The sequence below is a fragment of the Eschrichtius robustus genome, chromosome 19 (assembly GCF_028021215.1).
Source record: "Eschrichtius robustus isolate mEscRob2 chromosome 19, mEscRob2.pri, whole genome shotgun sequence".
NCBI lineage: Eukaryota > Metazoa > Chordata > Mammalia > Artiodactyla > Eschrichtiidae > Eschrichtius > Eschrichtius robustus.
Window position 1 is genome coordinate 52,413,676 of NC_090842.1, and position 60,948 is coordinate 52,474,623.

The 60,948-nt window shown below is 37.6% G+C and overlaps 1 protein-coding gene and 1 non-coding gene across 4 annotated transcripts; both read left to right on the plus strand.

Moving 5' to 3' along the window:
• Positions 1 to 7,172: 7,172 nt before the first annotated feature.
• On the plus strand, positions 7,173 to 60,723 carry LSM14A (LSM14A mRNA processing body assembly factor). Of its 3 annotated transcripts, XM_068529437.1 has the most exons (12): positions 7,173 to 7,496; positions 32,502 to 32,665; positions 35,342 to 35,471; positions 42,398 to 42,520; positions 47,764 to 47,943; positions 48,225 to 48,290; positions 51,633 to 51,815; positions 51,921 to 52,092; positions 53,175 to 53,406; positions 55,508 to 55,584; positions 56,848 to 56,884; positions 58,810 to 60,723. In XM_068529437.1, the coding sequence occupies exons 1-12, from the start codon at positions 7,376 to 7,378 to the stop codon at positions 58,831 to 58,833; spliced, it is 1,509 nt and encodes a 502-aa protein (XP_068385538.1). In that variant the 5' UTR covers positions 7,173 to 7,375; the 3' UTR covers positions 58,834 to 60,723. The 3 variants fall into 3 exon arrangements, with proteins under 3 accessions (XP_068385538.1, XP_068385539.1, XP_068385540.1); XM_068529438.1 differs by lacking the exon at positions 56,848 to 56,884 and having other exon boundaries at positions 7,174 to 7,496; XM_068529439.1 differs by lacking the exons at positions 55,508 to 55,584; positions 56,848 to 56,884 and having other exon boundaries at positions 7,175 to 7,496.
• LOC137754017 (U6 spliceosomal RNA) lies at positions 49,971 to 50,077 on the plus strand. The gene has a single exon (XR_011071697.1). It is a non-coding gene; the product is annotated as a U6 spliceosomal RNA (small nuclear RNA).
• Positions 60,724 to 60,948: the final 225 nt, after the last annotated feature.

Below are 60,948 nucleotides of genomic sequence, written 5' to 3' on the forward strand. Positions count from 1 at the left end.
AAGAAGAAATCACACCAGGAAATTAGAAAATGTTTCTAACAGAATAATAATAAAAACAATACATATTAAATTGTGTGGGATGCAGCTAAAGTAGTTGTTAGAAGGAAATTTACAGGTTTAAATGCTTATACAAAAAAGAAGAATAGTTTAACATCTATAATTTAAGCTTCTACCTTAAGAAGCTGAGAAAAGAAGAGCAAATTAAACCCAAAATAAGTGGAAGAAATAGTGAAGATAACAGTAGAAGTCAATGAAATGGAAAACAAACAATAGATAAAATTAACAAAACCAAATCTAGTTCTTTGAAAAGATTAATAAAACTGATAAACCCTAGCAAGACTGATCAAGGGAAAAAAGAAAGAAGACTCAAATTATAGGGGAAACATCACTACAGAGCCTACAAACGTTAAATACACATTAACAGGGTATTATGAATACGTTTATGCCAATACAATTTCACAACTCAGATCAAATTCCTTAAAAAAAAACTTAGTGAAGTCGACATAAGAAGAAATAGAAAATCTCAAAGGTTCTACTCTACTCTATGAATGTAAAGTTTTATAGAAGAGAAACTTATTAAATCGGGGATCAAATTCACTAACACTTGCTAAAGTGAGATGTGATCACATAAAAAGACTTTAGGGAATTGTTGACTCTACCTAACTTTTACTTGACTCTACCTAATTTTTACTTGCAATGCTGCTGCAAGGAGTGCAGTTAGTGGACAGCTTTCAGTCCAAGTCCTTGCTCTTCCTGGGTAGCCCAGGCCAATGACAGAGCACAGCAAGGGTCCTAGGGCCTGACAGTTTCTGCCTGATGTGGGTCTATTCTAAAGAGCAATCTTTGCTCAATGATCCCCTGTTAGGTTGCCTGAGACTTTGTCAGATCTGCAAACTCTACCTACTGAATCCTGCTTCCTCTCCTTTTTATCTTTCACAGGCATTATCTCCAATAAACCTCTTTCACTTATGTCTCAGAATCTGCTTCTGAGGAGAACCAGCTGACAAACATGCTGAGTTTAGAACTCAACCCTGTTTAAGATGTGGCTCCTCCAATGTATATAAAATGACTGACCCAATCATTTGCCTTTCTTTTTGCATCACTTAGGAAATGTATTTGACTGCTAGTTAAGAGAGACAAAATAACACTGACATGGGACTTCCCAGGTGGTCCAGTGGTTAAGACTCTGCTTCCACTGCAGGGGGCATGGGTTCAACCCCTGGCTGGGAACTAAGATGCCGCATGCTGTGCGGTCAATATATATATATATATATATATATATATATATATATATATATATATATATATAAAAAACACTGACACAAGTAAGGTAGTTGACAGTCCAAGCTGGTAAGGTGGCTTCACAGTGTCATAAAAGTCCCAGCCTTCTATCCTGCCAGTCATGTGAATGAAGCCATCTTGGACCCACTAGACCAGGCAGGCAAATGGCCACACAATGATCCTAGATGATGCTACATGAAATAGAATTACTTAGTCATGACTTGCTCTAAATATTATGAAATATAACAAAATGGTAATTGTGTTAAATTATTGAATTTTAGGGACTTCCCTGGTAGCACAGTGGTTGAGAGCCCACCTTCCAATGCAGGGGATGCAGGTTCAATCCCTTGTCAGGGAACTAGATCCCACATGCATGCCACAACTAAGAGTTCACATGCCACAACTAAGGAGCCCACCAGCCACAACTAAGCAGCACACATGCTGCAACTAAAGGAGCCAGCGAGCCACAACTAAGGAGTCCGCCTGCTGCAACTAAGACCTGGCACAACCAAAATAAATAAATAAAATAAATAAAGATAATAATAAATAAATAAATAAATAATTGAATTTTAGGGTGGTTTGTTATACAGTGATAGATAACCAGAGCACATCTCCTAACTGATACAGAAAGAAAAAATTAACATAAAATCTTATATCTAATACCTTGATACGATAGCATTTTGAAGTTATTACTTTCCTGCTTTATTTTCATATGCTGCCTGTTTTTTTCCTTTAAAAAAGTCTTTATACTCATACAATTTTGTATTTAGCTTTTTAACTTAAATATTCTCTTATGTATAACTGATTCACTTTACTGTACACCTAAAACTAACACAATATTGTAAATCAACTATACTGCAATAAAAAAAAATTGTTCTCTTATAAGCATGTGTCCATTTGGCTATGTAATCTTAGTGTAATAGAGTCATAATATGAGGAGACATTTTTTATTGTGATGCAATTCACATACCATAAAATACACTTTTTAAAGTGTATAATTTAGTGGGTTTTTTAAAAAAATAAATAAATTTATTTATTTATTTATTTTGGCTGCGTTGGGTCTTTGTTTCTGCGCGCGGGCTTTCTCTGGTTGTGGCGAGCAGGGGCTACTCTTCGTTGCGGTGCGCAGGCTTCCCTTATTGCAGAGCACGGGCTCTAGGCGTGCAGGCTTCAGTAGTTGCGGTGCACGGGCTCAGTAGTTGTGGCTCACAGGCTCTAGAGCGCAGGCTCAGTAGTTGTGGCGCACCGGTTTAGTTGCTCTGTGGCATGTAGTATCTTGCCAGACCAGGGCTCGAACCTGTGTCTCCTGCATTGGCAGGCAGATTCATAACCACTGCGCCACCAGGGAAGCCCAATTTAGTGGTTTTTAGAATCTTCGTAATGTAGTGTAACAATCACCACTATCTAATTCCAGACATTTTCATCACCTGAAAGAGAAATCCTGCACCCATTAGCAGTCACTCCCCATTCCTACTCCCCAGCCATACCCCTCAGTCCCTGGCAACCACTAATCTCCTAATCTATTCTGAACATTTCATATCAATGGAATCATACAATATGTGTCTTTTGTGCTGATTTCTTTCACTTAGCGTAACATTTTTAAGGTTCATCCATGTTGTAGCATGTACCAGTACTTCATTTCTTTTTATGGCCAAATAATATCCCATTCCATGGATATATTTTGTTTATCCATTCATCAGTTAATGGATATTTGGGTTGTTTCCACTCTATTATAAATAATGCTGCTATAAACATTTATGCACAAGTTTTTTGTGGGGACATTATTTTCAATTATTGTGGGTATATACCTAGGAATGGAACAGTTGTGTAACATGGTAACTCTATATTCGACTTTTTGAGGAAGTGTCAAACTATTTTCCAAACAGGCTGCACTATTTTACATTTTACATTCCCATCAGCAATGTATGAGGGTTCCAATTTTTCCACATCCTTACTAACACGTGTTCTTGACCATCTTTTTCATTACTAGCCATCCTAGTAGGTATGAAGTGGCATCTCATTGTGGTTTTGATTTACATTTCCCTAATGATTAATGATGTTAAGCATCTTTTTCGGTGCTTCTTTGGCCATTTGTATATCTTCTTTGGAGAAAAGTCTATACAAATCCTTCACACATTTTTTTTAATTTATTTTTTTAATTGAAGTATAGCAGATTTACAATGTTGTGTTAATTTCTGCTGTACAGCAAAGTGGTTCAGCTATACATATATATACATTCTTTTTTATATTCTTTTCCATTATGGTTTACACATTTTTTAATTGGGCAACTTAATTTGTGTTTTTTAATTTAATGTTTTAATTTCTGTTAGTTGTAAGAGTTCTTTGTATCAATATATTCTTTATATATTCTGAATCTCTTATCAGATCTATGATTTGCAAATAGTCTCTCCCATTCTGTGAGTTGTCTCTTCACTTTCTTGATAATGTCCTTTGAAGCACAGAAGTTTTTAATTTTTATGAAATCTAATTTAACTATTTTTTCTTTGGTTGTTTGAGTTTTTTGTAGCATAGCCAAGAAACCACTGCCTAATCCAGGTCAAGAAGATTTACTCCAATGTTTTCTTCTAAGAGCTTTATAATTTTAGCTCTTACATTTAGGTCTTTGATCTGTTCTGAGCTAATTTTTACCTATACTGTGAGGGTGACTTTGAATCTTGCCTGTCAAGAGGAGAAGGAATAGAGAGCCTTTCATATCAAACAGGAGATGAAAGAATGGTTAGAAGTGGGAGAGTGATACATATGTTCTGAGAAGCAATGAATTCAGTGTGGCCAGAGCCTAAGGCACACAGAGAGTATGTTGGGAGTTACAATGAATAATTGTGGCCACACCAAAAGACGGTGAGTGGCAAGAGTCTATTTCCCCCATATTCTCCATCAGCCACTCCCCAGCCTCACCAAGCAAACACAAATGTAAAAAAAAAAACCAGTGTACCAGCTAGAAACATAGCTTTGGACAAGCCTCCCATCCTTTTCATCTCCTCTTTCAACTTGATTGCCTCTCCTTAAGCCCTCCAATGTAGAAATCCTAGAGTTTCTATTGCTGAAAACATTCAATGGAGAAGTAGTTTTGTTTGTTTGTTTCTGTAGGCTACCAGAAATCATTGATGGTCTTAAGCAGGGGAGCAACATGAGATTTTGGTTTTCAGAAGCAATGGTAGTAAAAGTTGTCACCTTCTCAACCTTTTTCTAGCACCTAAGTTAGAGATTCACATGCATAATACACTATGGACTACCACACTGATCAGCTGCATTTATGCACAGTTCCTGGTGCCCTAGGGTGCAGGAAGCTATGAATTGAAAAACATAAAGTAGAATCACCAAGATTGGTGATTGATTGCGTGTAGCCAGATAAGGACTCCGGTTTCAAGACTGGACACCTGAGTGAGTCCTGGGGCCAGTGATAGAGACAGGGAGCATGGATAAAGGGCAGGTTTATTTTTGGGTTGGAGGGGAGTAGATGCAGATACTTTTGAACATGTTGAGTTGGAAGTGCCTGAGGGACACCCAAGCAACTGCATCTAGTAAGTACATAGTTAGTGCGACCCTGGAAATCAGGAGATCTGGCATGAAGATGTAAATCTGGGAATCAGCTTACATATGGAACAGCATGAGCTCACTCAGGAAGCATGAGAAGATAAGCTGGGTTCCAGGCCTGGAAGGGGGAGGAAAGAACAGAAATAAGAGTTCAACTCCCTGGCAGGGACTTTGTACTGAAGCAGGTATTTCATAGCCTTCCTTTGAAGCTATTGTGCACCAGACCCAACACAGCCTCTAGTCTTCTCTCCTGCTTCCCACTCTTTATTGCCAGGCTTCTCACCATTTGTTCACTCAGCTCACCAGACATCCTGCCTGTGTTCTGCCTTTATCCAACTTCATCCAATTTACTGAAAAGCTCCTCTGTTCCAGGCTCTGTACTAGGTTCTGATCATATAGCAGTGACCAAAGTCACACCCGTCTCAAAAACGTTTACATTCTAGTAAAGGAGACAGACACAAATAAGTAGAGATATTGGAGGGAGATATGAAGAAAAAGCAAGCAGAGTAAGGGTATGTAAAGTGATGACAGTGGTATAATTTTATCTTTTTTTTTTTTTGGCCACACCACGTGGCATATGGGATCATGCAGGATCTTAATTCCCCAACCAGGGATCAAACCCGTGCCCCCTGCAGTGGAAGCGCAGAGTCTTAACCACTGGACCGCCACGGAAGTCCTAGGTGGTATTATTTTAAACAAAACAGTAAGGAAAGTCATCTCTAGAGGTGACGCTTGAGTAGAGATCTGAATGAAGTGGGAAAGTTCTGGGTGAAAAAGGGGTGGCTAGAACAGAATGGTGAAGTGAGGTAACAAGGGACTAAATCATGTACGTCCTTATAGGCCAAAGTAAGGAGTCTGGCTTTCATTCTGTGTGATATGAGATCACTGGGGAGAGGAGTATTGAATAGAGGAGGGATATGATCTGACTTAGATTTTTTAACAAGATCCCTCTGGCTGCTGTGTTGAGAATAAACTACTGGGGACACAGGCAAAGGTAGAAGGACCTTTTAGGAGGCTACTGCAATAATTCTGGCCAGAGTAAGGGTGGCTTATTGTAGGGTAGGGATGAAGACGGTGAGAAGTGCTCAGATTCAAGATATATTCTATATGTGAAATGGACAGGATTTTGCAGTCAGAACAGATGGCGTGAACAGTTGAGTGGAAAGGTTGGGTTTACAGGGGAAATCGGGATTATGGCTTCGGACACACAAAGTTGCCAATTAGACATTCAACTGGAGATGCTGATGCTGAAGAGGCTGTGGACGTCGCCTGCCATATAAGTAAACATAAGGATTTTACAGCTATCAAGCCATTAGCCACAGTAGCCACCCCCAACTGTGCACCCTGAGGGAGTTCAGGACGGAGAAAAACAGTCTACTAACCCTAGATAGTTAAGGTGCATATCAAAAGAATGATTTCAATGAGCCCAGACTCTTACATCTTCCCGTACATAGAAAAGTGGTGAATTCATTAACTTGAGATGTCTGGTTTTTCTTCAGTTAAGAGTAATCTTTTGATGTTAGGCTACCTGGGTTGTTCTTTTGTTTTCGTTTTTTCAAAAACTCCTATATATCCTGGCTCCTCCCTTACCTCTTCCCAGTAGGCCCTCAGAGCTATCTCAGAGGCTGTCTCCAGGCTTAAATCCTCAGCAAAATCCCGGAATAAAACACAATTCTCAACCTTTAGGTTGTGCTTTTTTTTTTTTTTTTTTTACTTAACAAGCCTATGGCTTATATGAATCCAGAGTCCACAGAACTGAACAAAACTGCAGACAAACACTTGGGATTGGTCTGTGTGCAATGGCATTGAAAGCAGTGAGCCTGGATGAGGCAAACTGAAAGTGCTGGACAGAATCCCACCTCCAGGAGCAGCGAAGTGAAAAAGAGGGGAGACTCGCTGGGTAACAGATGCTGTAATGGGGCCATGAGGGTTCCATGAGGGGCGCAGTTGCCTCAAAGGCGAAGTGCCTGGGTCTTAAAGGGGCTCACCAGGAGCTTGGAGGCGGGTTGGAAACTTTCCAGGTAGAGGGATCAGCTTTTGCAATGACACCGGACTCAGGACAAGATACAAGAGGTCTGGAAATGGCGGAGGCCGCAGCTGAGGTCAAGAGGGTCGCGCGCACCGCCACTCCAGCCCACAGTGACCTGGCGTCTCGAGGCACTCGGCCTCTCCGTGAATCTCCTCTCAAGCCACCCGGGCACTGTAGCGACAGACCACACCAAACCGCGTAGCTAGAATTACCGAGGCTGCCAAGGAGTCCGGAGCCGCCCACAGCCGGCCGAGTCTCGCGAGAGCGCGGCCTCCCCGGCCCAGCATGCACCGCGCCGCCGCCGCTGGTCCTGCCGCCGCCGCCGCAGCCTCCGCGCCGCGGCTTGAGGGCGGGAGGCTGGGGGAGGGTAGCGGAGCCGGCGCCGCCGCCATGTTGGGTCTGAGGCGGCTGCTGTAGGCGCCTACGGAGCAAGCGGGCGTGCGGAGCGGCCACAGCGGCGCGGGATCTGCCTCTCTGCTAGCGGCCGGGAGCGGCGGCGGCGGCGGCGCCATGAGCGGGGGCACCCCTTACATCGGCAGCAAGATCAGCCTTATCTCCAAGGCGGAGATCCGCTACGAGGGCATCCTCTACACTATCGACACCGAGAACTCTACCGTAGCTCTCGCCAAAGGTACGCCGGGGCGGGCCTCGGGTGTGGAGCCGGGCCGGGCGCTTGGGGTTGCCGAGCTCGGGGTTGCCGACCTCCTCGCTCCCTCCATACTCTCTCCGCCGTCCTCCTGAGGGGGGCCGCCCCCTTCCCTCCCTCCGGGCCCCGGCGTCGCGGGCTGGGCCGGGCCGCGGCCTTCCCTGGGCTCCCAGGCTTCTGCCCCAAGGTCCGCGCCGTCAATCCGGGAACTAAGGACCGGGAGCGGGGCGGGCACGGCGGCCCTGAAGTCCGAGAACGGGCCGAAGAACACGGAGATACGCGTCTTCCAACTCCTAAATTCGGTGGTTCTGTCGTCTTAGCATCAAACAAAGCCTGAGTATTCAAAGAATTTTTCCGCCTAGTCTTAGTTTAAAGTGCTGATTTGTTGATTCTCCGGCACCCATTTTCTCGCGTTCTTAATTTCAGTTCGCTGCATATCCCTCAGGTGAACTGTAAGTGATGTGCCCAAACTTTGGATTTCCTCTGCGACGCAGACGGTCTCGAAATGCCATTGGTACCATGGAGCAGATCACATCCCACTTGTCTCCTGTGTGGTATTTACCTGTTAGACCGGAATCCTTTTCCAAACCTGTTGTGCAACCATCTCTTTAAAAATGTTTGCTGCTCTCGTTTCGGCCTTGTTTCTGGAAGCCCGAGGGGAAGAAGTGTTCAAGCTTATTCCGGGACCCTTGTTCACAAGGCAGATCTGAGTGGTCAGTGGGCGCTGACCGACCCCCGTGGAGGCTCCCTGGGACAGAGAGTTCTGGGGTCGGGGAGGAAGGTGTCCTCCCCCAAATATTTAGCATCGCCACAGTCTTGTGGGTTTTGTTTCCGTTCACACGTCTGGGCTTTAGCTCCGCCAGGAAACCAGGAAGAAAATAAACTTTAGCTCCTGATCTTAAAAGAAACCTCACAAGTTTTTGGAACACTTAGGAGAGGGAAGCAAGATAACTAAGGTATTGATAATTTTCGCAGCACATGGTAGAGTTGTAGAATGAATAGCATGGTAAAGAGAGAGGTCCGGCGATAGGAAAAAAAATTTCTAAATCTATTTTTTTTAGAAAGATTAATCTTTGACCCAGGAGAGTCATTTCGCGGTATCACGCAAGTATTTAATGACATTTTTTTGGATTCTCTGGTACATCCTTTTTAATAGCACTCGTTTTGGGACAAATCTTATATCTGGGTAGGGAGCCTTAAATTATTTTATCTTAATTTTCTTTCCTCTCCCCTCCCACTGACCACCCCCCCCCCCCGCGTGCATATTTAGCTGTATAATGTTTTAATTTTTATGACTTTGTGAAATTGTGAAAAAGGTCCTCTGAAGTTCTTGGTGAGAGTCACATACAAGCTGAAAACAGTATTTCTCATTAAAGTGGTTTAATAGCTTTTTAAAAAGGCATTGTTTTACCTAATCTGAATTTTAAGGTGTCTTGCCAGTTCCTTCACTCCTCACAAGGAAAAAAATCTGTACATTGTGAAGATTTCTAATGTATTCATTTCAGTCTTTTAAAAAAATGTGTACACTCTTTTATGCAAGAAACTAAAAAGTCTGTATTTTAATAACGATCCACATTTTTACAGATTATCCTTTCAACAGCTTCTAGGGTCAGTGAACATTTTGTTAGTCTGTAATAGTTAAAATCATATGCAAAACATAATTTGTCCTTTTTATCATGACTTGATAAATATGTTATATAAGTACAGCAATGAAAAGATTTTTTTTAATCATTGAATTTATGTCTGTACTTATGGCTTTGATATTTAATCCCACATACATAATATATTCTTTTTTCTTAAGAAATATGAGTTATTTAATGTGTAACAGAGGTTTGGGAATTTGTGTTTGCAAAAAATTGGAGTTATCATATCTTGATATTATTCTACCTAGCAGTATCTAATCTAAAACTACTTTATAACGGTCCAGTCAACAACCGGGCACTTATTTCAAATTTCAAAATTAGAAGTGGGGTGTTTGGTCTTAAAATTTTAGAATTTACATGACTTGTTGAGTAATTTGATATCTGAAATTCCACCTTTTTCAAAATTTGTCTGAAGAGTGGCAGTATAACAGATTGAAGCCAAAGGTTTATTCATGGATTTTAGAATACAGTATGTTTAGAATACAGTGTGTATTTGGATTTAGAGATCCTTGTTAACTCTTTTTAAACTATGGAGTGAGTTAATCTCTTTAACATTCTTAGAATTCTTTTTAAGATGTTAATTTTTTTCCCTCTAGGGAGCTGTTTTTATTTTTTTTTTCTTATTGTGAAATATAACCACACATGTTGAAAAGATAAGTAGATAAAAATGAAATATTTTTAAACAAAGATCCTTGTAACTACCATCCAGGGTAAGGCAGGCATTGCCAACATCCCACAAGCCTTCCACCCCTGCATCTTCCCATCAACTACTACCCTCTTAAGCTAGATATAAATGTTATTCTGACATTCATAGTTTTATCACTTAAGTTTACATCTCTGAATGATAGAGTTTTGTCCGTGTTTGAACTTTATGTAAATGGAATCATCTTGTATATATTCATTTTGGCTTTTGTTGGGAGATAGTATTCCATCATGCATATTATATGTTTATCTATTTCTGCAGTTGTTTTGGATATTCTACAGTTGTTTAAATTGTTTACAGTTTTTGGCAATTATGAACAATGCCTTTGTGAACATTTGTGTTTGAGTTTACTGATGCATGTTTATGTAATTTTCTTTATGGTGTATACTTTGAATTGCAGGATCATGGGGATTGTGTGTCTTTATTAGATAATGACAAACAGTTTTCCAAAGTAGTTGTTTACTAGTTTTTATTTCAATTATTAGTACGGTATATGAAAGTTATAGTTGTTCCACATCCTTCAACAATAATATTTAGTATAAGGTATTTTATGTTTTAGTTCTATCCAATCTGGTGGGTATGTATTTGTACCTGGTTTTAATCTCCCTGATTACTAATGAGGTGAACACCGTTTCATATCTTGGTCATTTGGATTTCATCTTTTCGTGAAGTGCCTTTGAAATCTTTTGCCCATTTTCCTATTGAATTGCATGTTTTTTTCTAGAGTTCAGTGTTTAGACTATGAATCGTTTGCTGGATGTATCTGTTACAAGTATCTTTTCCCATTTAATGGTTTCTTTTGGTGAATGGAAGTTCTTTTAATGTAGACATGTTTATCACTCTTTTCCATTATGGCTAGTGTTTCTTTTCCTTTTTTTTTAAGGAGTTTTTCCCTATCCCAAGTCATGGAGTTACTTTGATTATCTTGTCAAAACTTTTTTATTTTGCCTTTTCGCATTTAGGTCTATAATACGCCTGTAATTAATTTTGTATATGTTGTGAGGTATTTAAATCTTTAAATTTAGTAAGGGAATCACTTGGCTTATGTGGTCCAGATTATAATTTAGATTCTTTACTTGGATACTACTTACAATTTAAATCCATCTGGAACTATAAAATACTCCTGAAATTTTGGACTAGTTCTGTTTGATGTAGTATGTAATTAGGGTGACCATATGGCCTGGTTTGCCCTGGTGGAAAGTTCTTGTTTGTGCCTGTTATTCTGGCATAATGGTTAAAACATCCCTTTTCTCTCTTGAAAATATTGCAGTTTGGATAATAAATTGTATGGTCACACTGTATATAATCAAAAGCCCGATCCCAGAGGTACTGCTGAATGGGTGATGTCTTTTATTTTCTGCTAGAGATTTCACAGACTAGCTCTAGTTCTGTAAAGTGAAATTGAGGTAAGTTTGATGAACTTTAATACTCAATCTTCTAAATCAATGTCAGGAAGTTTTAAAGGCAACCTAGAAAGACTTTAATGTAGGTCTAAGTATGTTAGTAGATAACCTGGGCTGTAGTTTGTTTCTTATAGTCTTTGTCACAGCTCTGCGTTTTTTTCTTCCTAGTACTGATCATGACCTACACATAATCATCTGTGTATTTGCATGTGTTTATTGTCTCCACCTTCGCTCCCCACGTAGAGTCTGAGCTTCTGGGATGAACGAATATTTATTAAATGAATGAATAAATGGAAGTTAATTAGCATTTTAGTTTATTAATCTTATAGAAGTCTCTTGGGGATATCTCCAAATTCCATGTTCACAATTGTATCTCTCTTTAAAATTAAAATACATAGGTATGTTCCCTCCCCCAACAGTAAGAAATTTTGGAGAATAGGGATATAAGAGGATAAAATCTTATGACATGATTTAAATGACATTGTTGGGGAGACAGAGTTTCACCTTATGACTCAAGCTCAATTATAATTTTCATTTAAAATTTAAGAGAAGAATCAGCTCAGGACGTTTGAGGGAATTGCAAAGTGATGACATGCATCAATAGTTTGTGGGATACTTCCAATTGTATTTGCACCTGTGTTTGTGAATATGATGCCCAGACACATACTAGATACTGGATACCAAGAGATTTCCCACAGAATGGAAGCTTTGTGAAGGCAGAGAGTTTTGTCTCATTCATTGCTCTATCCTCAGTACCTGGAACAGTGCCTGGCACATAGCAGACCCTTGGTAAATATTTGAATAAATGAAAAGTATACTTGTAGTTATTGAAGGTTTCTAATTATGGGAATCTCAAAGTTGGAGGAAGTTAACATTTCCTATAAGCATTATATACGTAGATTTTTAAAGTATTTAAATAAAATTAAATGAAATTCTTATCTAACATATATTTAGTTAGCTGTACCTGGATAATATACCCCTCAAATGAAAACCAGGTTGCCACTGAATTAGGAAAAGAGAATTTGTGAAGAAGAATGATTATTAACCCAGCTGCTTTTAAAATGATTTGTTTTTAAAATCAAGTGATTGGTGGAGGAATATAAAAGCGGGTAAATTGGTAATGGATTACTTCCTTACTCATCTGCTAAGTCTTGCCCATTGGCATAGCTTACCTACTTCTTGACTGTTGATTAGCCACATAGTCATAAACTTCAGAGAGTGGGAGAGTTTTGTATGATGGATGAATGCCTGTGACGTGCTTTATTGATTTCTTGCATTCTCGCATGAGTTGGGGATCCAAATCTAGCAATTCACAAAATCACTACCTAGAACAGCAAAGATCTAGTGAAACTTAATGCTGCAATTTCTTTTGGTCGCCCTATTTAGTGAGGTTGCCAGAACTTGGAGCCTTGGAAACAGTTTGTTGTTGTTGCATACATAGTCCGCAGAAATTCTTGGTAATTCTGGGAGTCTCGGGTCAAGTGCCAAAAACTAACTGTACATTTTCCAGTGGAGTAAAATAAGCCATGACTTTCTGAATCAGAAGTAAAGAAAACAACATAAAGCCTGAAGAAAATAATAGGAGAAGGAAGGAAATATTAAGAGTAAAGAGATCTTACCTGTGCATGACACATACCAAGAATTTTATATTTAACTCAGTGCCAAAGTAATAATAGCAGTAACTGTAGATAGTTTAGCTTGAATTTATTACTCCATGATAGAAGGTGCTTTCTATAGAAACAATTTACCTTTTATTTTCTCTATGATGCTTTAAAGTAATACTTCAGTTAGCCATTTTAAAAACTGGATATCATTGAAGTAAGTTTTTTTAATGGATAAAGTGTGAGTTAGTCTGTAAAGTATTTTATTCACAAGGATTTTATTCTAGTTTTGTGGGGTGTTTGTTTCTGAAAGAAAATGTGACCCAAAAGGCCAGTTGGAATACTTAGTAGCTCTTTGACCTTGGACAAGTAATTTAACCTTAGCTTTAACTTCATCTTTTAAATAAGGATAATAACGTCCATCTTTCAGAGTCATTATCAGAATTAAATGAGATAATATCAAAAGTTAACTGTTTTATTGTAGGTGCTTAATAGAGAGTAGCTATCTCAGTGTTATTTCCAACCACTGTCTCCATCTTTGTCTAGGTACCCCAACTCCATCAGTCATTCAGATCTATTGTAGTCTATAGTCTGTTGATCTTACTACCTTTCACTGCCCCACACTCCCCTCATAACTTTACTTCCTGCTTTAATTCCACAAGGAGTTGTTAAAGTCAGTACAGAGCATATACTGTCAATCCCCCTTTCCCTCTCCCACTTTCTTGTACAAGTGTCAACACAGACATGCTGGCCAATTTCACTGTACATTTATGTTCACTAAGCCCAGCAGTCATGGCTACTTCCCATATATATATATACTGTATTTCCATAGTCCATTCGTTCCATTTTTCTGCATGACTATTCCATTCCTTGTTTTCCTCAGACTTCCACCACCTCTTCCCCGATCTTCACTTTCAGCCTGTGAATCTTGCTTCCTATTTAATTGAGAAGAGAATAGCAAACAGAAAAGAATTTTTATCAACTCATCCCACATGTGCCTAGTTACCTGCATCTGCCCCAAACCTCTCCTTTTCTCTGGTCAATATAGATAAACTGTTCTCTCTAAGGCCACCCTTCCACTTGTGCAAGATTTCATCCCTTCTTGATGATTCAAGGACATTGCTCTAGCAGTTCTCTACTCTCTCTCCCCTATGTATTCAGTTTTTCTTTCTCTACCAGATCCTTCCTGTCTACTCACAGATATGCTGTTATTTCACGCATCTTAAAAACAGCAACAACAAAAAAGCATTACTACTCTTAATGCAGTTCTTCTTTGTTATCTACTGCCCCATTTCTCTCCTTCCCTTTGCACCAAAACTCCTTGAAGGAGTTGTCTACTCAAGGTTACCAAAGACTTCCATGGTGCTAAATTCAGTGGTTGGTTCCTATTCTCAGTCTACTTGACTGATCAGCAGTATATGGCACAATTGATCTCTTCTCCTTGTAACAGTTTTTTCACTTGATGTTATCCTAGTTTTCTCTTAATACCTCACTGGTTGCATCTCAGTCTCCTTTGTTGATTCTTCAACTCCTAAACCTCCAAATGTTGGAGCGTGCCAGGGCTTAGTTCGTAACTTCACTCTCTTGTTCTCTCTCTCCTCTCTCTTTTTTCTTTTATGTTGTTTACAAATTATTTACTTATTTTATCATCTGCACTCTTTTCTTGATGATTTTATCCAGTTCATGACTTCAAATACTATCTATAGATTACTGTTATTTCCAACCTGTACCCCTCCTCTGAACGCCTGACTTGTATATCCATCTGCCTCCTTAACATCTCCACCTGGAGGGATGTCTACTAGGCATCTCCCATTCAGTATGTCCCAAACCTGTTTCTCCATCTAATCGAATGACAACTTATTCTTTTAGTTGGTAAGATCAAAAACCTTTGAGCCATCCTTAATTTCTCTGCCTCTCACAGCTCATACGTGTTTCTGACCCTGTCAGCTCTAATTTCAGAATATATGCAGAATTTTACTTCTTACGACCTCTACTGCTTTACTCTGTTCCATTATCTCTCACCAGTCTATTCAGAGACATTCAGGGATTCCTGTTTCTTGTTTACAAGTTGACCTCTTAGTTGACTCTCTTTTTCCCCCAGTATTGCTTAAGTGCATCTTTGTCATTAAAAAAAAGTGCAGGGGGCAGGGGGTGATGTGTGGGTGGCAAATTTTCTTAGTGAGCCTATGTTTTTGTTGATTACTTGATTGGCTGGCTATATTGTTACAAATTCAGAATTTTTTTTCTATGGAACTTTGAAGTTACTGGAATGTTGTGTTCTCACATGCTGGTGTTGCTGATGCCAGTCTGATTCTGTCACTTTTCTCTCTGGAAGCTTTATTTCTGGAGTTAAGAAATGTTGCCACACTGGTATGTTTTTTTCCTGAGTGGTTCTCTGTGAATCTTGTAAATCTTGAAAAAAAAAAATCTTTTTTTTTTTTTAAATTGGGGTATAGTTGTTTTACGATGCTGTGTTAGTTTCTACTGTACAGCGAAGTAGAGTTCCCTGTGCTATACAGCAGGTTCTTATTAGTTATCTATTTTATACATATTAGTGTATGTATGTCAATCCCAATCTCCCAATTCATCCCACCCCTCCAACCACCGCTTTCCCCCCTTGGTGCCCATACATTTGCTCTCTACATCTGTGTCTCTATTTCTGCCTTGCAAACCGGTTCATCTGTACCATAATAAATTTACTGTAACCTAATAAATTTACTCTCTCTGTCTGACTCTCAGATTAGTTTCTCTTTCACCCCGGTTTTTTGTTTTGTTTTGTTTTTTCATTCCTATTGGATACATTTATTTTTAATTAATTAATTTGCTCTTTGAAATATTTTTATATCTCTGTCTGTGGGTTATATGTTTGGAAGATTAAAATAGAAAAACCAACCACAAGGAAGAATGCCCAAAGCAAGCTTAGAGAGTCAAGATTAAATTTAGACTGCAGATTGGACATGCTTTTACTTTTTCTTCCTGTTTATAAGTCCTACTAAAACTACATGAGAAGGCCTTTTTTTAAAGACATAAACCCATAAAGGACAAAGTAGATTTGGAAAGGAGACAACAGCAACAAAATTTTGGAGGCTGAAAAACAAATGGATGAGTTTAAATGTCTTCTTAGCAGAATTTAGAAAGCTGCAGACTAAGTAGGCAGTGGGTAAAGCCAAGAAGTAAACCTGATTTGCACCCAAACTCCTAAAAGTCTCAGGAATTGGCATCATTATGTGCAATGGAAACAAGGACTATAGTAATTGGGTAAGATAGAGGTAAAAACTGGAAGATTAACTTAAAATTTGTTTCAACAGTGGTCAGATTTCTAAAGCCCCTTTTGCATTTTACACAACTGGATAGCCATTCCTTTCCAACCCTGGTGCTCTCTGGTGAGGGTAAACTAGAGGTTCTGGAGAAACCTTAGCACATATGGGAGCAGAGGTACCTACCACACTAAAGACAGCATGGAGCACATGGGGCATAAGGGAAGCTTGTATCTGCCTGGTGCTTATTATATCCATTCAAGAGAATTACTGAGTGCCTACTATGACTATATGTTAAACACTATGCTAGGTGCTAGTAAACAAAAGAGAGCAACAGAGACAAGGTTCTTGAGGACCCAGCAGCTAAGTTAGGGCCTGACAGATAGTCACAATTAGCCACATGAAGAGGATATCTAGGAAGAAGTGTCCAATCCTTGGTCACAGGGAGTTTGCAGTCTGTCAGGGAAGTGAACATAGAGACAACTACAGCACAAAGTCCAAGACTTATCCTGACCCACAACACCTTGCAACTCACCTAAGGTAGGACCACACTAGTTGTCACGTAGGTCTTCAGATCAGTCAAGTTCCTTCAGATTTGGGGCCTTTTCACAAGGTTCTCTTGACTGGAATGTTCTTCCCTTACTCCTTACATGGCTGTTGAAGAAATGGGACAAAGCAACAGATTGAGAATGAAGTCACAAACGAAAGAGAAGGACTGACCGCTCTGGAAGGCTCAAGTCCCAATGAAAATGTGTCAGATAACAGACTCAAGCACTTCGTCCCCTTTTATTTTGCTTCCACTGCCACATTTATCTTTGCTTATTCCATTTGTCATTTGAATGGCATGCGAACAAGTCTGAGTTTTCTTGTTGGATTGTAAGGAGCCACGGAAAGTTTTTAGCCAATAAAGTGATGTGTCAGAGTCCAGCTTTAGGAAGTTTATGCTGACAGCATTGTGCAAAAATTGGGGGTGAGGGACAACACGAGCAGACAACAGTGAGTTCAGTTGGAATATTTTAAGAGTTTGGGAAAGAAGAAATACAGACCTAAACTAGTTAAAATAGAGAAGAAAGAGCAAGTACATGAGAAATTAGGAGAATGGGTTGGCCTTTAAAGAATTGAACAAGGAACAGGGAGGATTGAATGATGGTACCTATAATGGTTCCTATTGACCAAAATTGGGAATGGATCAGGAGGGAATCAGGTTTATACTCCTAGATTCTGCTTGAGTATCACCACCCCTGCAAAGCCTGCCTTGATTACCCTAGTCAGGGAGTGTTCATTGCATCTTCTGTGTTCGTGTTTTACCTTCTATTTTCTTTTTGTGCTTATCAAGCTTTTCTTATTTATCATTACTAGACCTCAGCATCTTTCCCCCCCTTGTGTCCCTTGTGCATAGCAAATTAACTGTTGTTCACATAAAGAATTATTATTTCTGAAAGTTCTCCTTGGTCAGAAAATGTGTGGTTGAACTTGACATTTAATAGGAAAAGACAGTATGATAAATTAAGACAGTATTGAGAATATTTTATTCTCTCAGATTAGTAATAATAAGTATAAACAAATTTTCTTTTGCCATCCTGTGCTTTATAGAAATGTTTCAGGATCTACAATTTCAAAGAGGTCCTTATTTATGTGTTTTGCATTATTACTGTTGTTTTGCATCACCATCTAAATTTTCAAATTGCTTTCTGGTTTTAGAATTCTCTCCATGGCACTCTTTCTAAATTCTTATTCTCACTAGTCGTTATTCCCTTAAGCTCAGTCTGAAATTCTCATGGTTGAGCAAAGATACGTCTGAGTAAATCTGCATGTATTAGTAATCCAACAGGAGGAAGCAAGTGAAGTTGCAAATAAGACTGAGCAAGGTCTCAAACCTATAATCGTGGAAGATGACATTGGGTTAAAAGAAATGTATGGGTCTTACTTCCCCCAAGACTGCAAGGAAGAGGGGAGAAGATGAGTGAAGATAATGAAATGTATTAATGAAAAAGACAAGATCATTTGGAGTCTTTTTAGTCAAACAGGAGTTTACTTTCACTTTTAGAATTAAGTGATAAGGAGTTGGTTTTAAGAATATGTTTGAAAAGGTGAGAGGAAAGTCATCTGGGCCGTGAACTCTGTTATCTTAGGGTTGCCAGTGACTGGCATGTGACAGCGCTGAGGAGATTGAGAATATTGCGGAGAGGTCAGTAGTAATGTCTCTATTAGGGATGACAAGTATGTAGTTGGTACAGGAAGAGATTACAGAGGCTGGGGACAGATTTTTTTTTTTTTTTTTAATAAATTTATTTATTTATTTATTTTTGGCTGTGTTGGGTCTTTGTTTCTGTGTGAGGGCTTTCTCTAGTTGCGGCGAGCGGGGGCCACTCTTCATCGCGGTGTGCGGGCCTCTCACTGTCGCGGCCTCTCCCGTTGCGGAGCACAGGCTCCAGACGCCCAGGCTCAGTAGTTTTGGCTCACGGGCCCAGTTGCTCCGCGGCATGTGGGATCCTCCCAGACCAGGGCTCGAACCCGTGTCCGCTGCATTGGCAGGCAGACTCTCAACCACTGCGCCACCAGGGAAGCCCCGGGACAGATGTTTTTATTCGGCGCAGTAATATTCCCTAATAGAAGGAAAATAGTGTGAAGAATGGACCAAAGGAGAAAGTGCAGGTGTGCAGAAAGCGGAGGTTTGTGGTGACAGGCTGTGGTGTGATTCAAAGACCAGGCCTGTGGAATCTTATTTTTTAAAGCTCCCCACCCAAGTAAAAAAAATCTAGAGCCTGCTTACTACTGTCCCGCTGTCAGGGTCTGTGCAGGGTAGTACGTTGTAGAAGAGATAGCTTGATGAGTGAAGATCTTTTAATATTTAAATAATTAAACCTTGTATTAAACCCTTATATAACAGCTATTCCAAATATATAGTATCTCAAATAGTTTCAGCAAAAGTTTATATATGATATTGGATTTGCACCAAGAACTGTACTTAAGGATAAATATCAGAAGGAGAAGAAAAATACCAAGTACAGCTTTTAAATCCATGTGCTATTTTTTCTGTTTGCCCATCCTATTGATGTCCAGCTATTACTTTTCGCTGTAAATAGTCATTTTCCCATTTTATTCTAAGTAGGTTTATTGTGTAACTTAATTCAATTCCTTTGGTATTAAACAATGCTCAGCAATTTTGGAAATAGCTTACTTCGTAGCTTTTTCCACTGTGGAATTTGTTCAAGAAATATTCAAAATCAAAACTACAATGAGGTATCACCTCACACCAGTCAGAATGGCCATCATCAAAAAATCTACAAACAATAAATGCTGGAGAGGGTGTGGAGAACAGGGAACCCTCCTGCACAGTTGGTGGGAATGTAAATTTATACAGCCACTATGAAGAACAGTATGGAGGTTCCTTAAGAAACTAAAAATAGAACTACCATACAAACCAGCAATCCCAGTACTGGGCATATACCCTGAGAAAACCATAATTCAAAAAGAGTCATGTACCACAGTGTTCATTGCAGCTCTGTTTACAATACCCAGGACATGGAAGCAACCTAAGTGTCCATCGACAGATGAATGGATAAAGAAGATGTGGCACATATATACAATGGAATATTACTCAGCCATAAAAAGAAACGAACCTGAGTTATTTGTAGTGAGGTGGATGGACCTAGAGTCTGTCATACAGAGTGGAGTAAGTCAGAAAGAGAAAAACAAATACTGTATGCTAACACATATATATGGAATCTTAAAAAAAAAAAAAAAAAAGGTTATGAAGAACCTAGGGGCAGGATGGGAATAAAGACACACACATAGAGAATGGACTTGAGGACACAGGGAGGGGGAAGGGTAAGCTGGGACGAAGTGAGAGAGTGGCATTGACATATATACACTACCAAATGTAAAATAGATAGCTAGGGGCTTCCCTGGTGGCGCAGTGGTTGAGAATCTGCCTGCCAATGCAGGGGACACGGGTTCAAGCCCTGGTCTGGGAAGATCCCACATGCCACGGAGCAACTGGGCCCGTGAGCCACAACTACTGAGCCTGTGCGTCTGGCGCCTGTGCTCCGCAACAAGAGAGGCCACGACAGTGAGAGGCCCGCGCACCGCGATGAAGAGTGGCCCCCACTCACCACAACTAGAGAAAGCCCTCGCACAGAAACGAAGACCCAACACAGCCAAAAATAAATAAATAAATAAATAAATTTATTTAAAAAAAAAAAATAGATAGCTAGTGGGAAGCAGCCGCATAGCACAGGGAGATCAGCTAGGTGGTTTGTGTCCACCTAGAGGGGTGGGATAGGGAGGGTGGGAGGGAGATGCAAGAGGGAGGAGATATGGGAATATATGTACACATAGCCGATTCACTTTGTTATGCAGCAGAAACTAACACACCATTGTAAAGCAATTATACTCCAATAAAGATGTTTTAAAAAAAAAGAAATATTCAAATGTCAGCAATATGTAGGGCGCTGTGTTAGATACTTTGGTAGTTGCAAAGATACAGATCTTTGTCCTGAAGATCTTTCACTTTTAGAAGAGGTAGGTATATCCAATGGTAGAATACTGTGTGATTTTTAGAGGAAGAATGTGTTACTTCCATCTGGGAATATTACTGGTGGAGTTGTGTGATGGCTAGTGTTGTGTCAATTTGGCTGGGCCACAGTGCCCAGATATTTGGTCAGATATTCTGGACCTTTCTGAAGGTGTTTTTTGAACCAGATTAATATTTAAATTACTGGACTTTAAAGTAAAGCATATTTACTCTCCATGATGTGGGACGTGGGTGGGCCTCATCCAGTCAAGTTGAAGGCCCTAATAGAACAAAGACTGACCTCCTCTGAGCAAGAAGGAATTCTGCCAGCAGACCACCTTTGGACTCAAACACAACTCTTCTCCAGGTCTCCAGCCTGCTGGCCTACTCTGCACATTTTGGATTTTCACATGAGCCCAATTTCTTAAAATAAATCTCTCTTTGTCTGTTTGTATACGTGCATCCTGTTGGTTCTGTTTCTCTGGAGAACCATGATGAATGCAAGTAGTATCCAAGCTGAAACTTAGGATAGGTCAGATGTGGGGAGGAGCTTTGGTAGAGGACAGAAAACCTGCTCCGTGTATGGAGAATAATGAGCTTGGTTGGAACTTAAGTTTGGGTAAGTGTCTGGGACCAGGTCTTACAACTGATACTTGACAGGAGTTTTAACTTTAAAACTACATCATGGGGCTTCCCTGGTGGCGCAGTGGTTAAGAATCCGCGTGCCAATGCAGGGGACACGGGTTCGAGCCCTGGTCTGGGGAGATACCACATGCCGCAGAGCAACTAAGCCCATGTGTCACAGCTGATGAGCCTGGGCTCTAGAGCCCGTGCGCCACAACTACTGAAGCCCATGTGCCTAGAGCCCGTGCTCTGCAACAGGAGAAGCCACCGCAGTGAGAAGCCCTTGCACTGCAACAAAGAGTAGCCCCTGCTCACCGCAACTAGAGAAAGCCCGCGCGCAGCAACGAAGACCTAACGCAGCCAAGAATAAATAAATTTAATTAATTAATTAAAAAATAATTTTTAAAAAAACTACAGTATAAATGTTATTCTAGATTTCCATTTGAACTTAGCCTTAGTTTCGCAACTAACTTTTGGACATTTCTTGAATAATTCAACCTTTTGTTTATTGCGCTCCCATTTTAGTATTCAACAGACTTATTTTTCTTCTTCATCAATCAGTATTAGAGCCTAATTTATAATTTTTAGTTTGTGTCCAAAAGTTAAGGCTTGGGACTTCCCTGGTTAAGTGGTTAAGACTGCGCCTTCCATTGCAGGGGGTGCAGGTTCAATCCCTGGTCAGGGAGCTAAGATCCCACATGCCTTGGGGCTGAAAAACCAAAACATAAAGCAGAAGCAATATTGTAACAAATTCAATAAAGACTTTAAAAAAAAAGTTAAGGCTTTTGGAAAATACTAATGTTATTTTGAGGATGGTAACCATACTTAACTATGGATATATTTATCATTTAAACTTAGAAAGCTTGGGTATTTTATAATGGAGGTATTGTATTGGGAATTTGGTCACTATAGCTCTTCCCTGTAGTCATGTACTATGACTGTGGGTATGGGTATTAATATACTGTTAACCAGGTTTGACAGTGTGATTTTGAGCTTGCCTTGATTTAGAGATAGAGATATTTTAGATAAATGATTTTGCCAGAACTTTGACTCTATCTCTTTTTTTAAGAAAAGAGTATCATGGTATACATTTTTATTAATAAATCTTTGCTATTTATAGCCAGAGTGGGGAATTGATTATATTCTTTTAAGACTAATAGAAAAAAAAAGTATTTTCCCTACTTCCCCCTCTTTTGAAAACTGGCCTAAAATTTGGGCTTTTCTAGTTTGGGGAATAAGAAAAACTAGAATACTTATTAAAACAAGGTAACAACATGATGAAGTTGAGAATATAGAGGACAACCACCCCTAGTTTTAACATTCTGATCCAACTATTATTATCATTTTATGTATTCTCTTACCAGCTATATTTGTGGGGGGGGGGTGGTTTTTTATTTTTGTTTTTGTTTTGTCTCACTGCGTGGCATGTGGGATCTTAGTTTCTGTACCAGGAAGACCAGGGCTTGAACCCGTGCCCCCTGCAGTGGAAGTGCAGAGTCTTAACCACTGGACTGCCAGTGAAGTCCCTGTGTATGTTATTGATGTGAAATTCATATAACATACAAATAACCATTATAAAGTGTATGATTCAGTGGCATTTAGTCTAGTCACAGTGTTGTGTAACCACTACCTCTACCTTGGGAAAATACCCCTTACGCATTAAGTAATTCCCTCTCCATTTCCCCGCCTTTCCTCAATGACCACTAATCTGCTTTCTGTCTCTCTGGGTTTTCCTATTCTGGATATATTATGTAAAAGGGATTATATAATAGGTGACTTTTGTGTCTGTCTTCTTTCACTTAGCATAATGCTTTGGAGTTTCTTTCTAGCTGTAACATGTATCAGCATTTTGTTCCTTTTTATGGCTGGATAATACTCGTTCGTGTGTGTGTGTGTAAAAAACACAATTTGTTTATCTGTTCATCTGTTGATGGGCATTTGGGTTGTTTCCAACTTTTGACTATTATGAATAATGCTACTTGAAACATTCATTTCTGTGTGGACATAGGTTTTTTATATATATGAGTGAAACTGCTGAGTCATTTGGTTGTTATATGTTTAGTTTTTTGAGGAACCACCAAGCTATTTTCCACAGCAGCTGCACCATTTCACATTTCTACCAGCAGTGTGCAAGGATTCCTATTTCTCCACATCCTCGTCAATGTTTGTTATTTTCTGATTTTATTATTAAAGCCATCCTAGTTGTTGTGAAGTGGTATTTCATGTTGGTTTTGATTTGCATTTCCATAATGACTTAGGATATTAAACATCTTTTCATGAGCGTGTTGGCTATTTGTATATCTTCTTTTGAGAAGTGTCTCCAAGTTTTTGCTCATTTTTAATTGGATTGTTTGTCTTTAACTATTTGTTGAGTTCTTTATATATTCTACATATTAAGCACTTATATATGACTTACAAACATTTCTCTTATTTCATAGCTTGTCTTTTAATATTCTTAATACTGTTTAAGAAGGGGTTTAATTTTTATGAAGGGTTTAATTTTTATGATGGGTTTAATTTTTATGAAGTCCAATTCATCTGTTTTTTTCTTTTGTTACTGTTGCTTTTAGTGTCAAATCTAAGAATCCATTGTCAAATTCAGGGTCATAAAGATTACTCCTATGTTCTCTTAATATTTTCATAGTTTTGGCTCTTATATTTAGGTCATTGACCCACTAAAAGAAAAATTCTGTGTTTCTCCTCCATTCTGGCTTCCAAATTGTGGGGGGGGGAGTGTTTCCCACATCAATCAATTCTCCAACCCCTTGGGCACCAACTGGGTGTCCTACAATTTAACTCAATTCTGACACTGTCTATCTGAAGTTAGTGTCAGATACCACAGGTTAAAGGCTCAGTTCCATAAGACTTCCCCCCACCCACTCCCCACACCAGTCTCAAGTCCCAGCTTGTGACCTGTATTTTTAACCAACTGGTTATAAATTGGGGGTTTCCACAACCCCTTCCTTGGTTTGATCATTTGCTAGAACAGCACACAGAACTCAGGAAAACAGTTTACTTATTAGATTACTCGTTTATTATAAAAGGATACAACTCAGGAACAGCTGGATGAAAGAGATGTATAAGGCAAAATATGGGAAGTAGTGCCGAGCTTCCGTGCCTTCTGTAGGCACATCACCCAGCACCTCCACATCTTTACCAACCAGGGAGCTCTCCAAACCCCATAGTTTACAGATTTTTATGGAGGCTTCATCACCTAGGCGTGATCAATTATTAACTCAATCTCAAGTCCCTCTTCCCTCCTTAGAGGGTGAGAGGTGAGGCTGAAAGTTTCAAGCTCCTTATCATAGCTTCGTCTTTCTGATGTCCAGCCCCCTTCCTGAAGCTACGCAGGAGATCACCAAGAGTCTCCTCATTAGAACAAAAGATGCTCTGATATCACCCAGGAAATTCCAAGAGATTTAGGAGCTCTATGTCAGAAGCCAGGGTCAAAGACCAAACATAAGAACAAAAGATGCTCTTAGTACCTTTGTCTCTTAAGAAATTACAGAAGTTTTAGGCACTCTGGCCAGGAGCTAGAGACAAAGACATATATATATATATGTATTTCTTACCATATCTTAATATCACACCCACTTAGCGATAATTTTTGTATATGGAGTAAGGTACGATTTCACCCTCATTCTTTCACATTTGGTTATCCAGTTGTCCCAGAACATTTTTTGAAGAGACTGTTCGATTATCCCTGTTGAACAGTCTTGGACCCTTGTCTAAAATTAATTGATCATAGATGTTTGGGTTTATTTCTGGACTCTGTATTCCATCCCATAAATCTATATGTCTATCATTATGCCAGTACCACACTATTTTGACTACTGTAGCTTTGTAGTAGTTTTTGAAATCAGGACGTATGAGTCCTCCAGTGTTTTCAAAATTCTTTTGTCTATTCAGGCTCCCTTGAAGTTCCATATAAATTTGAGAATTAGCTTTTCCATTTCTGGGGGAAGGGGGAAGGCCATTGTAATTTTGATAGAGACTGCACTGAATCTGTAGATCACTTTGGGGAGCATTGTAATCTTAAGTCTTCTAATCCATGAACCTGGGATGACTTTCTGTTTATTTAGGTCTGCAATTTCTTTCAGCAACATTTTGTAATTGTTAGTGTACAAGTTTTTTACCTCCTTGGTTAAATTTATTCTTAGATATTTTATTCCTTTGGATGCTGTTGTAAGTGGGGTTGTTTTCTTAGTTTCTTTTTTGGATTGGTCATTGTTGGTAGGTAGAAACACGGCTGATTTTTGTGCTGATGTTGTACCTGTAACTTTGCTGACTTCATTTATTAGCTCTAGTAGTTTTTTTAAAAATAGATTTTATGGACTTTTCTATATATGGAATCGTGTCATCTGCAAAAAGAGTTTTACTTCTTTCTTATTTGGATGCCTTTTATTTCTTTTTCTTGCCTAATTGTGCCGGCTAAGACTTCTAGTACATTGTTGTATAGCAGTGGTTAAAGTGAACATCCTTGTCTTGTTTCTGTTCTTAGGGGAATGTTTTCTGTCTTTCACCATTGAATGTGATGTTAGCTGTGGGTTTTTCATATATGCCCTTTATCATGTAAAGTAAGTTTTCTTCTTTTCCTAGTTGGCTAAGTGTTTTTACCATGAAAGGGTGTTAAATTTAACAACTGCTTTTCCTGCATCTATTGCAGTAAACCTGTGGGGTTCCCCCCTACCTTGGTCTATTAATGTGGCATATTACATTGAATTTTTTTTTGTGTTAAACCACCCTTGCATTCTTAGAATAAAATCCCAGTTGTTCATGGTTTATAGTCCTTTTAATGTACTGCTGGATTCAGCCTGCCAATATTTTGTTGAGGGTTTTTGTGTCTGTATTCATAAGAGATATTGGTCTGTAGTTTTCTTACAGTATCTTTGTCTGACCTTGGTATCAGGGTAATGCTGGCCTCATAGAATGTGTTAGGAAGTGTTCCCTTTTCTTCTGTTTTTTTGGAGGAGTTTGAGTAGGATTGATGTTAAAATGTATAGTAAAATTCACCAGTGAAACTGGACCTGGTTCTTTGTTTGGAGGTTTTTGATTACTGGTCCAGTCTCTTGTTGGACCTGTTAAAGATCTGTTGAGATTTTCTATTTCTTCTTGAGTCAGTTTTAGTAATTTGTATGTTTCTGGGAATTTTTCTTTTTTGTCTAGATTATCTATTTTGTTGGCATACATTGTCTGCAGTATTCTCCTGAGTCTTTTTAATCTCTATAAGGTTGGTAGTAATGTCCTTGCTTTCATCTGATTTTAGTTATTTACATCTGCTCATCTTTTTCTTTAGTCAGTCTAGTCTAGCTTAAGGTTTGTCTGTTTTGTTGATCTTTTCAAAGAACCAATTTTTGGCTTTGATGATTCTGTTTTTCTGTTCTCTATGTTGTTCATCTCAGCCCTAATCCAGTATAATTTCCTTCCTTCCTTCTGCTGGATTTGGGTTTAGTTTGCTCTTTTTCTAGTTTCTTAATAAAGTTGATTTGAGATTCTTTTAATATAGCATTTATAAATTTCCTGCTTGAGTATGGCATTCTCTACATCCCCTAATTTTGGCAGGTGGTATTTTCTTTTTCATTTGTCTTCAGGTTTTTCTTAATTTCGCTGGTGCTTTCTTCTTTGACTTATTGGTTCTTTAAGAGTCAGTTTAATTCACACGTACTTGTGAATTTTCCAGTTTCCCTTCTATTATTAATTTCTAGCTTCATTCCACTGTGTTCAGAGAGAATGCTTCATAAAATTCGATCCTTTTCAATGTATTGAGAGTTGGTTTTGACCTAAAATTTGGTCTGTCCTGAAAAATGTTCCATGTGCCATTTAGAATAATGTACATTCTGCTGTTGTTGAGGGGGAAAGGATATGCTAACTCTTCTAAATGCCTTCACCAGCACTACTAGGGAAGCCACTTGTGCCCTGCCCTTGAGAGTTGAAACAATGGCCAGCCTCTGTGCTGGCCCCTCAGTGAATTTTCAGGCAGATCATGTCATACAGCCCTAATTTTTTGGAGGACAGGATCCCTGTTGCCCACCTGGCATCAGCAAGCTGCACCAGAAACATGGGCCACTGTCCCCAAAGCTGCCCTTTACAGAGATGGGAGATGATGAATGGTAATAACCAGCCACTCTGCAAAATGCCAAAATTCACCAAAGGTTACTGGCCTCTTTCTTCATTAGGTGCTCCCTTGGATGCTACAGGCATTTGACTAGATTCCATAGTTCCAAAAAGGTTAATTCAGACTGTTTGCCAGCCCAATAGTTGTTTGGGTGGAGGGACCGATTCCTGGATCTTGCTACTCTACCATCTTCCATGATGTCACTCACATATATGTTTTTATTTTAGACAGTTGTAATCTTTTGAAAATAATAGTTTTATAATCTGCCTCATACATAGCATCTTTAATGTTATTGTATATTTACCTAATATACAATATATTATTGTATATCAAATATATTATTTGATGTTACAAATAATATAGCAGTCTATTTTGAAAAAGAGTGGGCAGAGTTGTAGAATTCTAAGTAAGAAATTACATTTGATAAACCATGTTATATTTTGACCTCTTTCTTTAGGTACCTTTTCACCAACACTTGCCCAGTAATTTCCAAACTGGCCCTCTGCTTCCTTTTTCATTTTATTTTCCAAGTCACAGAAGAAAAAATACCGGAGGATGGTGGTTGCCAGGGGCTAGGGCTAGGAGGAAATGATACATTGTGGTTCAATGGGTATAAAGTTTCAGTTAAGCAAGGTGGTGAAGTTGTAGAGCTCTGCTTATAATTAACAATACTGTGATGTACACTTAAAATTGTGTTAAGAGGGTAGATCTCATGTTATGTATTCTTACCACGATTAAGAAAAATAGGGAATTCCCTGGCAGTCCAGTGGTTAGTTAGGACTTGGTGCTTTCACTACTGGGGCCCAGGTTCAATCCCTGGTCAGGGAACTAAGATCCTGCAAGCCAAGTGGCGCGACCAGAAAAAAGAAAAGAAGAAAAAGAAAATGAATCAAAATGATAGCATTAACAAAAATGCTGGTGAAGTATACCTAACAACGAAGTCATCTACCAGCTTGAAAGAAAAAAATGTAAGGTAGCCTGATGGAAGAAGGTATAAAAAAGAGTTGAGTCTGCTGTTGGAGACAATGAAAGAGTGCATCAGGATCAGGGAGAACCATGCAATAAGCACTTATAAGACTGATTATGTAGCCAAATTGAGCCAAGAGGAAACTTGGGGTGATTGGGCATCATATACTGTTACTCTGTGGCTTTCTGTGTTTAGCTGCTGCCCCCTAAAGTGCAATAAATAAATAAAAATAACAGGTTAAAAAAATTAGGGATGAAACAATGTGATTTTTGACTGTACTGACATAATTCCCTTACTAACCAGTTGCACGTGAGCTAATTCATGTATTGAAATGTTTTGTAGCAGAATAGTGCTAGTAATTTTCTACCTTTTCTGTGTTTGTCCGGCCTTCTCTCTTTCTACTCTCAATGTCCAGGTTTCAACCTTCACCACCTCTCATTTGTTCTGTTATCTTCCAGACATGTGTTCCCTTCTGATTGCTCTTCTAATTAACTTATTCTTTATAATGCTACAAGAACTGTCTGTTGGGCTTCCCTGGTGGCGCAGTGGTTGAGAATCTGCCTGCCAATGCAGGGGACACAGGTTCGAGCCCTGGTCTGGGAAGATCCCACATGCCGTGGAGCAACTAGGCCCATGAGCCACGATTACTGAGCCTGCGCGTCTGGAGCCTGTGCTCTGCAACAAGAGAGGCCACGACAGTGAGAGGCCCGCGCACTGCGATGAAGAGTGGCCCCCGCTTGCCGCAACTAGAGAAAGCCCTCGCACAGGAACGAAGACCCAACACAGCCATAAATAAATAAATAAATAAATAAAAATTAAAAAAAAAAAAAGAACTGTCTGTTGAAAACATTAAATCTGATCAAATCAGTTTCCATCATTAGAGCCTGTTTCTCAAACTCTTAGTATGTGCAAATCATTCTTCATGGTCTCTGTTTTCATACTTTTTCATTTTCCCTCTTTTGCGGTATGGTAGCTTTTTTTTTTTTTTTTTTTTTAAGGGAACTTTTATTTTTATTTATTTATTTTTGGCTGCATTGATCTTTGTTGCTGTGCCGGCTTTCTCTAGTTGCGGTGAGCGGGGGCTACTCTTCATTGCGGTGCGTGGGCTTCTCATAGCAGTGGATTCTCTTGTTGTGGAGCACGAGCTCTAGGCACGTGGGCTTCAGTTGTTGTGGCACGAGGGCTCGGTAGTTGTGGCTCGCGGGCTCTAGAGCTCAGGCTCGGTAGTTGTGGCGTATGGGTTTAGTTGCTCCGTGGCATGTGGGATCCTCCTGGACCAGGGCTCGAACCCGTGTCCCCTGCATTGGCAGGCAGATTCTTAACCACTGCGCCACCAGGGAAGCCCGGTAGCGGTTTTCTTCATACCATATTTTGGAAAGTATGCCTTTAGTTTTCAACTCTATTGTTGGTTACCTTTAGGACTGCAAATAACAAATTTTTAAGCCTACATATGTTAATTTATCAACGTCCCCCAAAATTTTATCAGGTGACTCCTACTATAAAAGATGAGTATTAGTTTATGAATTTCCTTTTGTGTTTCCTCTGCTTCTTGTCATTTTCATCTCCCAATTTTTGTTAGAATACTGTGTGAAATAGGTACCATCCTAATTTTTGCAACACTTTGTAACTTTGTAGTCTTTTTCAGAACTATTAAATTTACATTCTATTCTAGCACCTTAGTAAATTGTCACATATATTTATGTGCTTAAATGGATTTGTTGTCCATCTCTTACTTTTTGATGCCACTGTTTCTGTGAGTTCTTTATTTTGATGTAGCAAAGGATAAGTCTGTATGGCTTATAGTGCACTAAATTTTTTTTTCCTGGGAGTACAATGAAACCTGATCAAATTTAGGTCTTTATGTCAGGATACTTGTTATATCTTTAGTTATATTTTCTTTCTCTTATTCTGTTGTCTTTCTCAGAGACTGTTCTGTTTATTGTTGATATGTTTATTAGTTCTGCTGTTATATTTGCCTTGTCTGTTTTTCTTTCCTTAACTATGCTACCTTTTCTTTTCAGTATCATTTTGATCATAAGAGTTTTATTTTTCTTGAGAATGTAAAGCAGTTCTTTCTGAAATTTTCTTCTGTTTCCTGTGAAAAACATTAATCCTGAATGGATTTTTCATCTTTCTTTTGACTACATGGGTATAGTTTGAATGGTTTTGTTATGCCTTAGAAAGCCTAGTAGAGCTTCTCTTTGGTTTTGTAAATAGATGGAAGACCTTTAAACCCCACCCCACCTGCCTGCAGCTTCAGGATGAGCTAATCTGTTACTTTGGAGGTCTGGGACTTTATAAAGCATTGTATGGTGGCAATAGTGGTGGTGCTAAGTTTAGGAGTGAGATTGGCCTACTTGTAATTTTCTTAGTCTTGCTTTTTCTAATTCTTTTTGGCCTTCCTTTTGGTTAAAGGACAAGATGTAGGACCTTGTCACTTGCTCCTGCCCTGATAAAGTATTGTTCGGCCACCAGAGGAAGGGATGCTTCAGCTAGGACGTTCTACATCTTTTCCTTTATCACATCTGTGTCCCCATCCACCAAGTTGGAGGGTGCCTGGGAAAATTTCTCAGCATGCTACATATGGATTCTGGAGTTGGTCTTCCGGTTTGCACTAACTTATTCAGTATCTGAATGATAGTTTTTAATAAAGCTTTATGGTATAGGTTTGAGGTTATTTTCCTGGTTTAAGGATATTTTAACTTTTTAATTTTCTTTAGTTTTTAGGGAGGCATATTCTGCAAACCTACAACTATGCCATCATCTTTCCTGGAAGTCTCATAAGTACTAGAAAGAATTTTTAGGATTTAAAAAAAGGCATTATTTAAACTGAAATCTTTATTTTCTATCTAGCTATGGATCAGTTCTGCAGAAAAATGCATACATTCAAAACTTTGCACAATGTTAAGGTGTTTACTTCCTCTAGGACACTCTTTAAATGAATAATATCTGATATTGCAAACTTTCTTATTTGGAGTTTCTATAGGGATGTCAACATCAGAAGTCTCCTAAGATAGTGAACCTGAAACTTTAGTATTCATAAGAAACTCTTGAGGAATTGGTTTAAAATGCAGATTTCTGTACCCTCTTCCCAGAAAATCTGAGTCAGTGGATTCGAGAATCTTTCTAGCTTACCCTGATGCAGGTGGTCCACGGTTCACCTTTGAGTAATGCTATCTTAAGTGTTAAAATAATCAGATTTAATTATGAGATATATATTTTAGGTAACTAGGGCATTTCAGGCTATCCCATGGAGCTGAATAGTTGACAGCTGCTTTCCTTGGCTTCTTGAGGACGTACTATTCACCAAGATAGATATTCTTTCCATTTTCTTCTCTTAAACCCGAAGCTCAGTTTCCCAAACTTTGGGATTTTTGTAGATTGGGAAAATCTTCACATCTTCACTTACTACACACACACACACACACACACACACACACACACACACGAAATATCACACAGGTTGCCAGTTTTTTATTTTGCTGAATGAGGGCATTAAAAATAAATAACAATGAAGGACATTTTTAACACCTCTTATCACCACCACCAAAGATATAAGTAAATAAAAATGTAGGAAGAACACAACCTCATAATACCGATAGTCTTGTTTGTTTTTTTTTTAAAGATAACTTTTTTTTTTTTTTTTTGCTGTGTTGGGTCTTCGTCGATGCGCGCGGACTCTCTCTAGTTGCAGTGAGCGGGGGCTACTCTTCGTTGCCATGTGCGGGCTTCTCATTGTGGTGGCTTCTCTTGTGGAGCACGGGCTCTAGGCACGCGGGCTTCAGTAGTTGTGGCTCACGGGCTGTAGAGCACAGGCTCGGCAGTTGTGGTGCACGGGCTTAGTTGCTACGCAGCATGTGGGATCTTCCCGAACCAGGCCTCGAACCCGTGTCCCCTGCCTTGGCAGGCAGATTCTTAACCACTGCGCCACCAGAGAAGCCCTGCCAATAGTCTTTTAAATTGAACACATTTAGCTCTATGCAAAACCCACTCTGTTTTCCACTTAAAAAAAAAAAATTTACTTAGCTACAAATTAATGAATACTTTCTCATGGATGGCATTTAAGAACTGCTGTTTAGTACTTGAAACGGTTCATTGTAAGAGGCACTACCTGAATACAGTGAGTAGACATGTATCTCATATCCTCTGTTTTCTCACCAGTTCGGTCCTTTGGTACAGAAGACAGACCAACAGATCGTCCAATACCACCTCGAGATGAAGTCTTTGAATACATTATATTCCGTGGGAGTGATATTAAAGATCTCACTGTTTGTGAGCCACCAAAACCACAATGTTCTTTGCCTCAGGACCCAGCTATCGTTCAGGTAACATAGTAAATTTGTCTTGGAGTTCAACTAAATTTCATGCACGTAACTAGCCTTGGATTTTGCCTCTCCTTGTTTTTGTTTTTTAAATTTCCTCGATTAAATGTTCATATAGCTTATTACCATTTTCTAGTTACCTGGATACCCAAAATAACTGAATAATGTTCTCATCCAGGTTTTTCTCTTTAGATAATAAGTTGGGACTAAATAGAGTAAGAAATAGCTGAGGAATTAATTTTTATCAAAAGATACTTTCTGATTTCAACAATGGTTAAAATAGCTAACATTTATTGAGATCTAACTTTATAAGAAGCACTATTCAAAGCACTGCACATACAATAGGACAATCCTCACAACACCCTCTCGGCTTGGTATTATAGTTATTCTCATTTTTATAATCCTCATTTTTATAAGTGAGGAAATTGAAGTAGACCCATAATTTGAACAGACCCAGGAATTCTGGCTCTAGAATCCAGGATCTATGCCACTATATTATTCACATGTGGTTCATATTACAAACCAGGGTGGTGATGGCTACTCTTAGGTAAGATGACTAAGTTTAACGAAAAAAATGCTAAATCACATTATATATCATATGTTTGTTATAGGATACATGCAATGCACAAACATAAAAGGATTTTAACATGTACAGATACGTTGTTCAATTCCCTAAATAAAGTATTAAAGAAGACGATCCTAAGTATTCTCATTAAGAGAAGTTTTTTTTTAATCAGTTAATTTATTTACTTGTTTTTATTTTTGTCTGTGTTGGGTCTTCGTTGCTGTGCGCAGGCTTTCTCTAGTTGCGGCGAGTGGGGGCTACTCTTCGTTGCGGTGCACGGGCTTCTCATTGTTGTGGCTTCTCTTGTTGCAGAGCACGGGCTCTAGGTGCACAGGCTTCAGTAGTTGTGGCGCACGGGCTTAGTTGCTCCATGGCATGTGGGATCTTCCCGGACGAGGGATTGAACCCATGTCCCCTGCATTGGCAGGCGGATTCTTAACCACTGTGCCACCAGGGAAGCCCGAGGAATTGTAAAATTTGTATATTTTATTTAAAACAGAAACACATGATGTCTAAATGATTGTAAATTATGAATTAAAGAAGATGTTCATTATAGTACCTGTTTATATGTTGATAGAAACTCTGAATTTCTACTATCGCAGCAGAGGAAGCAGGTTAACATAAGAGTATTTTTAGTTGCAGGCATAGATGGTTAAAAACTTTGTGACCCCCATATGGTTTTCCTGCTGAATCCATTTTCTTCTCAAGTTTTTTTCTTGTCAGAAGTCTTTGGTCATTTGCAGTAAAATATGCTTGTTGGTTTTTTTTAACTTCCTCTTTTTTATGCTGTGAGTGATAAAAATCTTAGGTTTTCACAGAACTGACTATTAAAATATATATTATCTTGCATAGAATGTGCCTTCCAGCTATTAAAAGGAAATACCTAATGAACTCTTCTGAAGAAAATATTAAGTGCTATATAAAATTAAAATGGGAAAAAAAAGAGAAAGTACCTTTTAACATTTACTTACTATTTTTCTGAATATAAGATAAGCTTTTTATTAAGAAATAATAAATTTGGTTCTTGCAACATAAACTGGAGAAATTCTCTACTCTTATCTATCCCCTGCTTTTTAAGTCTTACTTTTGAGGAATTAAGTCTGAAAGAATCCTGAGAAAATGTGAACTTCTTAAATGGAGGGAGAAGAGACACATTCTCATAGAAATAGCTGCCTACACCGAAGAGCGATGTTACCGGACTCTCATATCTTTTGATAACTCTCCAGGGAACAACTTATTTAATCAATCAGTTTTATGGAATGAGAATAACCTAGAGAGCACAATTCAAAATGATTTTTAAAAACTTCTTCCAACCACTGTAAATTTTGGCTTTTGATCTTTTGATTCATTCGTTCAGTAGTATTTATTGAATACCTGCCATGTGTCTGACACTAGCAGCAAACATACAGACAGGGTTCTGCCATCAGTGAACTTGTATCCTGGTGGCTGTTAGGACACTTCATATTTATATTATAAAACATTTTATGTTAAGATAAATGAATGTATAAAAGTTTATGTATATACATATTTATATATATATATTTTAGGTTTAGTAAGAAGCTTTTTATAAAGTGCTCTTTAACGTAATAATAACTATATTTATAAGTGTAAGTAGTAAGTGGTTTTGTACAGGATAGTTTGTTTCTGCATTTCTTTCCCGTAAATTTAATAGTATACCTCAAGTGATTGAAAATAAGAGTAAAATCAAAAGTGAGATGTCTTACTTATGTCACCACCAGACTGAAACTTAGTACTATAACGAAATTTGATTTTTCTCATATTTTTTCTTTAAGCAAAGTTAGTTTACTTATTCGGGTAACTTTTCTTCGGGTCTTTCCTAAATCTGTTGTAAAACTGAACTCAGAGGAAGAGTTCATTATAGAAAAAAGCATTTATAAATCACATTGCGTACAATTGACACATGTACATAAATACTGCAATCAGGTTATTCAGCTGTTTTAGCATTAAATGGCATGTTGCAAGTTGTTATAATTGCTTTTGTGTCTAGTAGTTGTAGTTTAATAGTTTTCTTTAACATGTAAATATCCAAATTTCTTTCCATTATGTACATATTGTTTAGAGCCTGGAAAATTAACCCGTGATCTTTTCTTCAGTCTTCACTAGGCTCATCTACTTCTTCATTCCAGTCAGTGGGCTCCTATGGACCTTTCGGCAGGATGCCAACATACAGTCAATTCAGTCCAAGTTCATTAGTTGGGCAGCAGTTTGGGGCTGTTGGTGTTGGTATGTTGTGCTTTTTTCCTTTTTTTTCTTTCTTTTTTGTAATTTCCTTGTCTTTACCACAAAGATATATAAAACCACAAATTTTCAGACATACTGTTTGGTGTTCCTTTTGTAGCCTATTATTTTAAAGACTTTATTTTAATGTCCTTAATGATTAGTGGTTCTATAAAGGCCATCTCTTAGAATGCTAACATTTTTTTAAAATCTAGATATATCCAATTACCAAATTTTATTGAATGTTATTTTAAATTTACATAAGATATATCCATTTAAAATAAGCATTTTTTCCAACATTGTGGGTTTTCGAAAAGGGAAGTAGAGAAAATGCCATTATGAGGGAGCAGTGTCAATGTATAACACTATAAGGAGAAAATATAGGAGGGCTAGGCTAATGACAGTCCTATTTATGATTGGAGGACAAAGGCTATCATGTGCAGAAGCCAGGTATAATCAGATCAGATTTTTGTGTGTTTATTTTGATAGTTGTACTTTGTAGCTCTTAAGTACACCTTTATTGAAATTTCCACAGTAAAGAAGAGTTTTAAATCTCAAACTCTAGCCCTTAATCTTTTTTAATTCCATTGAAATAAAATCACTTATCAGTTTATTTCACTGATCACAAATCCAGTTTCAGGTTTATCTTGAAACTCATTAGTATGTTAACAGGTTTTGTTAAAATTAATTCCTTTCTATGAATATTTTTTATATAGTTGTGACTTTCCAAGTATGTAAATGTTTTACTTATTCACAAAATAAAAAACAATGGGAAAAAAGTAAATCCAAAAATTGAATGAATACAAACAGAAACAACTGGTACTACGTATATATCAGATAACATAACCACACAGAAATAAGAACGATATATAGAAGAACGATATAGAGAGAGAACTATATATAGTATTTAGAAGTAGTTAAACGAGGAGGAGGAAAACTGTAGCGTTGATTAAGGTGGCAGATGTTTTTTAGAAACGGAATTAACTCAGATTAGTTTGTGTTGGTACAAATTAAGCCAGATTTTAATTTAAGCCTTTTGTTTTCATTTTCTGTGCCTAGTATTCTGATGTAGAGAGAAAGTTTAAATAAATCAAGATTACACTATTGCTGTTTGGGGGGAATTTTTTCTATTTTAATTTTCATAGTTTTGTTTGCAATTTATATCATGAGGGTTAATATCCTGAATATCTAAAGAGCTTCTAAAAATAAAGCTCTACAATCCAACAGAAAAATTTGTAAAGATTAGAAACTGACTTTGCCTTTTTCAGAAAAAAATAAATACAAATGGTGCTCAAACATGGAAAGATGCTTAAATCTTGCTCATGATAAGAGATATACAACTTAAGTCATCACCACGACACCATTTCTCACTATCAATTTGACAGAAACCCAAAAGTTTGAATATATTCTGTTTTGGCAAGATTGTGAAGAAAGAGATATTCTCATACTTTGAAAGGAATGATGCACTGCGTAGAATTAAAGCACTGTTGTTTTTTTTCAGATGATGCACAAATAATTTTTATGTACAAAGATTAGGTCATTACTGACTTTAATTAGGAAAAATTAATTATCTCACAATAAACTGAAGCATCAAAACAGCCATGACATGCCAAGTCTCATACTACTCTTGTGGGCAAGATGGAGGCATAGTGGCTGAACATGGGTTCAGCCAGTGGGTACATTTTAGCTGCTTAAATAGCAGAACCATATTGGACAGTGATTCTCTTAGGTCTCTAGTGTTGTGTACACATTAATTTTTAATCACTGAGTTTAATGAATACTTAACATGCTTATGAACTTTAAAGTTAGCATAGGGACTTCCCTGGTTGTCCAGTGGTTAAGAATCTGCCTTCCAATGCAGGGGACACGGGTTTGATCTCTGGTCGGGGAACTAAGATGTCACATGCCGCGGGACAACTAAGCCCGCACACCGCAACTACTGAGCACACGGGCCACAGCTAGAGAGCCCGCACACTACAACTACAGAGCCCACGTGCTCTGGAGCCCACACGCTGCAACAAGGAGCCCACGCTGCAGCGGAGGATCCCACATGCCGCAATGAAGATCCCATGTGTTGCACCTGAGACCTGACACAGCCAAAAATAAATAAATAAATAAATAAATAAATAAATAAAGTTAGCATAAACCAGGAGGGTGTTTCATACGTTAAGGATGACAGACTAAGGATTGTTAAAGATCTACTTGGGGGCAATTCCCTGGCAGTCCATTGGTTAGGACTCCCTGCCTCCACTGCAGGGGGCACAGGTTTGATCCCTGGTCAGGGAACTAAAATCCCTCATGCCACGTGGTACAGCCTAAATAAATAAATAAATATATATATATATATATATATATATATATATATATCTACTTTGGTAATGTGTAAAGGAATTAAACATTCCAGCTAAAAAGCAGAGATCATCAAACTGAATTTTTTTTAAAAAGACCCTGCTATGTGATGTTTATAAGAGATGAATTAAAAGACAGAAAGTTAAAGAACAGAAAAAGGCATGACATACCATACAAACACTAATAACAAGAAAACTATGTTAGGAAAATTAACATCAGACAAAGCAGCTTAAAGATGAGGAGTACTGCCAAAGATAAAGAAGGATTCTTTATAACGGTACATCAGGAAGCTGTAACAATCCTAAATGTGTGTGTAACTTTTATAAAATAGTACACCAACACCAACAATTGCAGAATATAGATTCTTTTAAGTAAATATTGATCAATCAATGGGATAGATCAAATCCTGGTCCATAAAACGAGTTACATTAAATTCAGAAGGATTGAAATCATACGTGGTATCTTCTCAAACCACAAAGAAATTAAATTTGGAATTAATAAAGACAACTTGAAAAATATACAAATAGTTGTATATTTCTGTTTGCTCAATACAGAAATTGAGCAAACTTACAAAAATCACTAATGAATTAAAGAAGAAATCATAGGGGAAATAAGATATTTTTAAATATAATGATCATAAAGTACAACGTATCAAAATTTGTGAGTGGAGCTTAAGCATTGCTTAGGGGAAATTTCATACCTTTAAATACATATATAAGAAAACAAGAATATTTTAAAATCAGTGCTCTAAGCTGTCAGCTTATTAAGAAGCTAAAAAAAAAGGAAAGAAAATTAGCCCAAAAGTACTAGAAGGAAGAAAAAATTTAAAGCAGAGATCAAGGAAATAGAAACAAGTCAAAAAATATATATAATATCATCAAAGCCAGGAGTTGGTTCTTTGAAAAATTTCATAAAATTAATAAGCCCCAAGCAAGACTAAACAAGGAAAAAAAGAAGACTCAAATATTGATATCAAGAATGAAAGTATAGGCATCACTATAGATCCTAAAAGGATAATATGAAGATATTGTGAACAACTTTATGTCAACAGATTTGACATCTCAGATGAAATGGACAAACTCCTTGAAAATACAACTTTCCTAAACCAACACAAGAGGAAGTACAATCTCAGTATCACCCTGTTAAAGAAGTTGAAACTAATTTTAAATCTTCTGTAAAGAAAATTCTAGACTATTTGCTTTACTGATCAATTCTACCATTTAAGGAAGAAATAATTTTACCAATCTTACACGAACTCTTTGAGAGAATAAAGGAAGAACACTTCCTAACCAGATAACCAAGGCAAGCTGAGATACCAAAACCTAAATGGTATCTAAATGAAATCAATACAAGAAAATAAAATTACAGCTAATTTCCCTGAACATATATGTAAAAATCCTTAACATAGTATTAGCAGTGGAAGCCAGCAGTTCATAAAAAGGATATTACATAATGACATCTCAGGAATGCAAAGATGTTTTAACATTTGAAAAGCATTAGTAATTTACCACATTAACAGAATAAAGGAGAAAAACTGCAATCCCAAGAGATACAGAACAGGCATTTGGTAAAATTCAATACCCATTTATCAACAACAAAGGAATAGGAGGGAATTTCCTAATCTGATCAGTGAAATGAAAAGCTTACACACATAATGGTGGGATAATGAATGCTTTTCCCTTGAGGTAAGGAATAAAGCGAAAGAATTGTCTTATTTCATGTAGTGTTGTTCTAGAGGTGGCCTAGTCAGTCCAATAAGGCAAGAAAAAAATAAATAAATAAAAGATTTAGAGATTGGAAAGGCAGAACTAAAAATGTCATTATTTGAAGGTGACATGATTGTGTATGTAGAAAATACAAAGGAATATTCAAGCTACTGGAATGAATAAGTGAATTTAGCATGGTAAGGGAATACATGGTAAATATACAAAAATCAACTGTATTTTTGTATTCGGAACAGACAGTTTGGCAAACTATGGCCTGTGGACCAAATCCCACCAGCCTCCTGTTTTACTGGAATACAGCCATACCCATTTATTTACATGTGGTCTGTGGCTACTTTTACACTACAAGGGCAGAGTTGTATAGTTATAACAGAGGGCATAAGGCCTGAAAAGCCTAGAATATTTTATTTACCGTCTGGCTACTTATAGATAAAGTTTGCTGATCTAGAACAAATTATTGGTAAATGAAATATAAAATGCAACACAGCTTACAGTAGCACCAATAACATCAGATACCCAGCAATGAATATAACAAAAGATAGTATTTAAAAATCTCTATGTGGTTCTCAGTGGAGGGGAGTTCATTTTACCCCCCTCCCTCAGGGGACATTTGGTAATGCCTGGAGATATTTTTGTTTGTCACAACTGGGGGATACTACTAGCATCTAGTGGGTAGAGGCCAGGGATGCTACTTAACATCCTACAACGCATGGGACAACCCCTCACAACAAAAAATTATCTGGCCCAACACGTCAGTAGTGCTGAAGTTGAGAATACTCTGCTCTACAATAAAAATCACAAAACACTGCTGAGAGAACTTAGAAATCTAAATAAATGGAGAGTTAATCCATGCTTATGGGTTAGGATATTCAGTATTATTTTTATGATGACACTTTCCCCAGAATTGGTTTACAGGTTGAACACAATCCTGATCAAAATCCCATCACACTTTAAAAATAGAAATTGACATGCTGATTCTAATATTTGTATGGAAATACAAAATCTGTAATAGCCAAGCTACTCTTGAAGAAAGAGGAAGTTTGAGGTATACACCCAATTTCAAGATTCAGAACAGGGAATTATTGATATAAGAATACAAAAATATACCAGGGTAAAGAATAGAGAGTACAGAAATAGACCTACTTAAATGCTGATTTAAGACAAAGATGCCAGTGCAGTTCAATGGAGAAGGGGAAATCTTTTTTTTTTTTTTTTGTGAATGATGATTATAAATTTCACTTTTATTTTCCTGTGGATAGAAGGGGAAATCTTTTTAACAAATGATCTTGCAGCAGCTGGATATCTATTTGGAAAAAATTAACAGTGACCCCTGCCTCACACTATACATAAAAAATAATTTGAGATAAATCAATAGCAGCAATGGCATGAGGGAGGTGGCTATAGTATGACCGGGAACTCAGAAAAGAGACGGAGGATATAGAAGAGTTTGCTCATGGGGTTGGGTGGGTGCGGGGGGGAGACAGGCACAAGCAGTAGGAGGTTGAGTCAGAGCAGGATGGAGGTTGAATACACATCATCAGAGTGGTTTATGTCTTGGTCATTACCCAGAAATACTAGGGATAATGGGATAGATTCAGCATCCCACAGAATTATTGAGAGCAGTAGTCTCAACATTTCTGGGGATGTTGTGGGAGGTTATGTTAGGCCTCTCCTTAGCTGGCTGGGGCTGCAGCCTGAATGGATTACACCTCTAAAGGAGTCCCATTCATTCTTATTGTCTGAGGTACTTTGCTGAGTTCTGATGCCCCGTTTTAAGAGAGATATGAACAACTAGAATTCATTAAATTAGGAGAAGTCAAAAGAGGCAAGGCTTAAAGAGCATGTGAAGGTGAGTAATTGTTGAAGGAACTAGAGTTGCTTAGCTTGGAAATGAGAAGATGTGAGGAACATGATCATAATCTTCAAGTAATTTAAAAGCAGATAGTTAAACTTCTGTTGTGGAGTAGAGAGGTGTAAATGAGTAATGAGAAAAGAGGTAGGCAGATAAGGGGGAGGACCTTATAAACTAAGGTAAATAGTTTGAACTTTTTTCTTGAGGGCAGTGGAAAGCCATCAGAGAGTGCTAAGCACTGTAGTGATGTGATTATTTTTCTGTTTCATAAAAGATTATTCTCAGTACCACTTTTATATTGGATTTAGAGGTGGGGGAAGAGGGGCTATTGAAACAGTTCCTGCTAGAGAAAACCTATGTAGATTAAATATTAAGAAGAGAGCACAGCATATGGAAAGTGATTGATCCATAAATTCTGAAGAAATGTAGAAAAGAAGATTGACATAACCTAGTATATAGCAAAGGTCCTTTCGAGGGATTTTGTTCCTCATATTACCAGAACTTTTTGTGGTTGCTTTAGGCAGAATGCAGCCCCACAATACTGTACTGAGGGGAGGCATTAAAATGGACTGGAGTCAATTGTCCATTGCCTTGGAAATGCTGGAAAAGCTCTTCATAGACCTGTCTGCTGATTTGGCTATTTGTGCAGATATTTGGTGTTAAGATAATTGAACCTTAATGTTGGTGTTGAATGTACCATTTCTGCTACTTCTCTATCTAATGTACATCCTTGCTGTCCCATCTGTATAACTATCCAGGAGAGTATTGCATATGTTAAAAAAATTGTTTGCATCCAAAGATGCTGGAGTATATATGGGCTTGCTTTTCATATATGGTCAAAAATTTCTCGAATTATTTTTTGATTCAGTTTCATTAATTTCCAGTATTATTAATTTACACAGGTGCTACAGGGAGGGACAATTATTAAAATGCTGTGTTACTTTATATAATTGAAAGGTTTAAAATTTAAAAAAAATTTTTTTTCATTCAAAAAAATTTTCTTAAAGCTGGAAGCTCCTTGACATCCTTTGGAACAGAAGCATCGAACAGTGGTGCCCTATCCCAAAGTAGTGCAGTTGGTTCTGCCTTTACACAGGATACAAGATCTCTAAAAACACAGTTATCTCAAGGTAAGCTGTTTTTTCCTTCAAAATTTTCCATTCTAAATTTCTATAGAGAGTAGTCTTTCTCTGAATGTAAGAGCTTTTGCAGCTTGTAACTCACATGTATAATTTCTATTTAGTTCTTTAAAAAAATTTTTAAATTGTTGTTCAATAAGTACATTATTGAATGACTTCCACTGTTCAGACTTTTTATAATTCCTAGATCATAAAACTGAAATGGTGAACATTGTCTAAGTTTGACTTTTTTTTTTTTTTACAAAGCAATTACATTACTTGTATATAATACTTAAATATTACTGGTCAATCTCAGACTCACCACTGAGGATGAACTATCCTTGATGAATTTGAAATAGTAGCTGAGGAAACAAACTATTCATTATGCTGTTGCATCTTTCCTAGCATCCTCATAGAATCTAGAGCAGTGGCTCTCAGTGTGGACCACCCACAATCAAATCATCTGATCTGGAATGCTTCTTAAAAATGTAGATCCTGAGAACTGCTACATCAGAATCACTGGAGCTTGGAGATCTGCATTTTAATAAGCTTAAAGGATCCTGTTTCATTTCTTTTTAATTCTGTTTTTCCACCAACTAGTCTCATAACCTTCAGTGGTCCCAGGATTCTTTATCTTTATTTGCTGCTAAAGTGGGTGATACTGGCCCATTGCTTTATATGGATGTTTACTTTTAACTAAAACAATGTAAAGTCATTTCAGAAAGATGCTATTATAATCAGGACAGTATTTTTTAAAGCACTTGAGGGTAAAATCAAGCCAATGCTAAACATAATCCTGTGTATCTCACTTTAGATATTTTGAAATAGTTGTAGTTACTTTTATTCATATTGATTTAAAAAAACTTAATTTTTAATTTTTTAACATTCTAAGGATTTTTTGTAGGTAAAATAGAAATAACACTAAGCACACTGTATATAGCACGGGAAGCTATATTCAATACCCTGTGATAAACCATAATGGAAAAGAATATGAAAAAGAATGTATATATATATATATAATATATATGTGTGTATGTATATATGTATAACTGAATCACTTTGCTGTACAGTAGAAATTAACACAACTTTGTAAATCAGCTATACTTCAATAAATTTTTTAAAAAAGAAATACCCTAAGCATAGGAAGAAAATAAAAATACCTATAATCTCACCACCCAGAAATAACAAATATTTACATCCAGACTTTCATCTGGGTTAACATAAGTGTATATTTGTGTGTGTATGTATTGGTTTGTTAATTTTTTTAAGATTTCCTTCTTAGAGAAGATATTTAATCTTTTTAAGCTTTAGTTTTCCATACTATAAAACAGGACTTTACTGATAAACCAACAGACTTATTGTAAGGGTTAAATTTTTTTGAAATGTATGCAGTGCCCTGAGCATAATGCCTGACACACAGAATGTGCTCAGTAGATGTTAGCTAGCTTAATTAATAACCAACATTAACCTTAATATTGAAGCACCAGAAGGATTCTTATTAAAATCATAAGTAAGGATTCCCTTTCTCATTGCTACTTAGCATTGTTCTGGAATTTTTAGCTATGTCAGAAATACATGAAGAAGAAATAAGAGGTATGAATATTAGAATAGCATTATTTGCCAATGCTGACTTCCTACTTGGAATTGAGAATTCACTGAAAAACTAGAACTAATATGAAACTTAAATTAGATAGAGGTAAAATGTAGAGAATAAGTATAAAAAGCAGTAGATGTCCTAGGGCTTCCCCCATGGCTCAGTGATTTAAGAATCCGCCTGCCAGTGCTGGGGACACGGGTTTGAGCCCTGGTCGAGGAACATCCCACCTGCCGCAGAGCAGCTAAGCCCGTGAGCCACAACTACTGAGCCTGTGCTGTAGAGCCCGCGAGCCACAACTGCTGAGCCCGCATGCTACAACTATTGAAGCCCATGTGCCTAGAGCCCGTGCTCCGCAGTAAGAGAAGCCACAACAATGAGAAGCCCGTGCACCGCAGCAAAGAGTAGCCCCTGCTCACTGCAACTAGAGAAAGCCTGCGCACAGCAGTGAAGACCCAATGCAGCCAAAAAGTAAATAAATTAAAAAAAAAAAAAATAGATGTCCTAAAACCTAACCCACTGATTATTAATGGGGATAAAAGAAGATGTTCACAATGATAAGAAATCGAAATTCTATATAAAATACATAATAAGAAATATGGCCAGCCTCTATGATGAAAGATACAAAATATAATAGAGGGACATAAAAGAAGTTACATGTAATCAAAGAAACATATCTTATTCCTAGATAAAAATATTTAGTAAAAAGATTCCTAGATAAAAAGATTTAGTATTAGGAAGACTTTCTCATAATAATTAAATTTACTGTACTTTCAATAAATCTACATGGAATAGTAAGAGAACCTAATAAAACAGATACACAGACTATCTTAAAAATAAGCATGCAAGTATACCTAGACATGTATTTTTGTTTTAAAAATAAAAGTAATGAGATAGGGCTTACCTCCTTAATAAAGTATACATAAAATAAAGCAGTACAGGAATAAATTTAGAGATGAATAGAGCAAAAGTCAGAAATAGATCCAAGTATAAATAAGTAATTAGTATATGATAAAGATATTATTTTTAAATTAGTAGAAAAAGACTACTAAATGATCCATCCAATAAATGATGTTGTGAACAGACAACTGCCTGATCATTTGGAAAAGTAACTCTAGAATCCTTCCCTCATACTTAAGACTAAAATAAGTTTTAAATAGATTAAAATGTTTTTTAAAAATTTAATTACATATTTATTAGAAGAAAGAGGTATGTTTAAATAAAACAGTGGGAGAGGAGGCCTGGGAATCTGCATTTTAATTTCACCAACTAAAATTTTTGAAGTTTATAAAATTTTAACACCTAGAATTTTCTTGTAACTGTAAGAATAAGAATGTGACGATAACTCGAGGGGGTGTGTTTATTATAAAAGAGCTCATGAGTTTATTCCTACTATGTCCAGTATCACGTATATTTCCCTATTTATAACAAAATTGCCATCATGATGTAGTACTAGACTCTAATTACAAATGTTTTCAAAATGCAGAGACTTACCTGTGGCTAAGACTCCATGCTCCCAATTCAGGGGGCCCAGGTTTGATCCCTGGTCAGGGAACTAGATCCCACATATCGCAACTAAAAGATCGTGCATGCCGTAACTATGACCCAGTGCGGCCAAATAAATAAATATTAAAAAAAAAAAAATACACAGCAGTGAGTTATTACTTTCTGTGATTGCGCTATCACTTGCAGTTCTGTAATATTGTGAGTCACAGGATCTTAAAGAAAAGCCTTAATGAAGTAAAGTTTTGTAAGTTTATAAGATCATTTAATTTACTATTATAAAATTACCTAAACAATAGGCTTTTCCAAAAACTTAACACTTGTTTGACAGATAAATCTGTTTATAAGGTGATAAGTGATTACAGAATGTTTTCTCTTAGACCAAAACTTATATAAACCACCATGATTTCCCATTACAATCAGTGGGAAAATTACAGTGTTTCTATTAATGGCAGAGTAAACTTTGTCGTTAATGCTGGAAATAGTGACACACATTTGTAATTGCATACTTTAGTTAACCATATATTTGGGGAGTATTACTAATAAACAGTCCCTGAAGCACCTGGTGCACGACAACCAATGTGCTGTCAGCACTCACCAGTTCCCCAGTTTGGAGCCTGTGCAGATAGCACAGGTGGGTAGTAACATTTGCAGCATATTTGGGAATATTTTTTTTTTACATAAAATGAGGACAATTTTTTAAAGCAAAACCTATTTTGGTGCAATATCATGGGATGTGAGAGCACCTTGAGCAGAGATTTATGGCAAACATTAGAGACAAAAAGCATGATGGGAGCACCCAGTGTTACATTCTTCTGTTCATACTGTGACCAGGCTCTGACCTCATGAAAGAAAAAATGGAATTTGTAAGTACAAAACCCATATTAAGCAAAAATTTGCCAAGTGATCATTCAAACAGCAAAGGGTGAGTATGGCTACTGTGTAATTATCTGAAGGGTTTATTTGTTGCTGGCCTTTTAGTATTGATGTTTAATTACCCAAGCCTCTGAGGAATCGAAGAACTTCACCTGACTTTCTAGTTCTTTACTTCTTTTATAATAGAAATTTAATGCAGATAATACTTACAGATATAAGGGTATCACTTTAGACATATCTTCAGAAAGTACTAAAAAAGTTAGGACTTCCCTGGTGACACAGTGGTTAAGAATCCGCCTGCCAATGCAGGGGACACGGGTTCGATCCCTGGTCTGGGAAGATCCCACATGCCGCGGAGCAACTAAGCCCGTGCGCCACAACTACGGAGCCTGCGCTCTAGAGCCTGGAGCCACAACTACTGAAGCCCGCACGCCTAGAGCCTGTGCTCCGCAGCAAGAGAAGCCACTGCAATGAGAAGACCGTGCACCACAAAGAAGAGTAGCCCCCGCTCTCCGCAACTAGAGAAAGCCCACGCGCAGCAAGGAAGACCCAACGCAGCCAAAAATAAATTTTAAAAAAAGTTAAAGCCTTGGGCTTCCCTGGTGGCGCAGTGGTTGGGAATCTGCCTGCCAATGCAGGGGATATGGGTTCGAGCCCTGGTCTGGGAGGATCCCACATGCCGCGGAGCAACTGGGCCCGTGAGCCACAATTGCTGAGCCTGCGCGTCTGGAGCCTGTGCTCTGCAACAGGAGAGGCCGCGGTGGTGGGAGGCCCGCGCACTGCGATGAAGAGTGGACCCCGCTTGCCACAACTGGAGAAAGCCCTTGCACAGAAACGAAGACCCAACACAGCCAAAAATAAATAAATAAATTAATTAATTTAAAAAAAATCAGCTATACTTCAATTAAAAAAAAAAAAAAAAGTTAAAGCCTCTAGAAATAATGGCTAAAGTCTCGGTGTAATCTGATGGTTGTGGTTATTGGGGAAAGGCTACATCTGACCTGCCTAAATTATCTTTGATAATATTCCTGGGGGATTTTGTACCAGAGTTTTTTTGTTTGTTTGTTTTGGGGTTTATATTATTTTATTTTTTGTACCGATCAAGTGGCCAGCCCACTAAAGATAAACAGTTTTAAACTCTGGTCTAATGAGTGGACGGATTCAAATTGTGCTGAGGATTTGAATTGGTAGAAGTAAAACTCTAGACCTTTTTTTAGGGTCTAGGTTATTTTGAAACCCCCAGAGGATAGGGATAGTTTCTTATCTTTTGGTTACGTTTCAGGTCGTTCAAGCCCTCAGTTAGACCCTTTGAGAAAAAGCCCAACCATGGAACAAGCAGTGCAGACAGCCTCGGCCCACTTACCTGCTCCAGCACCTGTTGGGAGAAGGAGCCCTGTATCATCAACCAGGCCTTTACCATCAACCAGCCAAAAAGCAATAGAGAATCAAGAGCACAGGCGAGGTAGAACTTTAGCTATTTACTATTTCTTAATTGACTGGTCAACATCTTCCATTCAACTTACTTTCATTAAAAACATTTACTCTGTGTAAATGATCCTAGAAAGTTTAAACTGAACTTGATAGAGTGTTTAGTCTTTCAAATTTGACTCAAAGTAGTGATGTTGGTGGGGATATATAGATTTTTGGTTTTGTTCTGGGTTTGTTTGTTTTTCCATTTCTAACTTTCCAGAAGTTTTTGATTATGTGTCCTAAGTTAACTGTCACTTTCTATGTGTTCTATAGCTGAAGTTCACAAGGTTTCAAGACCAGAAAATGAGCAACTCAGAAATGATAGCAAGAGACAAATAGGTAAGTTGTTACTTGGATCTGAAAGCCTTATCCTATGCTTTTCAATAGAGGGAACATTTGAAATGTATGATGCATAATTACTATAAAAAATGAATAGCAAGGGTTGGTGACTATAAAGGAATAGCACAGGGGAGTTTCATTGTGGTAACAGAACAGTTCTTTATCTTATGGTGGGGGTACTGTGGATCTGTATACGTAGCAAAATATCATAGAACTGTACATAAAGACATACCAAAAAATGAGAACCTCCAAAACTGTTGAAATCTGAATATGAGAGATGTAGTATAGTTAATTATATTGTGCCAGTGTCCTGGTTTTTCCCGGTTTTTGATAATGTACAATAGATAATCAAGACGTTACCGTTGGAGGGGAAGCTGGGTGATAGGCACACAGGACCACTCTACTTTTTATTTCAATTTTTTTTTAACCTAATTATTTCAAAAGATTTTTTTTTTTTTTAACCATCACGTGTCTGGAATAAACCCTACTTGATGGTAGGCAGTTGTCTATTGATATATTCTTGAATGTTATCTGCAAGTAGGACTTCTATATTTATATTTACATTGTTTTATGGCTTTCTCTTTTGTACTATCTTTTGTATTTTTTTATGTTTTTGTGTCAGTTTCATGTTAGCATTATAAAATTGTTTTCTGTGCTTTTAAGAATGGAATTGGGAGTTCCCTGGTGGCCTAATGGTTAGGACTCAGTGTGCTCACTGCCACGGCCTGGGTTCAATCCCTGATCAGGGAACTAAAATCCTGCAAGCTGCGTGGCATGGCCAAAAGAAAAAACAGATTGGAATTATCGGGAACTATATTCAATATCCTGTAATATACCATAATGGAAAAGAATATGAAAAAGAATATATATAACTGTGAATCACTTTGCTGTACAACAGAAGTTAACACAGCATTGTAAATCAACTATACTTCAATAAAATAAATTTTTTAAAAAAGAATGGAATTATCTGTACATTAAAAATTGAGAAGTTTTCTCATTAAAATTAAGCTCTGGGCTCCGTTTTTTTTTTTTGAAGTAATTATTCAAGAACTTTAACTTTCTTTCATTATTATTGATTTAATATGATTGTATACTTTCTTTGTCTGTTTTGTAATCTATGACATTTACCCCAAATCCATCCATTTTATTCAAATTTATTAGCAGAGAATAAATTATAAACACTTCCAAATTAAAAAAATAAAAGCAGTGTGTGATCTCCTTAATTACATAATAATTGGAAGATGATCTTTCACTTAATTTTAGAAAGCTACATACAATTTTAAATGTATAAACACTTTATTTCTTCTGTACATTTTTATATGTTTATGTTTTTATTTGTTGTTGTTTTTTGATGTGGACCTTTTTTTTAAGTCTTTATTGAATTTGTCACAATATTGCTTCTGTTTTATGTCTTGGTTTTTTTGGCCGTGAGGCATGTGGAATCTTAGCTCCCCAACCAGGGATTGAACCCGAACCCCCTACATTGGAAGGCAAAGTCTTAACCACTGGACTGCCAGGGAAGTCCCTATATGTATTTTTATTTGTGCTGTGTACCATAGAATTACAGAGGTTTTGGTTTGGTTTACTATGTTTCACTTTTTTTAATTTGGAAAAAGAACCCCTCTCTTCTCAAGACAAAATTATTGCCATGCTTCCATCATTCAAAAATCGTGTGAAGTAGTTCTCGCTTTGGCAGCACATATACTAAAATTGGAACGATACAGAGAAGGTTAGCATGGCTCCTGCACAAGGATAACATGCAAATTCGTGAAGCACTGCATATTTTAATATAAAAAGAATATATGTATATGTGTGTGTGGTGTGTGTGTGTGTGTCTATCTATCTGAATCACTTTGCTGTACACCAGAAACTAATACAACATTGTAAATCAACTATACTTCAATTTAAAAAATAAATAAAATATAAATCATGTAAAGCAATAAATAAAAGTATCTCTCACTGCCCTTCAAAATTTAAGACAGAAATACTGTGCTGTACTTTCTGGCTTATGGCCAGGACATTTTCAGTAGTAGAGTTGAATATTTAAACATCCTGCTTGTCTAGATTTAAGTGTCTGGATATACTGCTGTGGGTTTTTGTGGTTTGTTTTCTCAAACTTAGACAATTTGCCAAATTTTAATGAAGGGTGAGCACAAACCTGTCTATTACTCTGTAGTCACTTCTGATCTTTGTCAGTATGTGTTAAACGTTTCACATAATTATAATCATTGAATTCATAGTGCTTTGTGCTCTATATTTTTCTGTTAACTGACATCAAATACTATTCCGTATTAATTTTTTTTCTTCTTAACTGTTCCTCTTGTGTTGGATATTTGGGTTCTCAAGTTTTCACTATAATTTATGCTACTTTGGTATTGCTTTATCATACCTCATAAATCTTGTTATTGTATTAAACTGTAGAGAAAAAATAGATACAGGAAGACTTGAAAAATATGGAGCCATTTAGAGGGAGACAGTAAAGTTGAAGCAAGAAGTGGTTGGAGTGGTTGAGAGACCATGTACTTTTCTTTTTTAAAAACATATAAATTTATTTATTTATTTATTTATTTTTGGCTGCGTTGGGTCTTCGTTGCTGCATGCGGGCTTTCTCTAGTTGTGGTGAGCGGGGGCTGCTCTTCATTGCGGTTCATGGGCTTCTCATTGCAGTGGCTTCTCTTGTTGTGGAGCACAGGCTCTAGGCGTGCGGGCTTCAGTAGTTGTGGCACGCGGACTCTAGACACAGGCTCAGTAGTTGTGGCGCACGGGCTTGGTTGCTCCACGGCATGTGGGATCTTCCCGGACCAGGGATCACACCCGTGTCCCCTGCACTGGCAGGCGGATTCTTAACCACTGCACCACCAGGGAAGTCCGAGACCATGTACTTCTTGTCTTTTGTGTTATCTTGCAGTTTGTGCTGATAAATGTTCATCTATTTTTCTCACTATAAATCTTGATTTCTATGATCCTTTCTTCCTAAATTATGAGAACCCAATATATATTTGACATTTTGTAGGTATTAGGGATATAAGCAGAACAAAGTAATTTAGTACAGAAGTCTCCCAAATTGTTTGGCTGTATACTGTATCAGCAGCATGTATGAGCGTAAACCCCATAGATATAAATTTCATGTGTGCCATTTACAAATTTCATGTTTATAAATTTTATATGTGCTCTTCTCAGTCTTATGTATTAAATGTTTGTGAAACTTCATCTCTTTTTTATATTAAAAAATACAAATATAGTCATGTGTATAGAGACTTGTAAGCATTTCTCTTGCTGACCATAAAGACCACAATAATAGCTTCTGCTCTAAACCAGCTTGTTCTTTCTTTATTAACATAGTTCCAGGTGCTCCTTCTGCTCCAAGGAGAGGGCGTGGGGGTCATCGAGGTGGCAGGGGAAGATTTGGTATTCGACGAGATGGTCCAATGAAATTTGAGAAAGACTTTGACTTTGAAAGTGCAAATGCACAATTTAACAAGGAGGAAATCGACAGAGAGTTTCATAATAAACTTAAATTGAAAGGTGAGTTTTTATTTTTCTATTCAAAAAATACTCTTATTTGACTTGTGAACTATGGATGTTTAGTACAAGTCTTGACTTTTATGGTATGTGCTTGTTTTTCATTAGAAGATAAACTTGAGAAACAGGAGAAGCCTGTAAATGGTGAAGATAAAGGAGACTCAGGAGTTGATACCCAAAACAGTGAAGGAAATGCAGATGAAGAAGATCCACTTGGACCTAACTGCTATTATGACAAAACTAAATCTTTCTTTGATAATATTTCTTGTGATGATAATAGGTACAGTCTTTTAAGCTGCTCTTATGCTCTTAGGAGGTTGAAGTGTGAAATGATTTCTTATAAATTCACAAAGTTTAATGAATATTTAAAAATATCTAGGGACTGCCCTGGCAGTCCAGTGGTTAAAAATCCACACTTCCAATGCAGGGGGCACGGGTTCAATCCCTGGTCGGGGAACCAAGATCCCATATGCTGCATGGTGTGGCCAAAAAAAAAAAAAAAAAATCTAATGACTACAATTGTTTAATGTTTTATTTTGCTAAAATAAAATAATTTATACTAAAATTTTAAATGATATTACTCTTTGAGAAAAGTAATCATATACTTTTGTTTGGGGATGCATTCACATTTGAAAATTAGTAATTAAAAATAGAGGCATTCATCTAACATCTAAACACCTTTTACTTTACCCCTCTACAACGTAGTTCAGATGAAGTTTGCTGATACAGTAACACTCTGCTATATTGCAGTAAATGTGGATCCAGAAAACTGGTTAATTAAAGGATCCAACATAACAACCTAGGAGTTCCAGGGTTTCTGCTGCCTGATCCTAATTGTCCTCCTGGCTGTAGTTTGGTGCCACCTTGTGGCAGTTTTCTACTTCACTGTAAACGTGGATGGGGATGCTTCTGAATCCTCTGATTGGGCTGTGGGCCAGCAGCAGCAATTCAGACGCTTCAGACATCAGGTTCAGAGGTTGGGCCAGGAGCATACTAGGAACTCAGGGATCTATCCTCCATCTCCTCACATCCTGAGACAGGGTTTCCTTTCCTGGCTTTGCCGTTTCTTCCTTTGGGGCTGATTGGAGGGTAGAGTCAATTGCCAATCCCATTTATTGGGGCTGTTGTCAGTTTCTTTGTATTGTCAACTGCATTTGCAAGAAGCTTAATACCAGTCATATTTTCACATGAATTATAGGAACATATTGCCATGGACAACTTGTGATGACTTAGATAAGGTGCTTATTTTTATTTGATTGTTAGGAATTACTTAGCCTTAATTTGGGAATCAGTGCTGCATAGTTTTGCTGGAAAATGTTCTTTAAAACTTGATACACTAAAGATTATTTGTTCTCATAATAGAGAACGGAGACCAACCTGGGCTGAAGAAAGAAGATTAAATGCAGAAACATTTGGAATCCCACTTCGTCCAAACCGTGGCCGTGGAGGGTACAGAGGCAGGGGAGGTCTTGGTTTCCGTGGTGGCCGAGGACGTGGTAGTGGCCGAGGTGGTAACTTTGCCACTCCTCGAGGATTTCGTGGTGGATTCAGAGGAGGTCGTGGGGGCAGGGAGTTTGCAGATTTCGAATATAGGGTAAGTATTATTACGTGCTTTGGGGTTGGCTTGCAGCTGTATGAAATTCAAAATGTTTTAAACTTTTATCTATTTGAGCTGAATATTTTTAGGGCATTTGTATAACTTCCATTTGACTTTTCAGTGGAGGATGTACCTGATTAGGATATTTATATAATTTTAAGGAGCAGTAACTTATTGGTTAATGAATCTAATTCTTTTTTAACTATTTTCTTTTCAGTTAGAAGAAGTAAAGAGATAGAAATGTGATATTCTTTTTTATCTTTCTGTTATAGAACCATGGTTTCAGATTTCATGGACTGGTAAAATTTCTTCCAAAAAACCTGTTAAGAGACTGACTTAGGATTAATTTCTTTTCCTTAAAAAAATTTTGTTGTTGTTGTTGGAGGCACAGGGGATCACTAAAAGATATTATACAGTGCAAAAAAGAGCCATATTGTATCACCTTTATTTCATATTACAAAGTATGCTTCAATACCAAGAGAATCTAAGAAGAACATATTTAAAGGGGTCTTTAAGTCAGTGTTACTATCCTAGTCATCAATTTTAGGGATAGTGGAGAGGAAGGTATATAATCAAAGAAACGGTCAAAATCCCATCATAAAGAAGTCTACTAGGAATTACATAGGGCAGCTAGAGACAAAAAGACTGGGACTTCCCTGGTGGCGCAGTGATTAAGAATCCACTTGCCAGCGCAGGGGACATGGGTTCGAGCCCTGGTCCGGGAAGATCCCACATGCTGCGGAGCAACTAAGCCCGTGTGCCACAACTACTGAGCCTGTGTGCCACAACTGCTGAAGCCCGTGAGCCACAACTACTAAGCCTGCACGCCACAACTACTGAAGCCCACACACCCTAGAGCCCTGCTCTGCAGCAAGAGAAGCCACCGCAATGAGAAGCCCGCTCGCTGCAACTAGAGAAAGCCCGCGCACAGCAACAAAGACCCAAAGCAGCCAAAAATAAATTTTTTTAAAAAATTATTAAAAAAATAAAAAGAAAAGGAAAAGCAACAAAAAGACCTACTAGCAGGAATTTCATTTTTCAATATTTAAAACTGGTCATTGTTGAGATCCTTCTTGAAGGGTCATTGTTAGTGGCTTTTGGATCTGTTCTGTTAATTTTGATGCCTTTGATATTGTGTCATCACAGCCAAGGCTGCTGAAAATTAGCCTCAAGTCGTTAGCTCAGGATATCCAGCCATAGGAGATGCAGCCTGATGTAGCTTCAGCACTTCTAACTTGCAAAATGGCCATTCCAGCTAGGGGACTGTGTCTTAGGAACTACAGAACTCCTCTTCCTTGCCACTGTTACTCCTCTTGAGGTTGCCAGTGACCTTTGCTTACAGAATTCAGTAGCCTTTTCACAAATATTTGCCCTTAACTACTCTGCAATATTTGACACTGATAACTGCCCACCCAACTTGGAGTCTTTCTTCCTGCTTTTTGTTTTTTTAACACTTTTGTTATTTTTCTCTTTATAAAAATAACATATGTTCCTCAACACAGCCTATAAGGTGCTTCATGATCTGCCTGTTTCTCCAGATGAGAGGTCTAGTACTTGCTCTAGATCTTGCTGCCAGTGGGACTGCCCTTTTCTTCATTCATTCTGCTACAGATATGTGGGTCTTCTTGCTCTTGTTTAGTGCCAAGCTTATTCCTATCTCACGACCTTTTTACCCATTCCTTCTGCCTGCAATGTTCAGTTTGCTCCATTGTGTTCATGTTTGCACTCTAGCATAGGCTTGAGCTCTCCCTCGCTCCTCTCCTGCAGCAATTTCCCTCTCCCGTTTCTGAGCTTGTCTATTCATAGCTTCTAATCGGTTTTTCAACTTGGACCTTGTATGCTTTCACTTATATTTTTCTATATTTACTTGCATTGTGTCCTGTGATCAACTTAACCTTCCTCAGAATGTCCTCATCATCTTCTCACTTTCCCATCATCTCAGTTTGGTGTTCTTTTTGTCTCCCAGGCTGTGGAGGTATCCATGATCATGGGCCATTTCCACATCACCACGTTCATTCCTTTGAGGCGTTTCTGCCAACTACCATAATAACCCACTGATTGGTCTTTAGACCTTCAGTTTCTCTTTACCTCACTTCAGGCATATCAGCTACCTGTTGAAGAACCTATGGCAACTCCTGTTGAAGACCACATTGAGTCAGCTTGGTTTGAGAAAAAGTACGTTTAAATTAGACCTTGATCCTGATGAGAATTTTAGTATTTTTTGCTAGTATGACCTCAGTTGAGTTGTTAAACCTTTCTGGCCCTCAGTTTTGCACAGTTTTATTTCAGATACACCTTTTAAAGACCATTAAAGTCTCAGAGTTGGAAAGCATCTGAGAGTTGTGACCTCCTGGCCAAACCAAAAACCTCTTCTGTTGGTGTCCTTTATGAAGGCTGGGAACTTATTACTCTTTCTAAGAGCATCCATCCCACCCCAAGGGTGCTCTAATTATTAGGATTTCACAGACACACACAGAATTTGAACAAAAATCTTTTTCCCTCTATCTTCTAAACTTATTAGTTTAACTCTACCCTTGTCTATACACAGAATATATATACTCTTCTTCATGATGATTTTTCATATATTTGAAAAAATTAGCTGTCATGTTGTCTAAGACTGGACCATTAATTCCCTTTATCTGAGCAGTCATCAGTAAACCTTTGAATAACCACTGTGTGCATAGAATATGCACTTATTAATGCAAACCTTCGTTTTGAGGCCGTGTCTCACTGTTCAGCCATTTTGAGCCTTTAGTTAAAACTCCTATCATATATATTGTAGAATTAGAATGCATTGTAGAGGTTGTCTGCATGAGGCTTTATCCACACTAGTGTATCCCTGACAGATAGTTCAACCTATGCTTGGGTGTTTCAAGGGGTGATAGATTCACTAGACCTCAGGCTGATGGCTAGAAGGTTCTAATGTGACATTGCACTGCCTGCTCGTTTTACTCTGAAAGGGTCCCACTGGATATATCCAGCCTCATTTATTATTACCCTTTAACCTATCTGATTCAAGCAGTTGACTCATGGTCATTTCTTTATACACACTGCTTGATTCCAACTCTGACTTCATTCATTGACCAAATATATTGAATTCTTCGTATATGCCAAGCTCTATGCTGGACATTGGTGGTAACAAAACACATGCAGTCCCAGCCTTCTTGAAATTTATAATCCAGTGGGAAGACAGACATAGCTGAAAGACAGGGGCTTCGTTTCAATCTTGCCGAAGGTTTGCTCTATCCTTAGAAACTTCTCTTCCTTCCTCCACTGATTTCTTCCTTTTCTGACTTCCTGTGGTATCTGCTTTCATCACCACACATTTTACATATACTTATATTCCCTATTTCATGTGTTTTGTTTTGTTCTGCATCGCCAGCTAGATGGGAGCCTCTTGGCATTAGTGAATATGTATTTTACTTTTCTTTCCACCAGAACACCTATCTCAGCATGGAGCCATAGTGGGCTTGAAGTAAGTACTTAGCATGTTGATTAGGAATAAGTTACTTCAGTGAGGCTGAAGGTCCATCAGTGTGGCTAGCCATTGATTGTCCATTCCAAAGTTGAATGATCCTTCTGTCTGCCACTAGATCCCGGACCTTCTCAGCAGCCTGTTCCTTCTAAATCATAGCATCTGGCGCCTTTAAAGGTGGAAGTAGTGATGGACCACTATTACATAAAGGAAATTTACCTTCAAAGATTATACTTGCTTCTGAAGCATCTAATACTTCTTCTCAGAGATGAAGTACAGTGGCATTTGCAGCAGCCTTCATGTAATGGGTTAGCTTTGTTCTTTATGCTCCACTGACATGAACGTTATAAGCAGATCTGGTTGTTTAATGAAAACATGGGTAAAGATAGGATCATATATTTTTTTTTAGAACTCCTTAGAAATATCAGTCAAACTAGAACTTCTCTCCCACCCTACTCCAATAGATAGTTAGGAAACCAAGGACCCAGAGGAGTTAACTCTCTTGATCTAGGTATAAGCTTAGCCAAAATTTACTCTTTGGCTTCTGAGTTTTCCTTAAGGATAATGTTAGAAACATAAACTTGTGGTGAGTTTGGTCCTATGGTGCTTTTTCTTTTCTTTCTTTTTTGGGGGCTGGGAGATCAGGCTGGGGGTAATGAGAGAGTGGCCCACTCCCATTTTATACGCTGCTTCTAAGGAGGTTAAGCCACCATGGTGGGTGAGACAGGTTGCCTTTCATTTGAGTCTGTGTTTCTTCAGAGAGGGTTCAGAGATGACAAGGTATCTGAAATGACTCAGCATGGTACTGTCTCTCTCCCTTTCCCCTTTTATTTTCTCCTTTCCTTCCTGCTACTTCTCTATCTCCTTCTCCCTTTTCCCTCCCTCTTTCCCTTTCTTTCTCGCTTTCTTTTTTTTACCTTTCAGAAAATCACAGCTTTTGAACCCTAAAAGGTCTGGATTGATCATACAGCTTTCTGAAAGGTAAAAAAAAAAAAAAAAACAGGGCATGTGAAGGTTGGTATTGGTGGGGGACAGACATCAGGATCATCTTCAGCTTATTTCTTTCTGCGTCAACTTATATACCATGCCATTTGTATTCTAATTTAATAACGTTGTACAAATGGTTTGGTGTTGTATACGCAGATAAAATTAAGTTTTTAACATAGGCAGTGTGTATATCTAACAGGCAGGGTGAGAATCAGCAGTAAAAATCAGGTACGTGGTAGCAACTAGTCCTGAGGAAAAAAGAAGCCCTTGGCTCTGTGTATAGTCATTTGGTTTAGGATTAATCTCACTGGAAAGCTAGAGGCTCCTTGAGATTTTTATTGCTTTCTCCCTGGTTGCCTTTAAAAACATTTCCCAGGCAGCGCTCTGATTTTCAGAACTTATTTCAGATTTAAATGTTGTCCTTTTGAAATGAATTTCCAAATCATTGCTTTCTCCTGACATGAAACTGGAGAAGAGAAATGTTATTTTACCGCCTGGATATTTTATTGCTTAGTAAAGATATCAAAGACTTGGGAATTTTATTTATCTTCTTCCAAAATATGTTGTCAGTTGTATTTGATGAGTTTGACTACTATGTTGAAGGCTTAATTTTTTTTTTTAATTATTAGGACAGCACCAAAGGTAGTAGGGTGTGCCTGTATCTTAGCAGGGGGCCTTCTTGCTAGGACAAGCCCACAGCACCACTGCTTTAACCTCTACTAACTGGAAAATACAGTTAACAAATAATGAGCTACTGCTGGGTGTGTAAGTTATAAAAAGTGTTTCCTGGAAATCAGTGAAACGAATTTATACATGAAAGTAAGAGGAGGATATATTTAAAGGTTATGAAAAATATACTTAAAGCAAATTTAAAAGAAATACTTATTAATAAACCCCAATAATTTGAAACATGAGCTAATTTTTTTTTTCCTTTTTAGAAAGACAACAAAGTTGCTGCATAGTCTGCAAACAAGTCTTTGAAAATAGATGGATTTTTAGCTCTTCGTGGTCCTGAGAATTGGTTTCAGTCTTTGAGAAGAATGAAAAAGTGAATTTGCTGTATATTTGTCACCAGCACTGGGTTTTTGTTTGTTTGTTTGTTTGTTTGTTTTTCTGCTTAATTTCAAAGATACAATACAGTTAATTTTGGGGGTGGGAGGGAAGGCTCATCTTAATAAATGAGCATTAAATATATTTGGAATAGCAGAAGGTTAAGTAATTTCTTATGTATAGTTAAACTAAAGCAGTACTCCAGTGGAACTTATAAGTATTTTTTCATCACTGAAAGGATTTTTCTTATCACTAAATTGTATTTGGCAATTATTGTGAGTTGCCTGCAGATACGGCCGTGATACTGCTTTGAGCCACAGAAGGAAGGGTCTGTGTGTCTATGTGTCTGTGTGTCTGTCTATATCTTTCTTTTTCTTTCTTTCTTTCTTTCTTTTTTTGGAAATCCTGTAATAACCCTTCTGAGGTAGCTTACTTCGTCAATTAGGGTGCTGGATGGTAGAGAATTTTGTCAGTCAACTATGTACACACAGTAAATACTGTTTCTTAGGCAAAGGTAACTTTTTTATATAGTTGTAAAATTCCATTATATTCCATTGCCAAAGAAACATTAAGAACTTTGTATAGCTGTATAAAAAGCAACTAATTTTTTAAAGAATAAACATTTTAAAGTCAGCAAACATACTGTGTCCTTGCAGAAGTTGATGTGCTGAGGAGCAGAGGTATGGGTGGGTCTTTTTTTCATAGGTTTTCAGGCGTAAGATTGTTGATTTTGATTTTTTTTTTTTTTAATGTTTGGAACGTAAATGAAGATTTGATACATTCTTTCATTATCTAAAAAGGGTAAATTACTTATGCTCATTGTAAGAACTTTATTTTGTAGCAAATGGCATATCACAGGATTTATCCACATAATAGATATTTTCAGTATACAAATGTAAATAATCATAGATAAGAATGTACTTAGCTGTATTTTCAAATAAGTAACCCCCCCCCTTTTTTAAGACAATAAAACTAGGTGTCAATTAACCTGTTCTTCCTGATATGCCTGGAATTTTGTTGTGATACCTTGACTCTTTCCATTATATTTCAAGAGGATTCAGAGTGTTAGAAATTATTTTGGCAACCTATAAGATATCATAACACTGGTCCTTAGGCCTGTGACCCACAAATGACTCAGTATAGAGTTCATTGCTAAAATTATTAGTAAATCTTTTTGATATTTTAAGCTATAGTGGGAAAAAAAATCTGGCCACTTTGTGTTTTTATGAAGGCCGTGGAATAAAGGGATCCAAAGTTTAAATACTTTTATCTATTTTGATTTTGGTTAACTTTCTCCTTAAAATATTCAGTAGTGATAAAGATATGGAAAACTGCACTGTAGGAGAATTGGAGTATATAAAGGTGGTTGAGATTTTTTATTTTAATTTTAATTTTATATCTTTTGTGTAGCTCTACAAGAAAATGTTTTGTAATTTGGTTTCATTATTAAGGTCCAGTACTTGGCAGCCATAGTTTAGATAATATTGTTTAATACTGTTTGCTTGCATTTTAACAACAAAATCTTTTGGAGGACCCACAAATCATGGCATTGAACACATTTCTGAGGCATTCTGAACATCAAAGCAAGTGCTATGGCAATGCCTGTGTAGACTATTTGAGATGTCCTGGGCTGGTTCGAAAAAAAAAAAAACTGTAAATACCAGTTCTACATGCTCTGAAAGTATGAATTCATGCATTTTCCAAGCCCTCTGGGTCATTGACTAGGGCATTTGGTACCCCAGTAATAACCGGCAGCATGACATACCTGCAGTGCACCTTACAATATTAAAAAGGTTTTCATTCTAAGACAGAATAAAACTGTTCAATAAAAAATGTTCGTCAAAGTTCTTTCTCTTTAAACACTAATATTTTCTTACAGTAGAAAGAAGTATAGTGAAGGGCATCTTTAACATGTAAGAATGGAATTATGGTCATGTTTATATTCCCTAAAATAGCTAAATTAATTTGTTTTCCTAGGATTTATACAGTGTTGTGTTTAAAGCTGGAAGCCCTTTCTCCCCCTCCTA

Coding starts and splice junctions, on each gene's coding strand:
- LSM14A (XM_068529437.1), top strand. CDS start 7,376: ATGAGCGGGGGCACCCCTTACATCGGCAGCAAGATCAGCCTTATCTCC. Junction 35,472..42,397: donor GTTTGGGGCTGTTGGTGTTG/GTATGTTGTGCT, acceptor ATTTTCTTAAAG/CTGGAAGCTCCTTGACATCC. Junction 56,885..58,809: donor GGAGCCATAGTGGGCTTGAA/GTAAGTACTTAG, acceptor TTTCCTTTTTAG/AAAGACAACAAAGTTGCTGC.